General features: G+C 38.8%; 1 protein-coding gene and 1 pseudogene across 2 annotated transcripts; both read left to right on the top strand.

Annotated features, from left to right (window-relative positions):
• Positions 1 to 20,778: 20,778 nt before the first annotated feature.
• On the top strand, positions 20,779 to 22,171 carry LOC137241562 (la-related protein 1-like; annotated as a pseudogene).
• LOC137242270 (ATP-dependent RNA helicase Ddx1-like) lies at positions 22,147 to 24,042 on the top strand. 2 transcript variants are annotated; one of them, XM_067769618.1, is made up of 3 exons: positions 22,147 to 22,854; positions 23,129 to 23,875; positions 23,936 to 24,042. In XM_067769618.1, exon 2 carries the CDS (start codon positions 23,275 to 23,277, stop codon positions 23,725 to 23,727), a length of 453 nt encoding a protein of 150 aa, XP_067625719.1. In that variant the 5' UTR covers positions 22,147 to 22,854; positions 23,129 to 23,274; the 3' UTR covers positions 23,728 to 23,875; positions 23,936 to 24,042. The 2 variants fall into 2 exon arrangements, with proteins under 2 accessions (XP_067625719.1, XP_067625720.1); XM_067769619.1 differs by having other exon boundaries at positions 23,924 to 23,990.
• The last annotated feature ends 48,047 nt before the right edge of the window (positions 24,043 to 72,089 follow it).

A 72,089-nucleotide genomic window follows, 5' to 3' on the forward strand; every position in this document is an offset into this window, starting at 1 on the left:
AAAAAAGTTGTTTACCGTATGTTGAAATAGTAATACCATTAGCCGCTGTCAAAATAATATCGGAAGATTTCTTTTTACTTACAAATTTTGAAACTGGAAGTACCGAAATGTCTGCTCCACTATCAATAAGAAAATGTAACCTATTATCGCTGCAACAACAGAAGAAATTAGTTTTATGAAATATTATTTTTTGAAAAAGCGCATGTTTGTTCACATTTTCTGGCCCTGTTACCAAATCTATAGAGATATCTACAGAGCCAATTCGGATTCTCACGAGGATTAGACCTATATCTAGAGAAACTTTTAAAGCGATTCCTACTTATGGAACGGGACCTTGAATAATTTTGATTAATTTCTTTCTTAATTTCTGATAATTCTAAAGACAAGTTTTAAAAATATTTGCACATAAGACTACTCGTTTGAACCAAATTAGATATTAATGCATTTTCGTTTTTTTACATTTTGAAAATTACTGAGAGAAGCGATTTCGTTTTTATTGATAACCTCCCATATGTTATCAACTAATTTCATTAATTCATTTGTGTCACTAGAATTTGAACTAGCTAAAATTACATTCAAATTCTTTGGCAATTTTCTCATCCAAGGTCAGGTTAGCTTGAACTGTCCGGTCCATGAGGACCTCACATCAGGGCCGTAGAGAGAAAATCCGGGCCCGGGGCTAAACAATTTACGGGCCCGCTATAAAAAATCCACTAATACTTTTGATTAATTTGAATTAATGACGTCTCATTATTGATGTAGTACATCAAAAAACATCTTTGCCACATCAACTAAATGATGTTGGACTACACTCACAAACAGCAGAGTGCAGATATATTGGTTCCACCCATAAATTCAAAAAACAAAAATTCAGAAACACATTTTTTCGGAAAACATTAGTCAGTACTCTTTTTTTAGAGAGCCAATATTCAGAAGTCACAACCCCGAGACAAAAGTTCAGAAATCAAAATCCAGAAGTCAAATATCAGAAGTCAAAATTTAGAAGTCAAATTTCAGAAGTTAAAATTCAGAAAGTAAAAAAGCAAAAAAATATAAAACTTTGCGCAATATTTAATGTTTTTTGTTGTCTGATTACTTTCTGAATTTTGACTTCTGAAATTTGACTTCTGAAATTTGTCTTCTTAAATTTGACTTCTTAATTTTGACTTCTGAATACTAATTTCTGAATTTTGACCTCGACAACTATGGTGGCCTCTCTAGCTTGGAGTACGACGTTTCTTTAATTAATGGTAGTCGGTATTTTGAACCAAATTGAGGACAGCAAGATACATTCAAAATTTTTGATGTACTTGAGAATGCCGGGAATATCTCCGTGTGCTTGTGCAGTCAAATTTAGCTTAAGTAATGCGTTTAGTGCTTGTGTTAATCCTGGAACATATTTTGGGAATGGTCTGACTGCATCAATTCTAGCCGACCACCTAGTGTCTGAAAGACTGCGAAGAGAACTCGGTACATTTTTAAGGATGTCCCATCGTTGTGGACTGCTGCCGAAAATAGTAAAACATTTTTGTACAACCCAGAAGAAAGTAATTGCAGCCGTACAAAATTCTGCAGCATCAACACCACATAAATTCAGATTGTGGTTTGCACAAGGCGAGTAATCATTCTTCTTGAATTGTTACATTTGTTGATTTCGAATTGAAATGGTGGTAGCGCAAAATGAACGTAGTGTGTTCAAAGTGACTAGCATCATGCGTAGCATCAACGATAATAGCTGTGTTTTTTTTTCAGGTCTATATACGTTTACGCTTAAACTTTATATGAACTGCTAAGCGACAAACTTTAAATACACCTCTGAAATTGCTACGCATAAAATTAGTACTACTAAATTTCAATACGCATTATACTCAGATGTAAGTGAAATATGTGTCCAGGTTTCACCCTCTGCACTAATTTCATGAATTCTATGCGCGTCCACTATCTATCACAACTCATTCAGCTATATGTTATACACAGAAATACAACAGAGGGTTGTGTCTCCGCTTTTCGGTACACCCTGTAGCTGTAGCTAGTTGTTTAACCACTGCCGCTAGATGGGTCTCCTAAGCATTATCTAAGCGCGGATAGGCGTTTTTTTTTCACACGCAAACGAAACGTATACGCGTGTAAAAAAACACGGCTAATGGCAAAATACTTGGCTTTCTTGCGTTGATCTAATATAGTTTCCCTCACGTGTTTTGCACAAATTTCTGTAAACTCGTTCTGAATGTCTTGGGAAAGATAATGAACTTGTAAACGTTTGTGCTGCTGTTGTGAAATCCTAACTTTCTCCAAATGATCTCTAAGTATCCGATCATAATGGCTTAATTTGCGCACCCTTGCGCCAACCGTCCATATCTATTGTGGCCATAAGATCTCCCTCGAAGCGCAGATAGGGAATCAGGCAATATGTTCGTCTTGTGATTGATGAGCCACAATCCACAAACGTACGGCAGCAAGATTAGAGCCAGGAGGCAGATTGAACAAGACGCCAGAAGAGATATAGCACAGGACCAAACTCAAATTCCACCAGTAAACCTGGTGGAAGAGCTCGCCAGGCGAGAACAGCAAATATAGCAGCTTAGAAATGACTATATTGAGTTGCAACAACAACACCAACAACAACAGCAACCTCTAAGACAGACAGCGGACCAACACCGAATTGATATACTATTTAAAAGCATCAACCAACTTCCTATATTCACTGGCCAAGGCGATGTAACAGTGAATTCATTCTTCTGCAGTACGGAATATTTACTATCAACAATCAACGATGAAGAACTGAAGAAGGAGGCAGTAAAAACATTTTTTTTATAAAACTGTTCAACGCGAAGCAAAAAATGTCATCATTAACATACCTCAACCGGACAACTGGGGGTTGATAAAGGACACATTAAAAATGAGGTTCAAACCCGACATGGAGCCCTATGAAATATACCGGAAAGTAACTAACCTTGTGGGTAAATACAGTGAGTGAACTAGCGGTAGAATTACAAAATATAAAATATAAGGCAAATGAATTGATTGTGTATTATAGAGGAGGACAGGGTATCGACCTCACCAATATCGAAAGTTTGTTAGTAAATACGTCAAAAGAGATGACACAGGGTACCTTGTTAGATAAAATGTACGAGTGTACACAATTAGGAGAGATAATAAAAATTATGAACCATAGAAGATTTGAGGATATATGCATACGACAAGAATACAGGAAAATAAATAGAAGAGATGAAAAGTCAAGCTACAGGGAATGGACAAGGAAGAATCTAAACACAGACCGATACGACTACCAAAAACCTCAATATACTACTGATAAAAATACAGGATATCACGAGAAAACTTTAGGACAAGTAAGACAGAATTTTAATCAAAATACTTATCACAGGCAAGCTAGCTCAGGGCAAAACAGGCCACCCTACCAATATTTAAACCAAAATAAAGACAATATGTCTTACCAAAGAAGGCAGGGACCTTCAAATAATCCTCAAGTCTCGGGAAATTCAGGACAACTTCACAGGTCCCCAAAGGTAGGAAACCCTAGGCCAAATTCCGGCCAAAATCGCTGGAATTAACCTAGGCAAGACCGAGAGGAACCTATGGAAGTAGACAACCTAGAGAAGGTTCAAAGAAAACAAAAAAAAAAAATAAAAGAGGAATTAAATAATTTGTTATGGTATCGCATTTTCAGTGGAAGCAGTAAGGAAGGCGGTCGGCATGATGCTGTGGTGCACAGTGGCTAGTCATTGTCGGCTGGGGCGGGTCCTTGCCGACCTTACTGTTCCTGCGCCATAAACAGAGAAAATGGTCATATCATGCCTGTTCAAAAGCAATAGCTGTCAGATTAAAAAAACCTGTCAGAAGCGCAGAGACCAACTCAAAACGCTTGAAATTCAAAATAAAACAACATCCGGCCGAACCGGATGTCACGGACAGACCGTTGACATTCAAAATTTAAAAATTCAAATAAAAAAATAACCGCAAAAAAAGAAATTGACGCAAAAAAAATTACCGAACTGGAGATGACCGGTTACTTACTGTTAAAATCAAACTCGGAAAAAAAAACGCTGAAAAATAAAAATAATATACAAAAAGCTGAAAAATAAAAGGGCCGAATATACAGAGGGGGCGCCGCGGGTGGTGTTGCGACGCCCGGTGCTTATACCCACCCTCAAAATCCATGGCCACCGACGCACCTAAATTTCGGTGGCCCCTTGCCTGCCTTACCTACGTGCCTTCTAAATGAATACGAAAATCAGCATTCCCATTTTAGAACACAACTTTTTATTTACATTTCATGTTTATAAAGGATTTCCGTGAAAATTTATTCGTAACGTAACAAGATATAGATCTAACCAATACCTGGTAAACCTTTGAAGATTAAAACTACTAATGGTCAATCTTCCAAATTCAAGATCCAAACCTGTTTCATCATTAGCAGTTAATTTGATTCTATATCTTCCTTATAGCCTCTGTTAAGAAGAAAAAAAATTGTTTTCATCTGTTTGGATGTTGATTTTGTAAGACGATATTCCTTACAACCATTTAGATGTAACGCACTAATTCATTGTCACCAATAAGGCTGTCCTTATATTAGAAACTTATTTCAAATATTCAGTGGTTAAAGACTTAATAGATGATTCTAATAAACAAACCTAACGATCCCAACCGGCTTAGCGCGTTTATTACTATGTACATATACTCGTTACTTTTGGTCTCAATATTTATATAAAAAAACTATGTATTTATATACATATATATATGTAGGCTACATCATATATGCAAAAAAAAATTACTTATGCTATTAAGTTGTATTTAGGTGCGTGTGCCCTTGTAATAACTAGTAACATACACTCTATTTACTTCTAACTAAAACCTTCATTTGCTATTAGGTATGTAAGTCATTCTTATTACATTCCAAGGGGTAATTTCTCTTTTTTCTTGTTAATTACCTGTCACGTTTACGTCTAATGGTTCACTTCATCAGCACGGGTACAAATGATATACATATGTAGCATGTATGTATTCGCAATTACATTTATGTGTGTGGGTATTATGTAGCCCTTTTAAATGTTTGGTATTTGTTTTCATTTATTTAATAGGACCGTATGCATACGTTCTTTTGGATGACTCTATAACTATGGTTGTATGAAAGTACTTTGTAACACAAATATATGGATATAGAATAAATTAGTTCACGGTAGATTTTGTTTACTAACATTTACAATTTAAAAAAAAATACATAATTAAATCATATTATATAGTTTAAGCTCACTTACATACACTATCAGCTGAAATGTATGTCGAAATTCAAAAGTTCGTACCAACTAACTGGCATTTGATAGTAAACAAAAATCGTCTTTTAAATTAGAAAGTAAACCAAAAGAACAACATTTGTAAGCAAAATGTGTCATAAACTAACTTTTAAATTTTCAAAGAAGGATTTCCTTTTTACATTTCCTAAGAGTAGGATTAGGCTAATTTACATGACAAAAAAATAGCAGTATAATGGATTTGAAAATTTTACTAGATATTTTCTTCCCTTTGTTTCGAAAAAATTCAAATTGAAATTAAAAACTATTATGAATGATTTTCTTACATTTAAATCTTTCGTTTTCACTGTTATATAAATTTAAGAAAATTTTCATGAATATCGTCGAAAATTTCCGATTTTTTTTTGGCAAACATTTTCGAGATCATTTTACATTGTTGATTGTACAGCAATATCGCATACTCGAAAATATTCTTAAAATGTCAAACACATTTTGCGCATGTTTCGTGAATATGTATATTAAAGCGTTTCCGGAATTTTCATTGCATAGCCTTCAAAATGCAATATGACCAATGAAATTTGCAAATCCCTGTTGCTGCCATTTTTTTATTCGCAGGTGTACATATGATTTTCGGTATATAATGTATTTTGTATAGTTTTCTCGCAACTATGTTTTGAGTTTTAAGTTTTATTTAAAACAAAAGATATAAATATGTTTGTTTGACGTAAATTAGTTTTTTAAATTATTCTATAGCGCCAAATGTTATCAAACCCCATTTTTGCAGGGAAAAAAAAACCAATTATCAAATATATCAATTTTACTTATGCGGAGATAAGGGCAATTGAAATTTCATGATTACCAAAAAAAAACTACTTACATTAAGCTAAGTGTCTACAAGGTAGTACTATTATTACGTTGTCCGTATTACGGAACAAACTCACCGCGTTTTATGTAGTTATTGTTGTAGTTGGTGGCTGTAGCAGTCTCTTGCTCGACGCTCTGCTGTTGTGTTGATGGCCGGCGTTGTTGCGTCCGGCTTAACTCGTTGGGCCTATAGGAAGCGGCCTTTGCGGTTGCTGGTGGTGGTTATTATTGGAATATGTGTTGCTGTTGGTGGCCGGCGGTTGTTGCGCCCGGCTTAATTCGTTGGGCCTATAGGAAGCGGCCTTTGCTGTTGCTGTTGGTGGCCGGCGGTTGTTGCGCCCGGCTTAATTCGTTGGGCCTATAGGAAGCGGCCTTTGCTGTTGCTGCTGGTGGTCGGCCAATTGAGCCGTTGTTGGACCATATAATTTGGTTGTGGCTAACATTGCCGTTTCAACGGGCACATGAGCATATAAAGTGTTTGCCACAGGTGGTTGTAACTCTACTGCATCCACATTCATGTACACATAACTGCTTGCAAATGTGTGAACAAATTTTTCAATTGTAGTGAGACTCCTCGCTGTTTTAAATGCGTTCAGCAAAATTCGTATATTTTATACTTAGTAAAAGATGATTGATTGAACATAAAATGGAAGAAGTTCTGCTTTTTATAGTTAATAGTAGAGAAGAATGTTATAAAACGATTTCCAAATGTGGTCTTTTTAGATCACATTTATTTTTCTGCAGATTGATTGATAACGTTGCCGATATCTTTCTTGTAACTTCTGCAATTTTTTTTACTGATTTGCACTTTTCTGGTGTACAACTAGTTTTCTTTTTTTTTTTTTATAGTTGAAAAGAGTGCCTTTTCATAAGGACTTAGCTGAAAAATTAGCTTGAAACCACTTGTATGAGTCTGTATGAGTTTGCCGTTTTTCATAGACGACACGAAATTCCAACGATGAGACACACGTACGCACACGTTTTGGAGTTTAGTCCAAGCCTTCACAATTCATTAGACTTTATGTTATGGTTGCTGATATCAATTTTGTAGCACAATTAATCGTCACTTCGACCTTTTCACTTTTTGTTTGCTTCTATTTCAATACTTTCCACCAAAAATTTTAAACCTTTTCTGACGCGTGCCATCCACTTAATAGCAAATTTTTTCTTTCTGCCTCACAAAATGGCCACACACACCATGGTCTTTTTTGGGAAAAAAACTTTTTTCTCTCCTTATTGCGGCTGCGCAGTGGAACGATCCCGTAAAATCGCGTGATATAACTGTGATCGCCATGATGGAACCATACCAGGTGGTAGTCGCGGTGACAATACTGCAGCCATCATTAAAAGTTCGATATATTTCGTTTTGATGAATCGATGGCCTAATGTCAAAATCGTACTGCGCTGAAAGTTTATGTGTCAATTCGCATGAAACTACAAGTCAGCTGTCCCCTTGTATAGTTATGCCATGGAGGTTGCCGTTATTGGGAATTTTCCCACACCATTGGATTAGTTAGCGATGCCACCTTATTTCCCTATCCTAGCCCTTAGGGCGTTCGCACGTCGATTCTCTCAAGTAGACCGTAACAGCAGACCATAACCGTAGACCGTAACAAATTGTGTATGTTCCTATAATCAAGTAAAAAGAGATGAAGAACTAAATAATTGTGAATGTTATTATAGTCAAGTTGATCAAAATGAAGAGCAACATTTTTTCGAGGGACCAGCTCGGACTGTCTTCTCACCATAACGCTTACTTTTCGAAACAAAAAATATAATGCTCTCATTGATACAGGAGCTAGCATTAGTTTAATCGATAGCAATGTGAATGATTTCGAAAAAATTTTACTCAAAAAGCAAATAGCATTTAGCACAATAAATAAAAATGATTTAATCAAGTATGAAGTGCTAACAGAAGCACCTAAGGAATATAATCTACCAGTATTTGCGAAAATTAAATGGAAAGTATCTTCACTACGAGGAAGAAAATATAAGTTTATAATAGGCATAGACCTACTCAATTGCTTTAATACCACAATAAATTTGATAGATGGATGTATACCAATGAATAAGAAGATTTAAAAGTCTATTTTTTAAGGAAGGTGATCAGTTGACAAGTACGATGAAGGTTGTACCTGAAATCAGGACGACGACAGACGAACAAATTAACAGCAAACTTTACAGATACCCCCCACAACATGAAGCAGAGGTGAGAAAACAAATTAAAGAAATGGAAGAACAATGAATTATTAGAAAAAGCCGATCACGATACTCTAGCCCATTAGTCGTTGTACCTAAAAAGATAGATAATTCTGGAGAGCGGAAGTTCAGAATCATTATAGACTATAGAAAATTGAACGAAGTGACCATAGACGATAAATATCCACTTCCAAACATAGAGTCAATTTTAGATACGCTAGGAAAAGCTCAATATTTTGCAACTTTGGACTTAGACAAAGGTTACCATCAAATTTTATTCAGGGAGCGAGATAGGGAAAAGACGGCATTCGCCACACCACATGGCCTATATGAATTTATAAGAATGCCATTCGGACTAAAAAATGCACCAGCGACATCCCAGAGATTAATTAATGAAACGCTACGTGTTTTTGTTAATAAAACATGTGTGGTGTATCTTGACGACATTTTAATCTTTAGTACATCCCTTCAAGAGCATGTTAAAATAATTACGGAAATATTCAAAGTTTTAGAAAATCGACAAATGTAATTTTATGAAAAAGGAGATAGAATTCTTAGGGCATATCTTAACGGAGGAAGGACTGAAACCAAATCCCGACAAAATTAAAGTAATTGAGTCATTGAAATTGCCCAGAACAGAAAAACAAATAAAAAGTCAACTTCATAAAGGATTACGCGAAGATAGCCCAACCTATAATAAAATACCTAAAAAAGAATGTAAAAATTAACTTAAAGGATCCAAAATATGTAGAGGCGTTTGAAAAATTAAAAATATTAATTAGTACCCATCCTGTTTTGAGATACCCCAACTTCGACAAACCCTTCACATTCACAACTGACGCTTCGAATTATGCACTTGGTGCAGTGCTATCGCAAGAAGGACACCCGGTGTGTTTTATTTCTAGGACGCTGAATAACCACGAAAGTAATTACTCTGCGACGGACAAAGAGTTTTTGGCTATTCTATGGAGCGTCAACTACCTAAGACCATATTTGTACGGAAAAAAGTTTACGATTTTTACAGACCACCAACCGATTAAATTCCTTCATAGTAAATACAGAGGTAAAGACATGTCACCAAGACATCAAAGATGGCTGTTAAAGTTAGGAGAATACGATTTCAATATTGAATATTTAAAAGGAAAGGAAAACCAAGTGGCAGATTCTCTGAGTAGATTAGAAACGACGGAAGAAGAAAAAGAATATAGATGTTAATAAAAATGCTATGTTAGACCAAAATAATTTACAAGCAAGTATAGATGAAGCAAATAATATAGAAGATAATGAAACAATTGCAATAGTACATTCAGCAGAAGAAAACCTGCAGAACCATTTCTTTATTAAAGAAGAAATAGTAAATAAATATAAAACGCAGCTAATTTTAACTAACAACAAAATTGAAGAGTTTAAATCACTACATGGTAAAGTAATCATTTTTATAGCAGAAAGTGATTTTGACAGACTAGGGGAAATATTTCGAAATTATATTACAAAAGGGCTTATAGGTATATATTCAGATATTTCCGATCATAACTACAATATTGTACAAGAAAAACTTATTTTTATGTATTCAAACGACACAAATATAAAATTTTATAAGTTTACAATGAGGACGCAAGACATTGAAACAGAAGTAAAAGCTGTAAAACAAAGTTCATTGTATCACGTAAGGGAAAGTCTTCACTCAGGGATTCAACAAACGTACAACCAAATTAAAAATAAAATTTATTATCCTAAACAGTTGGAACTAATTCAAATAGTTATAAACCAATGTGACATATACCAGGAAGTGAAATACGACAGAAACCCAATTAAGCCCAAGTTCGGGTTATCAGAAACTCCCACAGAGAAAAACGACATTATACATATAGACACTTACGTTATAAAAGGTCATAGTTTTCTAACAGTTATAGATACATTTTCTAAATTTGGAGCAGCGTATCCTCTAGATTATAGGAACCATGTCACGATTATCGAACAACTTGAAGACCACGTTTCCAAATTTGGAAAGCCAAAGAAAATAGTGGCGGACAATGAATTTAAGGCATTTAGGGTCAAGGAATTTTTAATTAATGAAAATATAGAAATCCATTTGACAAATCCCAACATTCATACAGGAAATTCTGACATTGAAAAATTTCACAACATTATAGCAGAAAAATTTAGAATTTTATACAAACTAAATAGGGAACTGACAATAAAACAGCTAATGCATAAAGCAATCAGAAACTACAATGATAGATATCACTCCACGATAAAATGTACACCCAATGAGGCACAAAGGAACAAAGTAGATCAGGATTTTGTAAGAAAAAATGTATCGACTACTAAAAAGAAAATAATTAATAAATTAAACAGAAAAAGGGAAGGTTATGTTGAAAGAAGGAAAGAAGGCTTTATAAAAAACTATAAGGCAGTTAGACACAAGGAGCAACCTAGATTTAAGAAAAATAAATTAGATAATGTTCACCCATGCAACATTAAGCGACCTCGTAAATTTGCAGATATTGTTGATACTGATGCTATCGACGACGGTATGGATACGCCAGACTAATACACTCATACAGGTGACAGAAATACTGGATCGGACAGGTTTCGTAGACATTCAGGCAACAGAGGAACAAATAGTTAAAGACGTTGAGATAGTAATACACATGATAAATTTAAATAAAATAGAAGACATATTAAATTCAATGATTGACAATGTAGTCATGATGAAATCCAATTTTAAAGACTTACTTCAAATAGAATTATTAGACGTTAGGAATAAACTATTAACGTTAACACCCAGAAGAAATAGAGCGAGGCGTGGTTTAATTAATGCCGTAGGTAGTATATCTAAATGGATATTTGGTACCATGGAAGAGGAAGATAGACGAAATATAGAAAATCATCTTCTTCAGTCAGACGATAAAATCAGTAAGCAAATACAGGTAAACGACTATTTTGAAAACACATTTGCACAATTACACGAAACAATAAGTAGCGATAGGAACAAAATATAGGACCCATTTAATTATATAAGTAAACGGATCGATGAAGAATATGAGAGAAATCTGTATTTAGAGCAATTAACTAAAATTCAATTGCTAAAAAGCAGGATAGAACAAATTCAGGATAACGTAGTCACTTCAAAGTATAATATATTGCACCCTAGTATTTTGACAAGTGAAGATATAATAAAGTATGATATTGACTTCAAAAAATTAAAGGATATGCAGTTAGGTACAGCCTATTTGAATAACACATATTTAATATTTGCAATTAAAATCCCCAAGACATTTATAAGCGTTAAAATTATATATATTATCCCAATACCCAACAAAGATTTTAATGAGAAAGACTAACATAGAAAAAGTGTTCGAGTATGATAATAAATTAATGAAGTTTGAAGAAAATAAACAGCTCAAGTATATGAAACCAAGTTCCAGTTGCATAATAAAATCCTCCTGCCAACTTATAAAAAATAGGGAATTAGAAATAATAGAACTAAATATGGATATAATAATTGTAAAAAATGCAAAAAATCTGCTAATAAATCAAACATGTACTAATGACAAAATTCTTGTAAACGAAAATAATTTAATAAGATACAACAACTGTTCAGTAAAAATAAATGATTATTATTTCTCAAACTCTATGGAAAAAATACAAGAAAAAATATCCAGTGTAAAATACGAAAAAAATCAAAACTTTTCAAAAAAGATTGCTTTTAATGAAATAGTAGAGGAAAGCCAAACAAATGTAAAACGAATTTTTAGTCTGAAATATCGCAGTAATTTATCTTATGCATGCAATTTTTTGATTCTGATTGTTGTAATAGTTCTTATATGCGTTGTTGTATTTAAACATAAAAATATTAAAATTAAATTAAACAGTAGAATCCAGCAGAATTCTAATCTAAAAGGGGGAGTAGTTATGTATAATGCCAATAACCCCCCAATTACCAATAATTCGTCAACTTATGTAAGTGCAGACTCAGCACAAGACGATATCGACAAATTCATATTAAGCATAACAAAATAAATAAAAGTAACTTCCGGCCCAATATAAAATTAAAGTCATTGCAAAATTTAAGTAAACCATTCAGGTTATTTAGTAGTAAGCATTATCACCATTGTACATGTACGCTTTCTTTTAATTTGCAATAAAGAAAAGAATTCAGTTTGGTTTTGTAGTCTCTCGACTTAAAGTCTAGTTTCGGTTGTTAATTTATTTAAGCCGTTGCCTTTCGCATTTTTTAAAGATCCGCTTGTCGCGAACACGACGAAATTCGCGCGCTAAGTCCCGAAACCTTTCCCCGGATGAGAGCCACGGCTCCTGGATCAGCGCCACGTCAAACGAACCCTCCTCAAGGGTTAGGAGGAGTCCGCTCGACGCCACTTTACTGTGTTGGAGGTTTATCTGTAGGATTCGCAGCACCATTGGGCTGTTTGTCCACCTCCAGCACCTTCGTCGTGACATCGTCGTCCTCCCCTTGCCCTTTTGGTTTAGAGTGTTCGAAGCCCCCTTCAGCTTCTTGTAACTGTTGTGCCGGGTGTTCCTCTGTGCCACTCACAGCACTATCTGGCTGTTGGTCCTCTTCTAACACCTTCGTGGTGACGTCGGCTACCTCCACCTGTCTTTTTTCCCTTACGCTTTTGAGGTCCTTTTCGACTTCGCCCACTTCCACCGGGTTAGGATTTTTATCCTCGGGAATTCTTTTCCTGAGTCACATATAAATTTTGGCTGTACCAAAAGCAAGCTGCGTGTACAATATATCCTCCGCCTGCTTGTTTATTTGGAAGATGTAGAACTGACCTTTCTCCATAGGACTAGATACACTAAGTACCTTCCAATCCTGTGTCTGCAGAAGTCGCAGTATATCCTCCGACTTCATCACGCATGGTATCCATACCTTAACGTTTGGTACCGTAGGGATTTGCGCTTTATCCACCAACTCAAACCGCGCGTTCGTGCCTTGCCTTTGGATGTTTGGAACCACTTCCTCCAGCCACCGCAAGCTCCGGATGTTGTCGCACGCTATCATCTTCACACCATTATACCATCCCCCCGAATCAAAGGTTAGAAGGGGCTTACTTGGTTGTTCCCGCATCATCTTAACCATTAAGCTAATAAGCTCCCTTTCCACAGATCTCCACCTTACAGTAGTCATTTGTCCGAAAGGACGGCTACGATCAACCAGCGCCACAGTCAGTGACTGATTTGCCACATCACTCATCTTCTTGGGAAAAGCCGGAGTCTTAGTGTTATCTCCCTTTGGCACCTCCGAGAAAGCCGTAGTCTTAGCGTTAACTCCCTTTAGCATTTCCGAGAAAGCCGGAGTCTTATCGTTATCTCCCACTGACTCGCAGCTTTCTAGGTACTTGCTACCTCGGTATTAGGGCCCATCTCTCTTACAGCTTTGGGCCTACTTGTCTTGTCTATGTGACTGCCCTGCCTCGCGGCTCTAGGACTGGGTCCTTTCTGCCTCTTGAAAGCAGGCTTGTCGCCTCCCCCGGCGAACGTTGCCTCTTCATTCTGCCACTCGACGCTTCTTTCTCCTCGTACCGGTTGCAGAACCGAGGGTTTCTCGCAGCAAACCTTTTGAACTGCCTTCGACCTACTTCTACCGCCTCATAGGCCCATTTCAAGCGCTCAGTCTCCACCTCTGTTGGATCTACCACTGCTCCCAAGCGTTGTACAATTCTTAGTGCTGCACGGTACTGCGAGAGAGCTCTTTTACTTCCTCTGCTCCGTACCCTTCTTCGCTCTTCTACTCCGTTTTCATTTGTGTGCTTCTCCAACACGTAGTTCATTGAATCAGTACTACTCTCGCTACCAGAGTCCGACGCCTCGATTAATTCGTATTTGTCGTCCTTGGATTGCGACTCAGTCCTCCTCTTTACAATCAGGTAATGAGTCGTTCATCTTGGTCGTACGACCACCTGCCCGACAAGGCGGGCTCGGCGGTCCAGTATTATATACGAGGAAAGAACCGTCCACCACAGCAGCGCCCCTTACTGTGGTAAGGTCATAAATACTTCCCGAGGTGGCCCGGTATCGGGAAGGCTCCTTTCGAATACAACCGAATTTATCCCTTGGCTGCAAATCGTCCAATAGGCACGGTCCGCATAACACCCTGGATTGGGGGGTTGGCAGTTCTTGGTCACCAACATCCCGCCGCCCTCCTATGAGGCGAAACGGTGTAGATGTCGGTCCTAAACAGCTGCGCCTCATAGTCAGGCGCTATGGAGTTCCGCTAAGCCCTCACACCAACGACAAGGTGCCTACCCTAGTGAGGGTTTCTCATCCAAAGTTTCTTAAGAACTTCTTGGCTAAAGCTAGTGCCAGAGTAATACCAAAGACCGATAATATTCAAATAGTTTGCGATCTCCCATCTCAGAATCTGATAAAACCCTGTCTAATTTGGCATTCTCATTCAAAGAATGTTGTTCAATCAAAACTTGCTTTAATGCAGAAAATTTACTATTTTCAGGAGGGATCTGACTGACGTCTAAAATTGTCATAATGACATCCTGGGGAAGTTCAGTTATGACATATTCATATTTAGTTATCTCTTGACTAATATTTTGCCTATTAAATTGCATTTCAGCGTGGATGAACCACGCTTCAGGACAATTGGTCCAAAACTTAGGCAACTTCACGGAAGTGGCAAAAATCTCGTTGTGGATTTTGATTCTCATAATGATTTACAAGGTCATCTTGAAGATTAGGACCTTGTAAATCAGTAAGCGAGTCATTTCAATTATGTGTTGGTGTAGATGAGTGTCTGTCTGTGTCAGTCTGTCTGTGATGGAGGTACGTTTGAGAGTGAACCGCGGGACGTCCTAGGACGAGAACAGCAAAGAGTCACACAGGTTTACACCTTGTCGTTGGTGTGAGCGCTTAGTCGAACACCATAGAGCCGGACTATGGGGCGGAGCGGTTTAGGACTGGCATCTACGCCGTTTCGCGGCATAGGAGGGCTGCGGGATGTCGGTGACCAAGAACTGCCAACCCCCTAATCCAGAGTGTTATACGGACCGAGCCTATTGGACGATTTGCAGCCAGGGGATATATTCGGCTGTATTCGAAAGAGAGCCTATCGTACCCGACAAAATCCGCTCTGCCAGAAAACTGGTTTACCCAGATTTAAAAAGGATCTTCGCTTGCAGTCTTTGCTCTCTACCCAATTCAATTCTACATTACCCTCCATTTTTACTCCCAGCTGTACTTGTACACAGGTTATTATAACTTCGAGTAGAGAACGGTTGGTTGTACAGGTATAAAGGAATCGAGATAGATATAGACTTCCATGTATCAAAATCATCCGTATCGAAAAGAAACTTGAGCAAATATTGGAATATCTTCACCAAATTCAGTATACGGGCTTATTTGGACCCAGATTAGTTTGGTGTTGCAAATGAGCGAAATCGGACGGTAACCACGCCAATATTTCCATATCGAAACATTAGAAAAAAGGAAAAACTGAGATAATTCAAAACGGCATACCGCTAAGCTAATGAAATTTGGTAGGTGGTTGGTTTTATGACGCAAAACATAAATTCCAAACAGTTTTGGAATATGGGTGTGGGCAATTTGTAAGCTCAGCAAACCGTAACGCAAAACACTTTAAAGACATTACATTGAAATTTGGCAGAGACACTATCCTTGCCAAGTTATATAGACTGAGAGAAAATAATCAAAATCGGTTAAAGACCACGCCCACTTTAGCTAAAGGTTTAACCCTAAAAAAGTTTGCAATAACTCTATGGTATTTAACTACATTTGACTGATATTCTAACTCAGTAGTGGTATGGTTGAGGTAAGAACAAAACTTAAACAAATTTTGAAAATGGGCGTGACCCGCCCCTTTTTTGTTGCTCTTTCCAAAATAATTTTAATGCCATAAGTCGAACAAAAGTCTCCCTATCCGAGCGAAATTTGACATACAACTTTTTTCATACTCAGCTGAGCAGAGCTCACAGTGTATATAAATTTTGTTCGAATAACGGTAATCCGTAACGGCATAAATTAATCGAGATAGATATAGACTTCTATATATCAAAATGATCTGAGCAAAAAAAGAAATTCATTTAGCCATGTCCGTCCGTCCGTCCGTCAGTGAACACGATAACTTGAGTAAATTTTTAGGTATCTTGATGAAATTTGGTATGTAGGTTCCTGGGCACTCATCTCAGATCTCTATTTAAAATGAACGATATCGGACTATAACCACGCCCACTTTTTCGATATCGAGAATTTCGAAAACTGAAAAAGTTCGATAATTCATTACCAAATACGGATAAAGCACTAAAACTTGGTAGGTGGGTTGACCTTTGACGCAGAATAGAAAATTAGTAAAATTTTGGACAATGGACGTGGCACCACCCACTTTTAAAAGAAGGTAATTTAAAAGTTTTGCAAGCTGTTATTTGACAGTCATTGAAGATATAATGATGTAATTGGCAGGAACGTTACTCCTATTACTATATGTGTGCTAAATAAAAATTAGCAAAACCGGATGATGAACACGCCCACTTAAAAAAAAATATTTAAGTCAAATTTTAACAAAAAATTTAATATCTTTACAGTATATAAGTAAATTATCTCAACATTCAACTACAGTAATGATATGGTGCAACAAAATACAAAAATAAAAGAAAATTTCAAAATGGGCGTGGCTCCGCCCTTTTTCATTTAATTCGTCTAGAATACTTTTAATGCCATAAGTCGAACACAAATTTACCTATTGTTGCGGGGGGAATGTGGCACCCGTGTCGTAGGGCGCGATCGCACGCAAATAGAGAAATAAAAAGGAGAGAATTAGTATCGAGTAATCACAATGTATTATTATTATTCATTTCATCAACAATATAAATTTTTGCTATGTCTATTATAAATAGAGGAATTATTTTAGATTACCAAGTGGAGATTCACTATTATAAAAAGAATGTTTAATGACACATTCGTGCCCGGAATAAATAGTAATGCAACCAACCAGATATATTGCAAAGTGGTTGCAATTGCAAATTTTGAAAATATACAAAAAGGGCACTTGGCAATTCAAGGTTGAAAAGTTATCCGCACAAAACAAATGAAAATAACTATTTGCAAATCTTAATTCACTGACACTCGCACTGTATAATATGGTTGGTTTTTATCTTACTCACCTGGGGCTAGCTGCTGGCTCTTTGACGTTCCAAATAGAAAAGAAAGACCAAGACCGCGAACAAGTCCGCGGCACCCGCCGATAGCTAACTTTCTTTGAGTTTTTCCCCTTCAAAGTTAGCTTTCGGCTGGTGTTAGCCGTTACCGGTAATAATAATAAAAACTAATGTGCGTGTTAGGGTGGTCCGAAATATTTAGGCTGGTGGCCTAAACATGCCGGCCCCCTTGCGGCGAGCAATTTGACATTGGGTGAGTGCGCCAGCAACCTTCCCAAGGCGGGATAAACTTAACTAAAATTAAAAAATATGGTATGTATGTATAGGCGGATCGTCAGTACGCTCTCCGGCGGACATCCATGCTAGCAGTAATGCAGCCTCGCTGAACTGTGGATGAAAAGAGAAAAACGTTAGTGGTCATGTACGTGGGGTTGCTTGGTTTTAGTGCACTTTACTTATTGAATGGACAGATGCCTGATTATTGCTGGTGGGCTCCCGACACTACCAACCCGAATATGGTGGCTTGAGTCAGCAGCCCGCCGACGGTCGACGGTGGTGTGCCGCTAACCATTAGGCTGGCGTAGACGTCGGCACCTAGTGTGAGCCGGACAGGTGTAGACCGGTGGAAAGCTGGATCCGCCAGCTTCATGAATTGGAATGGCGTGGCTACCGATGGATCCAGCGTTGCTGTCGGACTAAGCCGTGAATATCGCGCCACCACTGTGGCCTGGGTTGTCACGGCTCCCGTTACCCCGTATTTCCCTCGCAGAACAAGCGTGCACTTCACATGATAGGACGTGCCGGTACGCTCTAACCCGAGGTCCTTTGCGAGATTCGCATCTATGATTGAATTCGGAGCGCACGGATCGATAAGGGCGCGTACTGCGTGGAGCTTCCCTCCTGCTGCTATCCGAACGACCGCCGTTGGAGCTATGGCTACGAATGCACGTGTGATGGTCGTTGCTAGAGGCGTCTCCCGGAGGCGTCCTGTTCTGAAGCCGGTGGGCGTTGTTGGTTGGCGCGCGAGCGTGGTTACTTGGTTACGCGCATTATACGGGGCCGCCCTACCAATTGAGCGTCGTGACGAGCGGGACGGACGCGGTTCCGCGTCGCCCCGGCGCCCCCCGGTAGAGCGGTGCGATGGGGGGAAAGGACGTGTCTCCCCGCCATCCCCGCGTTGTACGTTTGTAGGCTTCTCGTGTCGTAGGAGCGGTCGGAAACGTTGTGGTCCTGAACCGCCTTGTGGTGTCGTGGCTAGTGTCGCAGTAGGATCTTCCCGTCGTTCGATCTCTTCCTCGGCGACGTCCGCTTCCCACCACAGGGTTTGTTCCGTGACGTGGATGGATAGGGCTCCGTCGGAGCTCTCTTCGCCATCACTCTCGTGGGACGGTGGTGGAACGTCGTCGAGGTGTGTTGACGTGTGGTGCTGCTCGTTGCACCGATGACAGCGATCTTCGCTGGGACATGTCTTCCGTTGGTGGAATGGCGATAGGCAATTTGTGCAATATCTGAAATCTATGATCGTCTTTAGTCGATCCATGTTCGTCATGCCCCGGTAAATCGGGCAGAGCCTTATGCTGTGTGGCTTTTGACATAGCCGGCAGGGGACGCTGAATGTGGTGCCGCGTGCCTCCGTCTTTGCGCGTTTGTGGGACAATCCGGTCATTCTGGAATATCAAATTGTTAGTAGAACATTCGTAGATGCCCTTAGGTTGGGTGGCTTATTAGCGGAGACAAGGAGCTCAATTGCCTGAGCTTGTGGTTGGCGTACTCGGGATAAAGGGTTGTGTGGAACGAATAATCTTATGAAGTTATTATGTCGATGTAATGATGTGTTTGTAGTGGTTGAAACCACTGTTATATTTCATATAATTTGATCGAGATACGCCTAAAGGTATCTTTAGTGTTGGTAAATATTGTCATCATAACGAAATTCTGATGTTGAAAGCAGTCACCACTGGTGAGGGAAAAAAATAAGTAAAAATTAACAAATTGTTGAATATAGACTGAAGGCAAACTATATTCTTTAGTGTTTGCCTAATACAGGCAATATGCGGTAATACACGCTACATTTGTGTCGCAGATGGTATCACGAGTTACCCGTGTATTTTCACGGCTCCTTGTAGTTGCCCTACAAAAATTTGGTCACAAAACTCACCCACGCAGCCACAAATGTGGCTGTGAATATAACCTATGAATCCCTGTAAAATGACTAGTCAAATGACGTCGTGCATACAAATGTGCGACAAATGTAAAGAGGCCTTTACTCGCTGTCGGGGAACACTCTTTGTGTTGATTTGGGCCATGTTGTGTGAGAATCACAAATTGTGGTGTGTTTGTTGATTCCAACACAACCCTGGCGGGAATAGCCTACGCTAACGAGTGTGGCAATTTGTAGAGCTGTCAGCTGTTCACTCTTCCAATCGTTGGAATGAGACCGCTGTGCGGTGCTGCCCATTGCAATGTATTGATGCATAATGGTCATGTCATGAAAGTATTTAGGGAACGCTTGCGTCTGAGTCCTACGCGACATTAAATTTAAAGTCTGTTCTAAAAAGTTTAATTTCTCCCTTGTTTGTAACATCGAAAGCATAGATGACACTACTTTATTCCTGCTGGGATTTCAAGCAAAAAAGGGGACTGACGAAAGTCTGTCGAAACTTCAATACACAAACAAAGCAATTTCTGTTATGAAAGCGAGACCACTATTGAGTGTGACATGTTTAAAATGTAAAACACAAACAAAATCATGCACAGATAAACTGCGAAAATTATTTCGGTCTCGAGTGGTTAACCCCCCTTTTTTCCCAAGCAGGCTGATTTTGATTGTGTTTTTATGCCCAACTTTTCAAACTAAAAACTTTTCTCAAAAAAAAGAAAGAAGCAAAAAGATGGCCGAATGTCAGGAAACTATCGAAATATAACCTGGCGCGTGTGTTTTCAGTGAAACCAGGCTGTATCTTCAGGGTTTTCGTTAGTTGATTTTTTGTTCGGTTATTAACACTCGAATTTGTTGGATCCCGCGGATCCGAGTTGTAATACTCTTTGGATCGCGCGCAATGTGCTTACTGCGTAAGAACCGAAAAACACAAATGTCATCGGGTGGCAACCTGATTACGTTCATTCAAAATGACATTCATTCATGGAAATGAGTATAGATACATTTTGAATGAATTTTTACTATGAAGAAAAACTTGTAATGTGTAAGTATAAGTATGCCAGTATCGTTCCCTTTTTTCTTATTTTACAAATTTACTAAATTTTTATTCTTTTATTTCATTTCAGGTACGCTTTTGGCCAACTGTATGGTCCCGAAAAATTCTGGGCTTTTCTCAAATACTATAAGAATGCTGATAAATTAACTGTGAAACCAAAATTAGCTGAATACTTGAAAAAATTCAAAGTTATTGAAGATTTTCGTGTTGTGGAGCCTGAAATCAATGAAATGTTACAAGGTGTTGGAAATTTGAATCGTGGTCGAAGTATTAATCGTTTACGAAGTGTTTCCGAAAGCGAAGGTACGGCTGTTGTAGCTGCAGGTGCACGTAAACCTAATACTACAATCAGTAATCGCAGCGACTATGTCGGCAATCGTCCACAATATCAGCAACAACACTATCACCAACAACAACAACATAACACTCAACCTCCAGGCAGTTATGCAAATTTCAGCAGCAACAGACGACGCACCGGCTCATTTGGTAGTGGAAATAATGTGCGTGTGCGTAGTGGTTCATTAGGTAATGAATTTGCTGATCGTGACATCAATAAATTGCTCATTGTAGCGCAAGTACAGCGAGCACCCAAACATGAAGGTTATGATCGCACCGCAGATTATACCTCACGTACGAAAATTACGCAGGATCTTGAAAATGTGATAAATGATGGTTTAGCTAATTATGAAGAAGACTTATGGACTACATCGAATGTTGGTGGCGGCACTGCATATCGTACGGTCAATGTTATATCACAGGAAGATTTCGAAAAGTTGGCTGGCGGTCGTGTGCAACGTAATTATGTACAACAAGCACCACCGCCACCACCGCCACTTGCCTATGAAGATGATGACGCCACAAACAATAGTTTGAATACAACGCTCAACCCACGTCGTGCACGCTTCTATGCAGCTCCCAGCTCACATTCAATTGATCCACGCACACCACGTAAACGTAAGGCCCGCCATTCATCGAATCCTCCTGTTGAGGCGCATGTTGGTTGGTTACTTGATTCGGTTGAACATCGTCCAAGAACCACATCGATGGGTTCGTCGGCGGGCACATCCCCCACCGCATCGTCGTATGGTTCGTCGGTGCCACAATCGCTACCCGTCTTCCAACATCCATCACATTCGCTGTTGAAAGAGAATAATTTCACGCAACAGGCCTACCATAAATATCATTCGCGTTGCTTGAAAGAGCGTCGACGCTTAGGTTATGGACAATCGCAAGAGATGAATACCTTGTATCGTTTCTGGTCATTCTTTTTACGTGAAAATTTCAATAAACAATGTACAATGAATTTCGTACGCTGGCTCTTGAAGATGCAAGCAACGGGTTTCGTTATGGATTGGAGTGCCTATTCAGATTTTATTCGTATGGTTTAGAGAAGAAATTTCGACCAAATGTGTATGAGGACTTCCAGGATGAAACAATTTCCGACCGAAACTGGTTTTCATTCTTCTTAATTTAATTTCTTACATAATTATTTCGTGATTAAAACCATAAACACTGATTATGTACCTTCATACTTCTTTATGAATCTCCACTTAAATATGTCAAAACTCTGTTACATCTCCACATAAGTGGGCATAGTCATAACACCACAATTATTCCTACGTGCCGACATCATAAATGTAACCATCATTACCCCAATACGTGGACCAAGAATTTTTAACCAACCAATAGTCTTCGCCATTTATTGTACCATAGCCGACAGCCAACACTGCATGATCCAATTCGTTTCGGCATAAGATGTCAGACTCAGACTCAGACTTTCGTCAGACTCACTCTGATTAGCAGACAACAGCGCAAGTTCAGTTTTGTCTTTATCATTGTGTTTTAAGACGTCGCGTATTAGTTGTAGCATTGGGCTCAGGTCGTGGCTTCGACGACTTTTTGTTGAGGAAATAATGAACGATAGCAGCACCAGCTACTACAGCAACAATGCCAACTACAATTGGTATTAATTGCGTTTCATATACGGGTCGAGCCATTATTTAACAACTGTTTTTTCTACTTCCTTCATAGGTGTTGGAACAAATCAGAGCTTTCTATCCTCAAAGTGTTTTATATTGAGTAAAATGCAGTCATAGGCGTTATGGTTAATATGTGCAGTGTCATATAAGTGAACAAAGCCGCTGGCTGTTGATTTAGGTAAAAGCTTTGAATGATTTTAGTCAGGATTTATTTCTGTGGCCGCTTTTTCAATAAAAAATTATGTAATTATCGTTCCGCATTCAATCTACTCAAATTGACATGCCAGTTTTTCTTCATAAGCTGGTATTTACTGGAATACATGTGGCAGTAATCGCAGACGCAAAGGAACATTTACAATCTTTATGATTTTGTTTAATATTTGTGTAGTTAGCTAATCTGCTTAATACTCTTATTGATTAATTTTAATTTTATTATTTTCTTCACAATTCAGCATGCGACAATGGAATGGAAATTAAAATGCGCTAAGACCTTGAAGAAGAAAGTAAAACTGATTAAGCGGATGTATTATAACAGCGACAAAAGTCGTATTATTCCGAAAATATGTATGTACAAGTTATACTATGAAGATGGGGGCGAATGGTAGATACTCGCGAAGTGTTCGTATTGCTTAAACAGGGTTACACCGATTTAATCGATCGTCTTCATAAGCAAATACCAAAAATTACATCCGATGGGCGTAGTTTACAAATGGTTGTCTGCTTGGCTACGCTTCATGCATTTGAAGTGAAAAAGCTGGCTGATCGTTTAATGCATTTTCCTACATGGGTTGATCTTAAGGGTGAAGATGCTGTGCCAGAAACTGTACACCACGTTGTGTGTATGGTCGACCCTCAACAAGATACCACTTGGCATAATCTAAGACAACATATACGCACCGATGGTGTACATGCTCGTGATAATGTACAACCACAAAATCCTGCACCAGAAACATTATCAGAAGGTGTTAAAATCCTTAAAGGCGAATATTGCATATCTGCAGTTGACCAACATAAATGGATCGTGCCATTATCTTTTGTCGCACCAAATTAGATTGTGACAATTTGGAAAAATATTTTAAATCGCGTGGTGGCGATTGATGCCGTTGTGGTGGCGATTGATGCTGTTGTGGCGGTTGTTGTTGTATCTACCAGTTCCACCCGAAGACAAGCAACCCGATGATTGGAATTAATTTATGATGGTAAGTAGGTAGTAACGATAGCTAAAATCACCTTAATTTCAAAATCAGTTAATTTAACAGGTGGAACAACGTTGACAAAACAACTACCTCCAATGCTACTACAGTCAAACCACAGGAACGTGCAGAACCTGCGCACCACATGACGGAGATTGATACGCCAAACGGATTTAAAGGTATGATGGTAAACTATATTACGTTAAGGTAATAAAATATTAGCAGCCCAATTCCCTTCTCCCATTACTCGTATTCTAAATAGAAATTCCTTGTGAGTTTTCTTTCACGTCTCCTTTTCCTCCTATTCTGAACACTGTTCGAAAAGGAGGAAACCAGTTATGGGAGAAGAGTAGGTATTATGACTGTGAGGGAGAGGGATATTTCCTGGTGGGATATTTCCTTGCCATCATAGGAGGTTTTCCACTAGTTAAAGGGAATGCATCAAAATAGTTAAAGGAAATTGGTTCTTTTAAGAAAGAATACTTAATTGTACAAATGTGTGCTAAAATATGTATTTGCATTGTACCACAATATTCTCACTGTTAATACAACCGCATCAACAACCACAATATTCTTTATTTTAAGTCGAAAAGTATCATAAGCAACGGAAGAGCTCTTTGTATACTTGATGTAGCCATCCAGAAATTGCGCAAGGATTTTAAGAAGGCTTAATTTTTGTATATGGCGAAGGGCGAACTCAACTCGACATGGCCGCCAGAAATTTGCTTTGCAGAATGAGAGCAGGCCTCTCCGGCGGATTTGTGTTATCCCGCCGTCTTCTTCTTATGCTCCTCAGTTGATGTTGCTGTGGCACCAATTCATTACTCATTTCACATGAAATGCAATAATGTGCGTGGTTTACACCTTATTTCTTAGTTTCAAACAAATTAGCAACAATCATTAGACCTTACAAAAATTTTTTTTTTTTTTTTAAAACAAAATAAGAAATGCGCAATGAGATTTCAATTGACAGAACAGCTGACTTCGAAAATTCGAAATTCCTATTCCCCAATTTTTCTTCTCCCTAGGAGAAAAGAATTGGAGGAATTTTTCCGCGGGAATATTTAGAATTGGTATGTAGATGTTTTAAGACAAAATCATGATTATTGATTCACTGGTATTCTGTGGCAGATAGCGGATCTGCGGTAGGGTTCTGTTGGCCTCGTTCGGGGTGAACGAGAGCGGGTTTAAGTGGGTTGTTGACTTCGTTCGGGATGAAAGAGAGCTGGGTTAAGCGGGTTGTAGGCCTCGTTCAGGGTGAACGAGAGCTGGGTTATACGGGTTGGGAGTTACAAGTCTCCCTCCCCCTCACCGGAGGGTGGTAGTAGGACCAATTTCGTGATTGGTCTGGTGGTTTGTCCTCTTGCCGTATCAAGTTCGACGACTCGAACTCGGTTATCGGGGCCATAATGGAGGTTGGCTATCCGACCTAGTCTCCATTCGTTGGGGGGCAGATTGTCCTCTTTAATGACGACTAAGTCCCCCTGTTTGAGATTCGATTGTGGATGCTTCCACTTAACGCGCTTCTGCAGTTCGGTGAGGTACTCCGTTTTCCACCGCTTGCAGAAGGTTTGATGCAGCGCATTAAGTTTTTCCCATCGATTGACGAGGGAGGCGCGATTCTCGCTGACGTCAATCTCGGGTGGCGCTAGTAGGTGGCCCCCGACTAGGAAGTGCCCGGGGGTGAGTGGCTCCAGGTTGGACGGGTCATTGGAAGATGGGCTTAGGGGTCGGGAGTTGAGACAGGATTCAATCCTACACAGGAGGGTGCTGAACTCCTCTAGAGTAAATTTATGATCCAATGCGATCTTTTTGAAATGGGTTTTGAAACTCTTGACTCCCGCTTCCCACAGTCCGCCCATATGAGGAGCAGCTGCTGGTATGAAATGCCATGTAAGGGTTTGGTGGGCATATTTAGAGAGGGTTTGGTTGCGCGCATCAACGAGGAATGCCTTGACCTCTGAGCGGAGAGCCCTCGAAGCACCGACAAAGTTCGTTCCGTTGTCGGAATAGAGGTTTTTCGGGCATCCTCGTCTGGAGACAAACCGACTAAATGCTGCTAGAAACGCGGCGGTGCTGAGGTCGCTAGTCGCCTCTAAGTGGATCGCCTTAGTCGCAAAGCAGACGAATAGGCAGACGTAACCCTTAGACATGCGGCATCCTCGTCCGCTGTAAGACTTTATGTCAAACGGTCCTGCGAAATCCACCCCGGCGTTGGTAAATGCCCTGCTAAAGGTAGTGCGTTCCGCAGGGAGGGTTCCCATGAGTTGCGTCGGGGAACGTTTGCGGAATAGCGTACAGGCCTTGCAGTTGTGTATGATGGATCGGATCATGTTTTTGACCCGAGGTATCCAATACTGCGTGCGTAGGAGCCGCAGCATTAGTTGGTTTCCACCATGTATGGAAATGGTGTGGACAAACTGGACTAGGAGACGGCTGAGTCGGCAGGCGTAAGGGAGGATTATCGGGTGACGCTCGTCGACGGGAACGTCTCTGGATGCGTTGAGACGACCCCCCACCCGAAGGACATTATCTTCGTCGATAAAGGGGTTTAGAGAGAGAATCTCGCTTTTGGTCGCGATGGGTTTCCTAGTTCTCAGAGAGCTTATTTCTTCGGCATAGTGGTTGGTTTGGGATATCCTTATGAGGCGGCTAGTCGTAGCCTTGATTTCGTCGGGCGAGATCTGGTGAGACTCTGCTTTAAAGGACATTTTAGTTTTTGGACGTGTTCTATTCGAGAATCGTATAATGTAGGAGATTACCCGCAACGCTCTTGATAGATCGGAAAACCGATCAAGAATATCCTCGCTATTGTTGATGTTCGTTGCTACATGCACTTGTACTCGTTTTTCTTCGATGTTTGTGTGGTACTCCTGTTCGCCTTGAGATGGCCATTTTACTTTGCCTTCTTGCAGCCAAGAAGGTCCCTGCCACCACGAAGAGTTGTCGACTAGGTCCGTGGCTGGAAGTCCTCTGCTGGCTAAGTCCGCTGGATTGGATGCGGACTCGACATGATGCCATGCTTTAGTTCCTACCTTCTCGACGATTTTCGTTACCCTGTGAGCTACAAATGTTGACCAGGAACACGGGGGTTTTCGAATCCATGCGAGGACGATGGTCGAATCTGTCCATAGGTGCATGTTAAATGTGCCTAAGTTCAGGTTCTCCATCACAGTTTCCAAAGTTTCTGCCAGCAAGACGGCACCGCATAACTCCAATCGTGGTAATGAAATTGTTTTTACTGGTGCCACCCTCGTTTTTGCCATGAGTAGACTAACGTATGTCCTGTCGTTGATCTTAGCTCGCACGTAAACCGTAGCCGCGTAGGCTTTTTCGGACGCGTCACAGAAGCCGTGAATCTCTATATCGTTGGTTGGGGTGAAGTGCACCCACCGAGGTATACGAATCCGGTTAATGGCGGGGTACTCCTGCATGAAGGTTTGCCACCGATCTAGAGTGATTGTGGATACCGGTTCATCCCAATCCGTCCCCTCCAGCCAAATGTTCTGCATTAATATCTTAGCTACGATGATAACTGGAGCAAGCCAGCCTAAAGGGTCGAAGAGTTTGGCGATGGCAGATAGGATCGCCCTTTTTGTTAAGATGTCCTGGTTTTCGATTGGTTTCGCTGTAAAATAGAAATAGTTGGAATGCGCGTTCCAACGGATGCCTAGGGTTTTTACCATGCTCGCGTCCTCGAATTCCAGAAAGTCTTCCGTAAGCCTGTGAGGTTTGGGTATGCCCTGTAGTATCCTACTGCAATTAGATGTCCACTTTCGCAGAGGGAATCCTGCTGACTTTAATGCAGCTGTGATTTCATCGCGGGCCGCGATTGCTGGCTCGATGATGTGTCCCCCTGCAAGGACGTCATCGACGTACATACTGTTTCGCAAGATATGCGCTGCGGTTGGCAGAGAGGCCTCGACGTCATCAGCAAGTTGATGTAGGGTTCTGATCGCTAGATAGGGGGCACAGTTTACCCCAAAGGTTACCGTGTTGAGCTCAAACACGCTGACAGGGTCCTCTGCTTTGAGTCGAAAAACTATTCTTTGGTATTGGGTTTGATTTTCCTTTACCCAAATTTGCCTGTACATCTTCTCAATGTCGCTATTGAAGACGTACTTGTAGAATCTCCATCGGAGGAGCAGTATTGTTAAGTCGGATTGAAGTACTGGGCCGGTGTGTAGAACATCGTTCAGGCTTATGCCATTGGATGTCGGGCACGACGCGTTGAATACGACCCTTACTTTAGTCGTTGTGTTTTCTTCCTTGATCACCGCATGATGCGGTAAGAAATAGCAATCAGTTGATTGTGGTGGTACTACGGTGTGCACCTTAGTCATGTGCCCTAACGTGACATATTCTGTCAGTACCCTATTGTATTCCATCTGTAGGGGCGGGGTCTTGGCTAGGCGCGTCTCGTTCCGATAGAACTGAGAGCAGACGCTCTTGAGAGATGGGCCCAAACAGACGGTTTTTGGGAAGCTTTGTTTGAATGGAAGGGCGACAGTATATCTTCCATCTGAGTTCCTTTCCGTTGTGGTTTTATATAGTGCCTCGCAATACGCATTATCTTCGGTCAGGGCCTTTTTTGTAGGTACGTTTTCAAGTTCCCAGAAAGCGGCTAGCTGCTTGTCTAGGCTAATTTCATTGAAAAAGGATACTCGTGTATTGGTTGGGTGAGGTGCATCTGCACGACCGGTTAAAATCCAACCGAAGACGGTTTCTTGGGCGAGAAGCGTATTTAGGACGTTCTTCCGTATACCGTTTAGTATGATCTGGGGATAAATATCGCCTCCAAGTATGAGGTCGACTGGTTCATTAATAAAGAACCTCTTATCCGCCAGAATCAGATCAGGGAATGCTTGCCGAGTCGTTGCGCTCACATGGCAAGTCGGAAGGTCCCCTGTTAATTGAGGCAGGACTAGGGCCACTGTATGGATGCTCACTAAGGGGTCTGTAAGCGAACCTAAGTTAATTGAGCATGATTCCTTTACCTGTGCAGATGGTGTATTATTTATTCCTGACACCTGCACATGCAAACGTTTGGACGGAAGGTTTATTCGCTTCTTTAGTCTTTCAGTTATGAAAGAGCATTCGGACCCAGAGTCTATCAGCGCTCTGGCGGAAAATTTCACCCCGTTGTAGATTATATGAACCCGCGCTGTTCCTAATAACACCCCTTTAGTGGTGGTAGCATGACACGAAGAGACGTTATTAGCATTATCTTGTCTTTTTTCAGACTCCATCCTTGCCCTAGCCTGTTGTGAGGTTGAAGGTGTATTATCGGTGGTGTTTTGGGTCCACCTTTGAGGAGTTGTCTTTGGTTGTGCTGTCGGAAGATGGAGCAAGGTGTTGTGCCTTGCATGGCACGTGCTGCAATTAAATTGGCTAGTGCATCGTGTCACGGTGTGTCCACCCGACAGACAATTCAGACAATAACTATTGTTCTTGACAAATTCGATTTTCCCTGACGTAGACAACCTACGGAATTTTTGGCAATTTCGTAATTTGTGCTCCGTACTGTTGCACATCTTACATGCCGATTTTGGTACGCTGGCTTGGTAAACCCCAAGCTTTGTAGAGTTTTCCCTAGAATTCGAATTTTGACTTTTGGGTGCTTTTGTAGTTTTGTTACCCCTAAGATCGGAAACCGTCTCTAATGTCTGGAAGCGATTGGACAGGAATTTGTCCATATCCTCCCATTTCGGAATATCTGTTTTCCGTTCTACGGTCTGTTCCCAAAGAGCCAGTGTAGATTCAGGGAGTTTTGTGGAGCATAAGTAAGTTATAATTGCATCCCAATTTGTGATGTCAATATTATGACATTGTAGCGCAGAAATGCAATTGTTGATCTCACGTTGCAATTTTTTAATTGATCTTCCACACTCCTGCTCGACTGCCGTCAGATTAAATAAAAGTTTTAATTGTGTGTTGACGAGGATACGTTTATTTTCGTACCTGTCGCTTAGATTCTTCCAGGCGGTTGCAAAACCCTCGTTTGTTAATGAGCACCTTCCCACTATTTCTTTTGCCTCCCCTTGCGTTTTTTGTTTTAAATAATATAATTTCTCGACATCTTTCAGATCAGTATTGTGGATGTATATCGCCGTGAACATATCTCGAAAAGCTGGCCAGGAGAGGTAGTCGCCTTTAAATACATCGGTGTCACAAGGCGGCAGCCGCATTTTATGTCCACGGCGCGAGGAGTCTTCCTCCTTTGCTTCATCTTTCGCCGGCTGTGGAGTGATAGCTTCGGCTTCAGCCGCCACAGCAGACATGCATTGCAGGTAGCATGCAAAGCAACTTTTATTTTTCTTTCTTAATGAGCTGAGCTCGTCTTTGGACAGTTCCGAATTGCTGAGAAGACTTTCATATGTGGACTTGGTCTTCTTCCATAGTGCCCTTAGCTCCTCTTGCAGTAGTGCAAGGGTGTGCTTGTTCCGGGATTCGGCCGGGGTGGAGTTGAACTCTTGTTCAAACTCCACTATGGAATCAGCCAATCTAATATAAGTCTCCATTGATTTTATTAATTTGAATATTTTGTCTCTTTGAAGGTGCCGAGCTCGGAGGTAAACGACTTAGTGGCTTTGGTGTAAATGCAACCACAACAAAAATTATAAGAGTGTTTTCGTTTTTGCTGTGACTGCGCTGTATAAGTAAAAGCTTTAGGAACACACGAATTCTGATTGAATGTGTTAACACAGATAGCAATCTTATGTGAATAGTGCTAAGCAAAAATTTAATCAAATGTAAATTATGCCGTGTATGTAATGTGGCCGGTGATATGAACCACTTATAGAAATCCTCACGAGGATTGTGCGAGCCACAGATAGAAATCCTGACGAGGATTTAATGTGTATGCACTGATATGGAAATAAACACAAATAGAAATCCTGACGAGGATTTAGTGTGTATAAAATGATATAAATGTAGTGATATGCAGCACCGATAGAAATCCTGACGAGGATTTAATGTGTATGCAGTGATATGGAAATAAACACAGATAGAAATCCTGACGAGGATTTAGTGTGTGTAAAGTGATATAAATGTAGTGATATGCAGCACAGATAGAAATCCTGAGGTTCTAGTCGGTGCAAAGTGATATTAAGCACGGATAGAAGTCCTGAAAGGATTTAATGTGTCTACAGTGATATGCAATGCAGAGAAGAGAATCGTCTGCAAATATTTAATGTGTCTTAACAGGTGTGTTGGACACAGATAGAAATATTTTGGAACTTAGCGTGTTAAAAAAAATTAAAAACGCAGATGGTAATCCCAATGTGGATATAGTGTAAAATGTGAACCACAGATAAAAAATCCCAATGAGGATTTAATGTGAAACACAGATAGAAATCCTGCCGAGGATTAAATGTGTATACAAAAGGGTGTTATGTGAAAGTTGATGAGTATCGCCGAGTAGCCAACCAGGGTATCTTTCCCAATATAAATAAGAAAATAAATGTGTGTATCCAACTTAATGTGGACAACTGCACTTTTTAATTATTTATTATAAAAAACGCTGAAAACATACAGCTATATAATATAAAAACGATCAGTATAAAATTGTGTTTGTGACCAATTGTGATGAGCCACTAGCCACCCAACGTAGTGATACTTTTTTGGCTTTTGGTAATATTTCAGCTCGCAAACTGATTACTAAAGTGAATTCCGTGATAGACAAGCTACGGCTATCAACCAAGTGTAATTATGGTTCCTGACTAGGAAGTTTGTCAATGTATGTGACGATGAGGGGGTACAACACAGTGCAGTGATGAGTGTGAAAAAAAACTAAAAAAAAAATTCACTGACTGTCTGCCTTGAGCGGTGTCGAGTAACCCTTACCACTGGTGGGGGGAATTACCCGATCGTCAAAAGGCGATGGTGTGTTTATAACCACGAATTCTAACAATTTCACTTGCTTTGCCTTTTTTGTCTAACACGGAATGCACTTTCCGTGCGTAAATCACGCAAATAAAAAAATGTTTTGTGCAACCAAGCAACCACGTACCTTGTGTTTTTAGTTGATCGATGGGCAGCGATGTGTTGATGTGTTGGACTGTAGAGTGATGACAAACTGTGATGATGATATGATGTGTATGACTGTAAGATGTGATGCTAATGTATGTGTTTGATGATGGACTTTGACTGATGAGTATGATGATGATAAGATTGTATGTGATGTCGTGACGATGATATTAGTGGACTGTATGAGTGATAATGGACTGTATGATGATGCGATCTCGACGTCAATAGACTGTGTGTGATGATTTGTGGCTGTATGTGTGCTCGCTTGTTTTGTGTTTTTGCTGGTTTTTATGTTGTTGGATATAATAAATAACCTCTTTCGACTTTGTTCGCTTTATCCAAACTATGAAAATTGGCAAAAATTTTTTAAAAAAAGTGCTGTTTTCTCTAGAGTATGCGTCTGAATATTAATTTCCTCGGCGCGTAAGGACCAAATGTTGCGGGGGGAATGTGGCACCCGTGTCGTAGGGCGCGATCGCACGCAAATAGAGAAATAAAAAGGAGAGAATTAGTATCGAGTAATCACAATGTATTATTATTATTCATTTCATCAACAATATAAATTTTTGCTATGTCTATTATAAATAGAGGAATTATTTTAGATTACCAAGTGGAGATTCACTATTATAAAAAGTATGTTTAATGACAAATTCGTGCCCGGAATAAATAGTAATGCAACCAACCAGATATATTGCAAAGTGGTTGCAATTGCAAATTTTGAAAATATACAAAAAGGGCACTTGGCAATTCAAGGTTGAAAAGTTATCCGCACAAAACAAATGAAAATAACTATTTGCAAATCTTAATTCACTGACACTCGCACTGTATAATATGGTTGGTTTTTATCTTACTCACCTGGGGCTAGCTGCTGGCTCTTTGACGTTCCAAATAGAAAAGAAAGACCAAGACCGCGAACAAGTCCGCGGCACCCGCCGATAGCTAACTTTCGTTGAGTTTTTCCCCTTCAAAGTTAGCTTTCGGCTGGTGTTAGCCGTTACCGGTAATAATAATAAAAACTAATGTGCGTGTTAGGGTGGTCCGAAATATTTAGGCTGGTGGCCTAAACACCTATCCTTGTGAAATTTGGTAGGGACATAGATTCTATGACGATAACAGTTTTCTGTGAAAATTGGCGCAATCGGTTGAAGCCATGCCCAGTTTTTATACACAATCGACCGTCTGTCCTTCTGCTCGGCCGTTAACACGATAACTTGAGCAAAAATAGATATATCTTTAACTTAGTTCACGTACTTATCTGAACTCACTTTATATTGGTAGAAAAAAACGGCCGAAATCTGACTATGACCACGCCCACTTTTTCGGTATCGAAAATTACGAAAAATTAAAAAATGCCATAATTCTATAACAAATATGAAAAAAGGGATGAGACGTGGTAATTGGATTGGTTTATTGACGCAAAATATAACTTTAGAAAAAACTTTGTAAAATGGGTGTGACACCTACCATATTAAGTAGAAGGAAATAAAAAGTTCTGCAGGGCGAAATCAAAAGCCCTTGGAATCTTGGCAGGAATAATGTTCGTGGTATTACATATACGTATATATACATTAGCGGTACACGACAGATGATGTTCTGGGTCACCCAGGTCCACATTTTGGTCGATACCTCGAAAACGCCCTCACATATACAAATAAGGGCTGCTCCCTTCCCTCATTAATACCTTTAATTTGATACCCATATCGTACAAACACATTACAGAGTCACCCCTGGTCAAGCTTTGTGGCGATATCTCGAAAAGGCGTCCACCTATAGAACGAAGGCCCACTTCCTCTTAAAATACTCATTAGCACCTTTCATTTGATACCTATATCGTATAAACACATTATAGAGTCACCCCTGTTCCATCTTTATGGCGATATCTCGAAAAGGCGTCCACCTATAGAACTAAGACCCACTCCCTTTTAAAATACTCATTAACACCTCTCAGTTGATACCCATATCGCACAAACAAATTCCAGAGCCTTGGTCCACTTTTATGGCGATTTCTCGAAAAGGCGTTCTCCTAAAGAACTAAGGCCCACTACCTTTTAAAATACTCTTTAGTACCTTCCATTTGATACCCATGCCATACAAACACATTCCAGGGTTACCCTAGGTTCATTTTCCTACATGTTGATTTTCCCCTTATTTTGTCTCCAAAGCTCTCAGCTGAGTATGTAATGTTCGGTTACACCCGAACTTAGTCTTCCTTACTTGTTCATAGCTACAACTATTTTCTCTGAAAAGGAGCCAATTAAACAATTAACAAAGCTTAAATAACTTACTACTAGAGATATACGCCGCCGATAAACGCCGCCGCCGCCGATGTTTGTCCTTTTTCGTACGCCGCCGCCGAATGTTATATGTGCGCGGCGGCGGCGTCCAGCGCGTTACTATATTTTCTACTCGTTTAAAGCTGGAGACATTGGTGCTTTATCGGTAACCGTATCGGTAACCTTTTAACAGCTGATTCGACCAACCTTATGAGAATCAATGCAATCGATTATTGGTGCCGCTAAGGTCGTAACCGTATCGTAGCCAACCAATTGGGTTTTGGTTTACCGTCGTAACGATAAACAGCTGATTACGTTAGGGATACGGATACAGCGATACGACATACGGCACCAATGACTTCGGCTTAAGACTGTTTAGGCCATTTATTGTTTATGTCGAAAATTGGTCGGATATGGTCGAAAGTAGTATCAGCGGATGCGCATCACTGCCAGTTATAGGAAAATAATTGCGAAATTTAACTCTTTCTAACTGTTCAAACGTTATTTTAAAAAACGGGGGCTGTTGATGTCACGTAAACACGGACACGCCATAACCCAATTCACCAAGTTATTAAAACAAAACACTAAAAGAAAAGTTATATAATAAGAGCTTGTATGCTCACTTTGCATATTTTTTTCAAAAAATTAATAATGAACAATGAACTGAAATAAAATGACCCAAGGCGAACATGTTTTCAAATTGTCCTCAAGTTATTAAAAAAGCAAACTACCCAAAAAATTTTCCGCTTTTTTTAAATTTTATATTGCGGCTGGCTGAAAGATTAAGCGAAATCAGTGATGCAAAATCCTTTAGTGGGCTCCAGGAGCATAAACACTCCATTGAAATTATTCTTACCTCATACTTAAGATGAGGATATATGTACGTATGAGAGAGGTTTGAAAAATCACTTGGGCTAACATTCAAATATTTCTTGTTTATTTACGAAACTATACAATACCGTCTGAAATGTAAATTTTGACTTTCAGACTTCATCCTTCAATACTCAAGCCCCCCGGTTTAACATTTCCTAAAGTTGGCGGCCCTATCCAAAACTAATCCCTTGGAGTGAATTACATTGATTATAGCCTATCAACCAAGTTTAAATATCACCAACACGTTACGGCTCCTTTTACAAATGTGAATACGTAGGCACATATATTTACCAGGTGAGGCTTTGTCCATCACAAGAACACTCAAAGTGGTGAAGCAAAAGCTTTCCCAAGACAGTCGAACTAATGACCGTGTGTGCTACTACCCTAACGTTGTGGATAGTCGAACTAGTCTGAAAACTGAAGCTACGCGGTCATCCATAATGAGCTCTTATAGCATAAGGCCGGAAAACAGCAGTTAACATCTTTCAACTTAAAATCGGTCGAATGTTATTCTAAAATATCGTTTTGATTTAACGAAGACTATTGAAATCAATGTTGTGAACACAAACGTCTGCAAACGTTTGTATACATTATAAAAATTTTATCCAGGGTCCTTGTAAATTTTCAATTATGTACATGCGACGAAGATTATACGATTTTCACCCATGAGTTACGCAATGACATCCACTTAGCCTGCTTATGATTTCGAGGGCGGCATCCTTGACCGAATAGTCACTCCCTAACGTTTCAAGGTGTTTCTCTGGTGTAGCTCGGCAGCATAGCGCGACAAAAACATCCGTTAGAAAGTCTTCGGAGCTACACCTAGAGCTTCAAGGAAAGTGACGTCGACGAAGGTATGAGTTCGAAGTCGAAGTTCTATAGCTTCTGTGCTCGTATATGGTTTGAAGGTGAGGAGGCGTGAGAGCGACTGGTGGTAGGGATTGCTGCTGTTTCGTATATCGTATGTAGCTCTTAAAAACAGCCGAAAAAAGTGGATGCGCCCCTGTTCTACGAGAGTCATGAGTATTAATAGACCGAGAATAGCAACCGTAAGTCGCCTTTGTACGTGACGAGCAAGGACCCCGCAAAATATTTAAAAAAATCATGGCGACAACGAGTGTTAGGAGTTAGCCCAGAAAATCTTCTTCGGTGAAACTACGCTTTGCACGAGATATAGGAGACAAAAGCGTGACCATTTTATGTATCTCTATTTCTTTTCAGCAGACGCAGGCAGTACCAATTCCAAAGACCGGGGTTAAGTTCGAAGCCGCTCTGGAGTAAGTGAACGAGGGGCAATACCTCCGCAAGGAGTTACTCCTCAAAATTTTTGAACGATCTGCGAGATTTTGAGGCAAAAACCCCGGATCTATCCGAAATGGCCAAAGCGTTGATTTACTTAAATACATATAAACAAAACCTTTCCTAAATATTATTTTTTTAAATATAAAAATAAAGCTTTTTAAAGTAAAGACACCGGCGTAACGCCGGCGCGCCGCCCACACCGCCGCCGCCGATAAAGTGATCGGCGTAAACCTCTACTTACTACCTGCTACTATGTACCACACCAAGGGGCGATCGCCAGCCCCCCACACTAGATTTTTTCCAAAATTATTTTCACGAAGTCCCAGAGAAACCCACTATTTTTATGCAGTATTTGTATAAATATAATTATGGATATTTGATCGTTACTAATGCAGTTTTTGTATGCATGCTTTAATTGAAATATTTGCGCTGTTGATAACGTATTTAATCAAACTTTACTTTATTGAATAAAATTTATTCAGAATCTTATATGATGGCAATATAAGAGAAGATTTTGTAATTTTCCTTGATGCTTACGATTTGATCCGAGAAGAAGGTGTTATAAAAGGAGAAAAAAAATTGACAGGTGTAGCCTTGGGCACACATAGTGATTTAATAATTTAGGACTACCTTTCGAAGATTGCGTTGGAATTGGAACGGATGGATGTTCTGTAATGACATCAGAAGTTAAGGGAGGCTGTGCAGGAACTTATTAAAATATGTACCAATGCTAGTCATTGTCCGTGTTTCAACCATTGTCTAAATAACTGGCTTGCGAAAACGTCGAAAGTTCCTCAAACAAAGGATTGTATTGCGTTGATGAAAAATATTATCAGATTTCCAAATCAGTCTCCGAAACGTACCATAGTTTTCAAAAAACATCTGCAGGAATCATTAAGTGGACTATGTGAAACGCGCTGGTCTGCAAAACATGATGGTATAATGCAGTTTTGAAGAAAACATCACAAAAATTGTTGCTTCGTTTCAAGAAATTTCTACTTTGAAGATTCAATAACAAGTTCTGAGGACCGTTCTATGTTGAAATCTGTTTGCGAGACAGAGTTCGTGATTTCAATGATTTGTTTGAGCACTGTACTTTATGTTAAACGATCACTAAGCTTACTTTTTCAAATACCGTCAATATATTTAAATCAAGCTTCTGTGAAGCATTGAGTGACACTTTGCGAACATTAAAAAACCATAGACTTAAAGCAGAAAGTTGTTTTTCGGGAATTTACAAAAAAAAATAGTCGCTTTAGCAGATGAGTTGAAGTTTGATATTGTCTTCCCACGAATTGCTAAAAAGCAAATACATCGAACGAATTACACTTCATCAGACGCTGAAGAGTATTATCGAAAAGCAGTTTGTATACCTCTTCTTGATCATATCATTCTTGATTTACACGGTAGATTACCTGAAGATACATTGCAAGTTTTTATACTCAGTTGAGCAGAGCTCACAGAGTATATTAAGTTTGATTGGATAACGGTTGGTTGTACATATATAAAAGGAATCGAGATAGATATAGACTTCCATATATCAAAATAATCAGGATCGAAAAAAAATTTGATTGAGCCATGTCCGTCCGTCCGTCCGTCCGTTAACACGATAACTTGAGTAAATTTTGAGGTATCTTGATGAAATTTGGTATGTAGGTTCCTGAGCACTCATCTCAGATCGCTATTTAAAATGAACGATATCGGATTATAACCACGCCCACTTTTTCGATATCGAAAATTTTCAGAAACCGAAAAAAGTGCGATAATTCATTACAAAAGACAGATAAAGCGACGAAACTTGGTAGATGAGTTGAACTTACGACGCAGAAAAGAAAAATAGTAAAATTTTGAACAATGGGTGTGGCACCGCCCACTTTTAAAAGAAGGTAATTTAAAATTTTTGCAAGCTGTAATTTGGCAGTCGTTGAAGATATCATGATGAAATTTGGCAAGAACGTTTACTCCTATTACTATATGTACGCTTAATAAAAATTAGCAAAATCGGAGAAGGACCACGCCCACTTTTAAAAAAAAAATTTTTTTTTAAAGTAAAATTTTAACAAAAAAATTTAATATCTTTACAGTATATAAGTAAATTATGTCAACATTCAACTCCAGTAATGACGTGGTGCAGCAAAATACAAAAATAAAAGAAAATTTCAAAATGGGCGTGGCTCCGCCCTTTTTTCATTTAATTTGTCTAGGATACTTTTAACGCCATAAGTCGAACAAAAATTAACCAATCCTTTTTAAATTTGGTAGGGGCATAGATTTTATGAAGTTAAACTGTTTTCTGTGAAAATGGGCGGAACCGGCTGATGCCACGCCCAGTTTTTTATACACAGTCGTCCGTCTGTCCTTCCGCATGGCCGTTAACACGATAACTTGAGCAAAAATCGACATATCTTTAATGAACTTAGTTCACGTGCTTACTTGAACTCACTTTATCTTGGTTTGGAAAAATGAACGAAATCCGACTATGACCACGCCCACTTTTTTCGATATCGAAAACTACGAAAAATGAAAAAAATGCCATAATTCTATACCAAATACGAAAAAAAGGGATGAAACATGGTAAGGTAATTGGATTGTTTTATTGACGCGAAATATAACTTTAGAAAAATCTTTATAAAATGGTTTGTGACACCTACCATATTATGTAGAAGAAAATGAAAAAGTTCTGCAGGGCGAAATAAAAAACCCTTAAAAATCTTGGCAGGTATACATATATAAATAAATTAGCGGTATCCAACAGATAATGTTTCTGAGCCACCCTGGTCCACATTTTGGTCGATATCTGGAAAACGCCTTCACATATACAACTACCACCACTCCCTTTCAAAACTCTCATTAATGCCTTTAATTTGATACCCATATCCTACAAACTCATTCTAGAGTCACCCCTGGTCCACCTTTATGGCGATATCTCGAAAAGGCGTCCACCTATAGAACTAGGCCCCACGCCCCTTTTAAAATACTCATTAACACCTTTCCTTTGATACCCATATCGCACAAACAAAGTCTAGAGTCACCCCTGGTCCACCTTTATTGCGATACCTCGAAAAGGCGTCCACCTATAGAACTAAGGCCCACTCCCTTTTAAAATACTCATTAACTCCTTTCGTTTGATACCCATATTGCACAAAACGAATTCTAGAGTCACCCCTGGCCCACCTTTATGGCGATATCTCGAAACGGCGTTCCACTTATGGAACTAAGGATTACTCCTTTTTAAAAAACTCAATTAACACCTTTCTTTTGATACCCCATATTGTACAAACAAATTCTAGGGTCACCCCCTGATCCACCTTTATGGCGATATCTCGAAACGGCGTCCACCTATGGAACCAAGGATTACTCCCTTTTAAAATTACTCATTAACACTTTCTTTTGATACCCATATTGTACAAACAAATTCTAGGGCACCCCTGGTCCACCTTTATGGCGATATCTCGAAAATTCGACCCACCTATACAACAACCACCACTCCCTTTTAAAACCCTCATTAATACCTTTAATTTGATACCCATATCGTACAAACACATTCTAGAGTCAAACCTGATCCACCTTTGTGGCTATATCCCTAAATGGCGTCCACCTATAGAACTATGGCCCGCTCCCTCATAAAATACTCTTTAATGCCTTTCATTTGATACGCATGTCATACAAACACATTCCAGGGTTTCCCTCGGTTCATTTTCCTACATGGTTATTTTCCCTTATGTTGTCACCATAGCTCTCAACTGAGTATGTAATGTTCGGTTACACCCGAACTTAACCTTCCTTACTTGTTAATCTTAATTTGCTACTCCCATCGCATACAATACAATGAAAGAAAAGAATTTGTCCAAGATCTTGGTAAAGGATACGCATCTCTTATTGGAGGAAATAAAATTAATCTAGATGGAGAGTACGAAGTGTGGTCAGAACGCTGGTCTGATAAGCAACACAAAAAATCAATTCCACTATCAGCTGAAAAAGTTTTTAAATGATTGCAATGAATATGCTATGCGTTTTCCATCAAAAAAATGCTCTTATCAAACTTCTGGCCACGCTTCCAGCTAGCAATGCTTGTGCTGAAAAGAGTTTTTCTGCACTTCGCCGGTTGAAAGCGTGGTTACGGTCCCACAATGTCCGAGAACAGACTCACTGGTCTTGCCACTTTTAAATACCCATTTCAATATTGAGATTGATATTGATCATATAATTGAAAGATATATAAAAAAAGGGAAGCATGGAATTAAATTTACTGAGTGAATATGAACTATGCTGAAAAGAAAAATGATGTCAAAAAATTGGATGTACTAGTGTTAAATTTGAATAACTAAATGAAACCAAATATGTGTGTGAAATTATTAAACGATGTAAAAAAATACTAATAAATTTGCCCCTAAAAAATAACGGTCTGCTATACGTTTCTCTTGTTGTTTTATCTTGCATTTTCACGTATAAAGTATCTTGATGTGAACTTTGTTCAAAACACATCAGCTATTGGGAGAAACAATTACTGACTGAAATCGCCCCCTTCCCCCTCCTCAAAAAGCAGCCTGGATCCGCCACTGATCTGAAGGAAAACTGACTTTTTACCCCATCAAGTTTATTAGCGGTAGGCTCTGTATTCTTTTCGCTTCTTTTACTAGAAAATGGGTTCAGAATATACCATACATATATAGATGGGGTATATATATGGGGTATTTCATCCCATTTCGACCAATTTTGAATCCGACCCTTTTATAATTGGCTGAAAGTTTTTCTTCTGTTTTCAAAATGCTATAACTTTTTCAAAAATTGACCGTTTGCGATCTTTTTTTTATATTTGTTTTTGACTGTACTTTTCGGAAAAAATTCAAAAAAATTTTTAAAGTTTTTTTTTTTTTGTAATTTTTCAGTATTTCGAGATTTTTCGAATTTCCTTTTTTTTTTGTTCATAAAAAACTTCAATAAATTCTGCAATCATCCCCACTAATCCCGGAGTGGGACGAGAATTTTTTTTCTTTATTTAATTGAAAAAACAAAACTTTAACATTTTTTTTTGTATTATACCAAACGGTCCAATTTTTGAAAAAGTTATAGCATTTTGAAAAAAACACCGTTTTTTTTCATAATATTTAAAACTTATTTTGAGTTGGAAAACGGTGTTTTTTTCAAAATGCTATAACTTTTTAAAAATTGACCGTTTGGGATCATTTTTTTTTTTTTTAATATGTTTTTTAAGTGTACTTTTCGGAAAAAAATACAAACAAAATTTAAAATTTTTTTTTTTCAATTAAATAAAAAAAAAAAAATTCTCGGCCCACCGCCGGGATTAGTGGGGGATGATTGCAGAATTTATTGAAGTTTTTTATGAGAAAAAAAAGGTCAAAATTCGAAAAATCTCGAAAAACTGAAAAATTACAAAAAAAACTTTAAAAATTTTTTGAATTTTTTCCGAAAAGTACATTTAAAACCAAATTTAAAAAAAAAAGATCCCAAACGGTAAATTTTTGAAAAAGTTATAGCATATTGAAAACAAAAACGGTGTTTTTTTAAAAATTCATAACTTTTTATTAAGTTGGGTGAAAAAATTTGAAAAACTTTTGAAAAACGTCTTTGGTAAGCTAGAAAAAGAACAAAAACTTTCAGCCAATTCTAAAGGGGTCGGGTTCAAAATTGGTCGAAATGGGATGGAATACCCCATATATATATGTATTATTGCCGCAGCCTTATAAACACTTTTAACCACACAAAGCAAACAACAACAGCCTTTCAAGTGCACAGCTGGGTATGTAATATTAGGTTTAACCCGAACTTAGACTTTCTTACTTGTTATTCTTACTTTTCTAATAAACTTATTATATTTATCTTTCTCCCACTACCACTCCCAACCCACCTCGGACTCCCAATTCCACTCCAGATATCTCTCTCAATTCCAGTCCCACTCCAACTCCCTTTCCACTCCAAACCAACGCCCACACCCATTCCTACTTACATACCCACTTCCACTCCCACATTTCTTGCTTCAAATAATTGCGGAGATGAAGCGAATTTTAAGTTTTTCTTAATAGGGGCGTGCAACCGCCCACTTTTCAGATTTTATTTTTCCTATCATCCGTGAAACATAACGAACGAAACAAGAAACTTGTCGGAATCGGTCAAACCATTTTTAAGAATTAACGAGACTAACGCACACAAATTAATTTTTAAATAGGTACATATATAGATTATTATAGTGTGGCGAATGTTAGCAATTTCGATGCGTCACTGTGCTGCTTTTCACATTCCGTTCGAAGTCGGCGTAAAAAATGTGGGTCCCGTCCCCCCTCTCTTCGGAGGTATATCACGCCTTGTATATATTTTTATTTATTCTAACAAGAGTCCCGAAATGATGGTGCTGTAGAGATCCAGAAATAGTCCCAGAACGGCCCCGAAACTACTCGGAGAAGGTCGAAAGACTACACAACCTTCACAAATCAATCTTTTGCTGCTCTCACCATTCCGACTGATGTTCCGCAAGACTTCAGCTTCTGCACGCTTTACTCCGGCTGGTAGAATACAAGACATCATACCGCATTTCCCCGCTGAAGCTGCAAACTTAGCAAGAAAACGTGGCCTGGTGAAATGACTCGACCTCAGAGACCCCATATTAGGAGTCTTTACTTGGATACTTTTCTTCTCTCCTAAATGGAGACAGCGATTTACACACAGGGATGACGAACCCGATTCCGCAATCGATGATGATGGAGTGCATGCCCGACGATTGTAATCTAAGTGTTTTTTGCCCAGTCCACAAAGAAGGGATACTGCAAATTGCGCCAACTATCGTGGAATCAGCCTTTTTAATATCGCATATAAGGTACTATCAAGTGTACTGTGTGAAAGATTGAAGCACACCGAGAATCGGCTGATTGGACCTTATCAGTACGGCTTCAGACCTGGTAAATCTACCATCGACCAGATTTTCACAATGCGCAAAATCGTGGAAAAAGCCCGGGAAAAAAGAATCGGCACACATCACCTCTTCGTCGATTTTAAAGCCGCCTTCGACAGCACGAACAGGAGCTGCCTATATGCCGCTATGTTTGAATTTGGTTTCCCCGCAAAACTTATTTGGCTGTGCAATATTACGTGGAGCAACACCAACAGCTCAGTCAGAATTGGGAAGGACCTCTCCGAGCCGTTCGAAACTGAACGAGGTTTCAGACAAGGTGACCCCCTATCGTGCGATTTCTTTAATTTGATGCTGGAGAAAATTATACTAGCTGCAGAACTTAACCGCTCTGAAACAATATTCTATAAAAGTGTGCAATTACTGGCGTATGCTGATGACATTAATATAATTGGCTTAAAAATCTGCGCCGTTAGTTCTGCTTCCTCCAAACTGGAAAAAGAAGCGGTAAAGATGGGTTTGATGGTGAATGAGGACAAAACGAAGTACCTGCTGTAAAGAAGCAAAGAGTCACCGCATATGCGCCTTTGCAACCACGTTACTGTTGGCAGATATAATTTCGAAATAGTAAAATACTTCGTTTATTTGGAAACCAGCATCAACACTAACAACAACATCAGCTCTGAAATCAAAATCGTTGTTTGCATTCGTTGTGAGCGGACGTGTTTTCGCAGTGTCGTGGGGTGCGCGCTTTTGATAATACGTTTGATCTAACTAAAAAAAATACAAAAAAAAAAAAATTGCAATATGTTCTTCCCAAATTGTAGCGAAAAAGTTGATCGCACAGATATAGCTAAAGTCGCGTGTGCGGATTGCGGTAGCCATGCCGCTTGTGCCAAAATTACTGTTGTTGACTTGGAATACATGAAAGCAAGTGGTGTCAATAATCTATGCGCTTCGTGTAATGTTTCGCGCCGCAAGTCGCTTCATCAACAGCCATTTCCAGGTTGTTCACCTGTTGTGACAACAGAAGTAACTGCTGCTTCAGGATCGAAAACTGCTGCGCAAAGAACCACCAAATCTTCAACATCGGCACCTCCCAAGAACAAATAAAATATCAACAGCACCCAAAAACAGGTAACACAACAAGTAACACAATAGACAATCACCAACAACAACGTCAATATGCATAAATTGGGGAATAATAAGAACAACAACAGCACCAACGCAAACAAAACGGAGCCAGTCCAACGCCCTCACCAAGAGAAAACTTCCAAGGAGAACGGTAAAGACTCAAAAGACATCACACTGCAAATGCTGTATGGAGAAATCATAAGTTTAAAAAAATGTAACTTTGATTTTCTCAGCACAGTGGAGCAGCTTCAACAAGAAAATAAAAAATTGAGTGAAAGAGTCTGCAAACTTGAAAGTGTGCTTAACTGGAAAGAACAACAGTTGTTAAGCAGCGCTGTAGACCAGAGCCGGCCACACAAATACTAAAACAATTGCAAAAGTGTGTGTAAAAATTGAGTGACAACTCCCCACAGTGTACTAAAAGAAAATGTGGACTGTGAAGTTCGAAATTAAAAAGGACTCTGGTTATTTGATTTCAAGCTAATTCTAACAATATTTACTTATATTCATATAACTAAGAACGCGGAGGTCAGGCTAGCCAGATGAAACTTTTTTATAAAAGAAGGTTTGGTGTTTCTTCAATGCAAAATTTACTTTAAAAAATCACTTTTTCATTAAGAAAGAACTATAAAACAAAGTAAATGTAAAGACAGAAGTATATATTTTCAAAACATAAAGTTATTCAATAAAAAAAAATGTATTAAAATTTATAAAACTAAGTAGAACGTACAAAAAGGTACTTATATTGAATTGTCAATATTTATTAATAATTAATTAATTTTAATTAATTATTAATATTTAAATTGTCAATATTAATATGTATGTTCAAAGGAACTTAATAATACTAACTAAAACGTATTAAAAGTCACTTTAACCTTGCAGTATATTGTTTTTATTATGTGCCCAAAAAGTAGCATTGACTTTTCTTTTTGGATTCACTGTTGATTCTAGTGAGTGACAAGCGAAAGCAAACGATCGTGATCGCACATCGTTAGTGTCTGTGTGAAAATACGAACTTAAATTGCATAATGTGCAACTTTTGGCCGGCTCTGTACTAAAACAATTGCATAAGCGTGTGTAAAAATTTAGTGACAACTCCCCACAGTGTGCTAAAAGAAAATATGGACTGTGAAGTTTGAAATTAAAAAGGACTTTGGTTATTGGATTTCAAGCTAATCCTGACTATATTCACTTATATTCGTATAACTAAGAACGCGGAGGTCGAGCTAACCAGATATAAATTTTTTATAAAAGAACGTATGTTGTTTCTTCAATGCAAAATTCATAAGGCCGGCATTGCTTTCCTAAAAATAAAGCAACGACAAAAGAAGCTTCTTTATTTCATAGTTCCTCTTTGCTGTATCTGATTCGCTATCAGAAAATAGTTTCCTTTTGGCTTTATCAAATAAACTGAGCTTTTCTGCTTGTGAAGCTATGCCTTTATGGCAGTTATTAAAATGCCTTTTCAAGGAAAAAAGTTTATTTGATGTGAAAATTCGCTGGCACAGCAAACATTGCAGAATATTGTTTTTATTTAATGCGGAAAAAGTAGCATGGACGTTTTCCTTTGCATTCATTCTGGTTTTGTTTAGCATGCGCAGCCGTCTTGCTTGCTCAAGCGTTCTGCAGCGAATGGCGAGCGATAGCAAAATACAAAGAACTATAAAAAATATTTTTTAAAAAATATGTATGTTCAAAGGAACTTAATAATACTAACTAAAACGTATTAAATGTCACTTTAGCATTGCAGCATATTGTGTTCATTATGTGCCCAAAAGGTAGCATGGACTTTTCTTTTGCATTCACTGTTGATTTTAGTGAGTGATAAGCGAAAGCAAACGATCGTGATCACACATCGTTAGTGTCGGTGTGAAAATACGAACTCAAATTGCACAATGTGCAACTTTTGGCCGGCTTTGCTGTAGACATTGTTCGCGTACCTCAGCTTACGAGTGATAACGCGAATGAGTGCGCAAAGCAAATTATTGGCACTGCATTTGGCATATCTCTCTCCAGATGATATAAGCAGATGCTATGTTAAATAAATAATACTTTAAAAAAAACTAAAAAACACGCTTTTATGGCTAACCGAACTAAAAAATAGAAAATAATTTTCAATTAAAAAGAGTTTATATAACAGTAGTAGAAGGGCAAACAATCATTTATAGTTAATCACCTCAAAATAAAATTATAATAAAATTTAAGTTATTAACAGAATAATTTAATTCAGATTAAAAAGCGTGGGGTGCATTTGACTACATTTCATATCTTTCCTCTCAGATAGTTGCCAATAGAATGATTGTAACATTCAATATCAAGCACCCCACGCTTTTTAATGTGAATTAAATTATTCTGTTAATAACTTAAATTTTATTATAATTTTATTTTGAGGTGATTAACTATAAATGATTGTTTGACCTTCTATTACTGTTATATAAACTCTTTTTAATTGAAAATTATTTTCTATTTTTTAGTTCGGTTAGCTATAAAAGCGTGTTTTTTTAGTTTTTTTAAACTATTATTTATTTTTAATTTTTTAGTTCAAGTAATTTTAAAAGTTTTAGTCGAGAGTGATGAAACCTCGAAACGCCAGCGGTCCATGGATGAATCCAACCCCACGGCACCGAAAAGGGCCAAGACGCAGGGAGGCTGGACGCGGTCTTTCGCCGAAATTGCCAAGGGTCGGCAGATAATAGACGAGAGCAGCGAAGATGGCAGGATCCCGAAAAATTTAATTAAATTTTATTAATAACTTAATTAACTATCGTTAACCTTATGTCACCCCACCATCACATTTTTGCATTGTCATCGAGCCTTGATACGTGTACAAAGTTTCAATCAATTTTATGGCCATTCAAAGTGGTAATAAGGCCAATTGCCCTTACGGCCGTTGACCTTATGTCACCACACCATCACATTAATGCATTGTCATCGAGCCTTGATACGTGTGCAAAGTTTCAATCAAACTTATGGCCATTCAAAGTGGTAATAAGGCCAATTGACCTTATGGCCGTTGACCTTATGTCACCACACCATCACATTAATGCATTGTCATCGAGCATTGATACGTTTGCAAAGTTCCAATCAAACTTATGGCCATTCAAAATGGTAATAAGGCCAATTGATCTTATGGCCGTTGACTTTATGTCACCAAACCATCACATTAATGCATTGTCATCGAGCATTGATACGTGTGCAAAATTTCAATCAAACTTATGGCCATTCAAAATGGTAATAAGGTCAATTGACCTTATGGCCGTTGACTCTATGTCACCAAACCATCACATTAATGCATTGTCATCGAGCCTTGATACGTGTGCAAAGTTTCAATCAAACTTATGGCCATTCAAAGTGGTAATAAGGCCAATTGACCTTATGGCCGTTGACCTTATGTCACCACACCATCACATTAATGCATTGTCATCGAGCATTGATACGTTTGCAAAGTTTCAATCAAACTTATGGCCATTCAAAATGGTAATAAGGCCAATTGATCTTATGGCCGTTGACTTTATGTCACCAAACCATCACATTAATGCATTGTCATCGAGCCGTGATACGTGTACAAAGTTTCAATCAATTTTATGGCCATTCAAAGTGGTAATAAGGCCAATTGACCTTACGGCCGTTGACCTTATGTCACCACACCATCACATTAATGCATTGTCATCGAGCATTGATACGTGTACAAAGTTTCAATCAAACTTATGGCCATTCAAAATGGTAATACGGCCAATTGACCTTATGGCCGTTGACCTTATGTCACCACACCATCCCATTAATGCATTTTCATCGACCGTTGATACGTGTGCAAAGTTTAAATCAAACTTATGGCCATTCAAAGTGGTAATAAGGCCAATTGACCTTATGGCCATTGAGCTTATGTCACCACACCATCACATTAATGCATTGTCATCGGTCCTTGATACGTGTGCAAAGTTTCAAAGTAATCAGACTTCTAGAAACCGGTGAAAATTAAGCTCAAAGATTCCGCTACATACAGGCCAAGCTAATAAAAGCGTGTTAATAATGAGTAACAAACGCTTGGCAAAGGGTAAATTGACAACTGGACTTTTTGGGAGACGAACATACCAAATATATACATAAATGACAGTCTCACTGGTTATAATAGAGCTTTGCTTGCAGTGGCGAAGAAAACTAAAAAAGCAAAGAACTATAAGTATCTGTGGCTGAAAAATGGTAGAATTCTTATGAGAAAGGTTGATGATGGTGAGGTTGTCACTATAAAAAACTTTTGACGATTTGTCAAAAGTAAATTAAAGTAGTCAAATAAATTTTTATTTATTTATAATTTTATTAAATATACATATATTTCTAATGGCTTTTCATAATTTTGTAAATAATGACAACCACGCCATTACCAGCCATATTACCGATATAAATTCACTTGGAAATTTTTATGAATCTTTTGTTGTAATTCACTAAAACGTACGCAGTCTTCGGCAAAATTTTGATTTTTTATTGTGTAACCTTGAGGTTTTTAAAAACTATCCGGATTTATTTTTTATTTCCGAAATTTGGATCTACTCAAACGAAATACGAGATTTTTCAATCCATGGTTATAATTTCTTTGCAAACACTAATGACATGTATTCTGCGGGTGGTGTTGGAGTTTTTGTTTGTGGTACGTACGTATGTGATTATGTTGAATACAATGTCACAAGTGCTGATATTTTAAAGGTCAAACCAAAAATCTTTGGTAAGATTACTACTTTTATGCGCGTTTGTAGGATACATGCAATTCCTGTCCAGACATTTATTGAAGAGTTTTCAGGTATTCTTAGTAATGAAAAGTCAGGTAATACTATTGTATTAGGCGACTTTAATCTTGACATACTTAACCATAATGCCACAATATATACGTATCTTATACTAATAGCAAATTATGGTCTAGTATCATATTTAAATGCACCAACTCGAAGTATTTCTGGGAGCTGTTTCGACCACGTTTTCTGTCGTAGTAGTTGCGAACTTTTCAATAGTTTCACTAGCATTAATTTTGATTTGAGTATTACAGATCATAATATGACTGGCATAGTGATACAAGATGTACATAAAAAAGGCGCCAGTAATAATGTTGATAAAATTGCAAACACAAGCTTTACCAAAATAAATTTCGAATCCCTAAATGAAAGATTGTGGTTTGAGTCCTGGGAGGATGTGTGTGCGGAAGATATTGTTTCCAATGCATACAATATATTTCAAAATGTTTTTAAGAGTCGCATAAGGCATGCAACTTTTTCCTTTATTCCTCGTAGTTCAGCCGAAAAGTTAAGAGCTTGGGTTAGCAAAGAAATAGTAAATAAGATACGCTTAAAAAATAAGCTTGGGAATAAGTGCAGCAAACGCCCGTTCAATGCAAAACTTCGAAGCCGATATAAAAAGTTATGTCAGGAATTGAGAAAGGAAGTTCCATTGGAGCGTGATAGCTATTACCGTAAAGAGTTCAGGTCCTAGTATGGCAACCCAAAAAAAGAATGGAGTGTCATCAATAGACTTCTGAATCGTAAGTGTAAAACAACTGATACTTCGATTGCTTTATGTAATGATGTCGAGAGTTTTTCTAACCCCACAGCAGTGGCAAATATTTTTAATAATCACTTTGTATCAGTCGGGCAAAGTCAAGCTTCAGCATCTTCATCCGAATTTTCAACATTGAGATCTGTTTTTTCAAATTCAGACAACTGTTTTTTTCTTTGAGCCTTTTACTGGCCTTGAAGCTTTGAAGGCTATTAATGCATTAAATAAATCCAGTTCATGTGGGCATGACGGAATCTCCAATCAAGTCGTAACGTAGCGTTACAATAATATCACCCCCCTGTATTTCCTTATTCACTTAAACCTGAACCTCCCTGTACTTATTCTTCTATAGCATAGCCACCTGAACCTTCCTGTACTTATTTTTCTATAGCATAGCCAACAACCACTATGGTAAATAACCACACGTTACCAACGACTGATAGCAAACCAATGGCGTGTTCCGTCAACACAAGAAAATCACAAGAAAATAACAATAATGGTGTATTGGCTTCTCAACCAGTTTGCGGCACCACCCATATAAACAGCGAATTTGCATTTTTGCAATTCAGTCCTCGCAGGTGAGCCAGCGGGAGTGGTTGTCTTTGTAAAGACAAAATTGCCACTCCGGCTAGCTAGCTGATTGGAAGGGGCGCTGTCATGGCACGGGTCACCCTCCACCAATGTTGGACGACGCGAATGGTGTCTTCGGACTATCCTTCCCTCCGTCGTCCACCCTGGTGTTGTGCGGCCCGACGCCTCAATGACCAAATGCCCCTCCCCGCGGTTCGGACTGAGCGGAAGGGGACGCTGTCATGGCGCTCTTGTTTCGGCCGTGAACCGATGCGTGTGCACAAGGGGTCGACCCATGGTGGCTCGTCTGGTACAACTTCGTCCCCCTTACGCACCTTCTACTAGTGTGCAAGTAGGGCGGCGGGGGTGTTCAGCGGTGAAACCAGCACTAACCGAGCCCTCGCAGTCTCTTCCCCAGGTGACGAACCCGCGGACGACCTATCGTGCTGAAGGCTACAGATCAATCCGACCCCGCCGAAACCGTCAACCGACCCCCGGGACGAGCTGCCGCTGTCCAGGTAAACACCATCACCAGCCTACTTCCCCTCTCAACATGACCCTGGTACGCGCTCCGTAGCCAACCGCCGCTGCCGTCGCATCGTCGCCCTACTGGTTCCGCCGCTGCTTCTATCCCGCCGGTGCTACGACGACCGTTGGCCGTCCGCCATACTACCGCCGTTAAGCCGCTGCTACGACGATCGTTGGCCGTCCGCCATCCTACTGCCGTTAAGCCGCTGCTCCCATCCCGCCGGTGCTGCGCCGACCGTTGGCTGTCTGCAATACCACCTCCGTGCCGATCCCGCTGTGCTGGTGCCGCCGCTGCTGCACCAACCACTGACCGCTTGCCATCCTACCGCCGCTAAGCCGCTGCATCCGTCACGCCGCTGCTACGCCGTTGGCCGTCTGCCATCCTACTGCCGTTATGCCGCTGCATCCGTTTCGCCGCTGCTGCGACGACCGTTGGCCGTCCGCCATCCTACCACCGGTAAGCCGCTTCTTCTATCCCGTCGCTGCATCCATACCGCCATACCAGTCCGTCCGTTACCCGACGCTCCAACGACCGTTAGCCGCCGCTCCGCCCCTCACCAGCATGCGACAGAAAGTTGCTGCCCGCCTAATACCTCCAGCCGTGTGTGCGTGTGTTCGTAACACATAAATATTTTGTTTTTATTCAGTAGGGGTTTGTGGGACCTCTACACGACTCTGGATTGACTGAGCGTTACCTCAGCTATAGACAAAACCCACCTCATAAAGTTTTAAAACATCTGGCATTAAATTTAATTGATATATCAACTCATCTTTTTAATAGAAATATTTTGTCTGGATCTTTTCCTGACGATTTGAAATGTGCTACTGTTATACCATTGTTTAAAAAAGGAAACAAAACAAATGTAAACAATTACAGACCGATTTCTTTACTTCCTGTAATTTCAAAAGTTTTTGAGAAACTTGTCAAATGTAGAATTCTTTCATTTCTTGAAAATAAGAACTTTTTCAGCCCAATGCAAATTGGATTCAGATGTGGGCGGTCAACAGAAGAAGCTCTGTTAGAATTTTGTACTTTTATACACAGCGAATTAGACAACAAAAAGAACTGTGCTGGATTGTTTGTAGATATCACGAAAGCTTTCGTTATGGTAGATCACCAAATACTATTAGACAAACTGTATTGCGCGGGCTTCCGTGGCTTTATATATAGTTGGTTTAAATCTTACTTGTCAGGAAGAGTACAGAAAGTGAAGGTTGGAAGAAGTTCAAGTAATCCTGTTATGATTAACTTAGGAGTGCCTCAGGGATCTGTTTTAGGTCCATTACTATTTTTGGTCTACTTGAACTCAATTTTTTCACTGCCTTTCTCTGGGAAAGTTACCGCCTTCCACATGACCTTGCTATTGCCTAGGGTTCATCGAACCATCTGGATTTGATAGCAGGCATCAATAATGACGTACATTTGCTAAGGCTGTGGTTTGCTTCACATAAACTTACTGTCAGCAAAAAACGCAGATGATGTACTTCAACCTACATCCAAAAATGACACCTGATATTGGGTGTTCCATGCCACTGATTGCAAGCGTTTTGCACTAAATAGTTTATCGTGTTATGATACAACTTCCAATGCGGAAATAAACTGCTGCGATGCGTGTTTCACAATCGAAAAAGTAAGCGTTTTTCAATACCTGGGTGTTTCTCTTGACCAAAATCTAAGTTGGTCTACGCATATTTCTAGTTTGAAGTCGTACATGCGATCTACGGTTCGTTATTTTTATAGTATAAGAAAAATTTTCTCAAACGCTATGCTCAAAAGTATTTACTATGCCTTGGTGCACTCTAAGCTCCACTATGGCATCAGCTGCTGGGGAGGTGCATCTTTCACTAAATTGCAGCAATTTCTAACAATACAAAAATGCGTCATAAGAAAAATATATAATCGCAATCGATGTCACAGCTCCATGGAGTTATTCAAAGACCTAAAAATACTTCCTGTTAAGCATTTGTACTATTTCAAAAGTCTAAAAATATTTTTTGTTCGCTCTGGTTATTTACATATCCTACATTCGGATAATTATAACCTGAGGACGAACTCACACGGACTTGTTGTTTTTCCCACTTATCGTACTACACATTTCAATAATTTCTTCACTATTATCTCATATAAGGTTTTCAATGCGTTGCCCGTGTCTTGCCCGTTATTCTTAAATTTAAATTTTAAGTTGTTATTCTTGAATTTAACTTTTAAGTTGTTATTCTTAATCGTCATAATTTTTTTTTTATTCACCCCACACACTTTTTTAATTCCATTAATTTGATTTTGAGATTGCATTCAATGCTAAAATATTATATCTTACTTTTTCTTGCATTATAATTTTATCTGTTAGGTTAATATACTTATTTGGTACATACATATTTGTGAATTTTGTAAGGAAAATGAATGAATAAATCTTAAATCTTAATCTTAATCTTAAATCCAGCGAAGAATCACTCTTGCCACTCAATGCTACTTTGAACTAGGTAGCCAATTGAAAAGTAAAGTCCTCTCTCGGCAAACGAAAATCACACTCTACAAGTTACTTATCGTACCCATCCTGCTATATGAAGCAGAAGCATGGACCAAGACAACATCAGATGAAGCGGCTCTGAGAGTGTTCGAGAGAAAAGTCCTTCGAAAGGTTTATGGACCTTTACGCGTTGGCGAAGGCGAGTACCGAAGAAGAGTTAACGATAAGTTATACGAGCTCTACGTAGACATCAACATAGCCCAGCGAATTAGAACGCAGCGGCTTCACTAGCTAGGCCATGTTATGCGTATGAAAGATGACGCTCCGGCCAATAAAGTGTTTCTATCGGAACCCGCCTATGGAAGCAGAGGTAGAGGGTGGCCCCCACTCAGCTGGAAGCACAAGGTGGAAAACGGTTTAACATCCCTTGGTGTGACCAATTGGCGCCGGTTGGTAGAGAAAGGAAGCGCAGTCGCTCGCCTTGTTGGACTGTCATAATCGTTTAAAGGGGAGAGGAATCAAAAGGGCCGGGAAAGGAGATGATAAATCGCACACCTGCATTTGTTTACTTGCGATGGGGATTGCAATTTTTTTTGTTGTGTAATCGTTATGTCATTGACTATAATGTCACTTTATCAGCTATAATTAAAAAGCTACTAATTTAGATTTAACCATTTCGTTACGATTTTCGGTTTGTTTGGAAGTTAATATTTGCGTATAAGTATTTTTTTACTTTTGTGAAAGTTTATGTAGCGAATGTGTGTGCATTTGAAAAATAGCTTAAAGTAGTTAAAATCAGGAAAGTTAGTTTTTACGAATTGAAAAATGCCGAAAGTGCCAACGAGACTATCCCAGAAAACACAGCACAGTACGTTAACGGCTGCTTCATATCGTGTAGAAGAACGGGTGCGGGCTTGTTTGTTTTACAATACGTGTGCGTTTTATTACCATGCAAATATAGATTATCCTGATTCAAAAGTCCTTCATATAGGAATAATGAATATAGTTTGTGTACATTGTGGTGCGAAAAAATGGAGTAGCGAGGCGCCAGGTCTTTGTTGTGCTGGAGGTAAAGTTATTATTTCTAATCTTCAGGAGCCACCGGATCCGCTAAAGTCCCTAATTCCTGCTAATCTTCGATTATCAAAGCACCTCTTTTGGTACACATGAGATAAGAGAGGGCAATTTCATGCCGATATATAAAATTCAAGGGCAGAAATACCACCTCATTGGATCATTATTGCCAGAACCAGATATACTTGCTAAATACATACAAATTTATTTTATTTCGGAAGTTGACCAAACATCTGTTCGCTCAAACATTAATCCTTCGTTAAATGTGGAAATTATTGAAATGCTGCAAAATTTATTGCACATGTATAATTCATTAATTTCAAGCTTTAAGTGCAATATAGAACGTATGTCTACGCCCGAGTCTGCGAATGATTTTCGGTTAGTTATACACGCGGGCAAATTACCGGCAAATGATCACAGAGGACGATATAATGCACCTTTAGTAAATGAAGTAGCCGTCCTTTTGATAGACGGAGACAAGGGGCCTGCAGATATGGTATTGCACTGTCGCACAGGGCAACTCCAACGAGTCTCTGAGCTACATGGAGCGTATGATCCTCTTCAATATCCGACCATGTTTGTAAGAGGAGAATACGGATACTGTTTCAACATGCCAAATTGTGATCAAACAAAATATATATCTTGCATGTAGTTCTATGCTCACCGGTTCATGATCAGAGATAACTGTTCAAATCACCTTCATTATTTTAAAAATTTATTGAATCAATACTCCGTGGACATTATGGCAAATATGATTTCCGAAAGATTGAACGCAAAAATAAGCAAAAACTACGTGCTGAAGAATATATAAGTTAACATAGTAAACATTTTAGAACCAGAAATTCATTCTCTCACGCTGATACAAAGTATCCAGATACAAATAATGCAATTCTACACGCGCAATCGCCAAAAGTGCTGACTGCATGTCTACACAAGATGTCTTAACGCACATTCGCCACAATTGCTGACTGCATGTCTGGATACCAGATATCTTGCATCAAGGCCATATTTTCTGAGCTGCGGCGCAACAACAAATATTCACCAAGCAGTGACGCGACAGCGAAGATCAGGGTATATAATTCAGTATCTTTGAAAATTGTAAATGAGTTCTATTTTTGACATTAAATAAAAATCACACGGCTTCCTGCCGTAGAAAAAAATATTTTTTAATAATTTATTTCGTTCAAAATTAACTGACGCCCAACGTCAAAGGGTCCAGTCGCGATGTAAAGGGCATAAGTCGACCCAAAGAGGCCCGCCGTTACCGTCGCACAAAGGACCAAGGACTCACCCCCTTACCCACACTTGAGGAAGGGGCAGCGAGCGCAATTCAAGTGGAATAGCAGAGATCCCAAGTACCCAAAAGGAAAAGGGAAAACATCTTTACTCCATGCTTGCTGTGTTGCTGTAAGATTAAATTTAAAAATTATTTAAGTAGAATTATTTTTAAAAGAAAAGAAAATAACTTAAATTAATATTTTAGTGAATAAATATTTCAAATTTGAGAAAAAAAAGTGGGAATACAATTCTAACAGAAAAGAAAATAAGTTTTAGAAACATGTTAATATTTTAGTGAATAAATATTTCGAAGTCAAGGAAAAAAGTGAGAATACAATTCTAGAAGGAAAAAAATAAGAGCAAGTTAATATTTTAGATTTTAAATTTTTCATTCTAATTTTTGAACAAAATAATAAAGAGCTCGTACAGCTCACAATAAAAACCAAGTTCGTATAATAATAATAAAGACAACTCTGCGATTCACCACAAAAGGACCCTCCAGAGATTGATAAAATAAATAAAGTTCCATCAGTTACCACAGAGAATAAAGTCAAATCAAAATGGCCCAAAATAATGTGCTACGACCACATTTGTTGGGTAATATAGTTGCACCTGCAGCAGGGGCACCAGCACAACCACCACCTCAGCTGCAATTAGCTGGCATTCCCTAATCGGTGAATGCCTACCCTAAGTTTAGGAACCTTATAAAGGATCTCATAACTGAAATTCTGGTGACGGACGAGAATAACATAGTTAGGAGCGTACTTCATCCCAAACAACAACCCTTAACGGACCAGTTAATCGACGAAAAATTTCGAAGTAACCGCTCCGACATGGACACAGTACCCGACGTCGTGAGATCCCTGCGCGAGTTCGGTGGCAACCTAGCAGAATTTAGTAGCTTGACAAAAATGTAGAGCGAATCCTACAGATTTATGAACCAAGCATAGGTTCACCCAAGATCTTTGGCATTCTAAGCGTAATTCGCAACAAGATTGTAGGCAGTGCAGATGCTGCACTCGAATCCTACAATACCCCCTTAAATTGGAAAGCAATTTCCCAGTGCCTCACAGCACACTATGCTAACAAACGAGACTTAAGCACCCTGGAGTACCAGATGACTTGTTTGGTCCAAGGCAGGAAATCGGTACAGGAATTCTACGCGGAAATTTTCGCTGGTACTCAACAAGGTATACTGCATGGATGTTGGCGGGGAGGCCATGCATGTCCTCACGCGTACATACCGTGACAAGGAACTAGATACCTTTGTTCGAGGACTATCGGGTGACCTGTCCAGACTCCTCGGCATGAAGGAACCGTCTGAGTTACCCGAAGTCTTACATTTATGCATTAAACTGGAGAACCAGAACTTCAGAACTGCTCACACTAACAGCCAGTACAATTTACCCAGAAGACCAATGCTACCTGTAGCTTAATTTGGCACATACTAACAAAAGCCTACACTCCCACCGAGGAAACAATCCAATCAACAATTTTACCCGCACCTTGCGCATTTCCCCCAATCAGTGTCTCCATTTACCCGATTTCCCCATCAACCTCAACATCAATATCAGCAACCTCAATACCAACAACTTCAGTATCAGCAATATCAACGTCCACATCTACAGTACTCGAATACACCACACATCCAAGGGCCCATGCATTACGGTAATCCACCGCCAAGACCATTGTAACCAAAACCACCCACACCTATGGACGTGGACCAATCGATGCGAACAAGAAACATCAATTACATGAACAGGCCAGGATACAGCAACGTAGTGTCGAAGCGACCACCCCCGGCGCACACAGGACAATTCGATAGAAATGCTGCTCCTAAACTTCAAAAGATAGATCATATAGAACCATCACCTGCTGCCACCGTAGCCGAAATACAACAATTCAAAGCAAGTACATACGGACACGAAACTGACGAACTGAACATGGAAGAAACACAATCCTGGGAAGACTACTATCAGGATTATTCGCGGTACGCACGCGACAACGAAAAAGAAGGTGAAGAGTTTTGCGACATTCATTTTTTAGGCTAGCACACTCGTAATTGCCCTACATCCAGTGCAAAACCGGCAATGGAGAGGTATTCAAATGCCAGGCTCCAACAAAATCTACATACAGCCTTCATTAGCAAAAAACCCCTTACCAAACGAAAACATTTTTTACGCGAACTCCGTCGGAGGTAAAGTAAGAGTATCGCACCATATATTTTTAAATCTTTTCGGTTTAAACGAGGAACGCCTTAAGTTTTTCATTTTGCCTTCATTGGTGTCATTCTACGGCATCATTGGGAAAGGCAGCCTCAAACAGTTGAGTGCGGTAATTCATACCTCTAGGGATTACATGATTATTAAAAATGGTAAGAAAATTAAAATTAAGCAACTATCCCAACTTGAGCACAGACTTTGAGCTGACAACCGAAGCCTCCATTTACGCAATAGGCGCAGTCCTGTCGCAGGAGATAGACCCATTACATTCATATCCAGGACCCTTTCAAAAACAGAAGAAAATTACGCAGCCAACGCGAAAGGAATGCTTGCCATCATATGGGCATTGAAATCTCTGCGTAACTATCTGTACGGTTCGGCAGAAGTCAAAATTTTCACAGACCACCAACCCTTAACTTATGCTCTGAGTAACAAAAATAACAACAATAAAATGAAACGCTGGAAAGCTATACTTGAGGAATACAATTACGAATTAAATTACAAACCTGGCAAAATGAACGTAGTTGCGGACGGATTATCTAGACCACCGCAACAAGAACAGATAAATTCCTTAACAGCAACCCGACATAGAGACGACAGCTCGGTTCAAACGTTGATACCCTATACAGACACACCCATCAATGCATTCAAAAACCAACTTTTCCTTTCCACAGGAGAAACTTCCTCATACCAGTTTCAAATAATTTTCCCAACCTATCATAGGCACACTATAGTGGAGAGAGAATTCACGGAAGATAGTATTACTACTTTATTAAAAAGATATTTGAATCCCTCGGTTACAAATTGCATAAGGACAGAAGACAGTATATTGGGAAGGATCCAAACCCACTTCAGAAGATACAGGGTGCGCCACACGCGAAATTTTGTAGAGGATATCCTTACCGAATCTGAACAGGAAAGAGGAATTATCTGCGAACACAACAGAGCTCATCGCAACACTACAGAAAATAAAGCTCAACTTTTGGAGAGATGCTATTTTCCCCAGATGAACGCGAAAATAAAAAAAATTGCAAAACATGCCTTGAAAATAAGTACGAGCGACACCCAGTAAACCCCATTCTAAAAGCCACTCCAATCCCCAATTATCCAGGACATATTATTCACGTAGGCCTGTATTATGCCAGCAATAAAATAGTGTTAACAGCAATAGACACATTTTCGAAATACGCCCAAGCAAAGATAGTAAAGTCCAGATCATCCGAGGATATAAAAACCCCTTTAAGAGGTTTGTTGGAAATATTTGGATTTCCCGATAACATTGTGATAGATAATGAAAAATCCCTCAATTCGACTCCCATAACCTTCATGCTACAGTATCGATTCGGAATAGAAATATTCAGAACCCCACCATATAAAAGCACAGTGAATGGACAGATAGAGCGATTCCACTCTACCTTGTCGGAATTATTGCGATGTACCCAAGCAGAAAATGTTCAAAGTAAAAAAATAATATTTTTAATCGAGTATTATTATAATTAAATTCAAAAAAGTATTCAATTATTTTCATCGTCCTCACCACTTCTACTTCTGTCCGTGGATTCGTCGTCGTTAGTATCTTCTTCTTCGCCATTTTCTGTAATAATTTAACCAAGTTAGCATAGTTATGAATCGTTTGAAATGTTTCTATAATAATTTGACATCATAATAACATACCTGACGAAGTTGTTAAAGAATCACTGACATAATTTGGTAGTTGATCCCCTTCAAACCATTTAAAATGGTATTGGTCATTTTCCAGTACCCAACCATTATTTTCTGGCCCATAAGAAGTTGGATTTTGTAGGTGAGCATTGTTCCAAATAGTGCATATATAATTTTCTCGCAAAAATTGCTGTAATAATTCACTTTTACAAGGTGGTAAACTGATAGCGTCGAAGTTTCGCCATTTTTTTCTATTAAAAGCTTCATTCACGTCAGAGACTGTATACGAATCTATGAAGGTTTGAAGTCTAGCTGCATCAACATCAATGATATAACGAATATTGTATATATTGCATTCAAATTTTTGAATAATATTAAACACGTTTTCTTGTTCAACTTAATTTTCGATTAATTCAATGTCACCGAACCTAATGAAAGCTTCCTGGAATTCATCAGATTTTTTCAAAAGTTTATAAGGTTTTAATTTTCCTTTCCTGAATAATGCAGGATTATAGTCGCACCCTGTTATTGCATGGAATCCAGGTAAGCTTTGACAAACAGATTCTCCTAATTCTGTGTGTATCTTTGTTAGGTCCACGTATCTTAAGTTGTTTACAGTTCCCGTCAGCATCCAAACAAACGAATCATTTTTTAGGTGATGCATATGAGCAAGCATTAAAGCCACAATGTCTGTATCAACACTTCGGATTACAATATTCGCTGGATAGTTGATGTTACACTCATGGTATATTATTTTTGTATCTGCTTCTTCATGTTCCGGGCATGACAGTTCTTCATCAATACTTGATGTAACTTTAGAATTATTAGATGTGAAAGAATGACATTTTCTAAAATTTACGTTTATAATCTTTTTACCAATAAATGACGCCATTTCATCAGTTGCCCAATGTAAAATAAAAAAATCCACAAGAGCTTATTAAAAATTTGAATTCTTTAGTTCTTTTGTAAAATCGCTTTGTCGCGATTTCTCAGGTCCAGTTATGTTATACCCCAATTGTGCAGATTCAAACCGTTGAGAATGCTTATAATCTTTAATAGATGGTGTAAGGTATTGATTAAAGATTACATCAATTCACAACGCTTGTAATTGAGTAACCATTTGCAACATTTTTCTAGAAATACCTCCAATTTTTTTTGGAACGTTTTTCATCGTGCGCAATAAAAAGAAGCCATCAATTATTAATACATCAATGTGACGTGGTTGCTCGTGCGTCACCTCTTTCTCTAAACACTTCATCAATGCTGATTTATCTGTTTTACAAATAGTTCCATCTATATGACACATTGACAATGGCACCGAGGTAATTGGGTATGATAAAATCTTAGATATATCTATTTTGTAGTCCATGAAAATTTCTAGCATACGTCCAAATAAATCTCTTTGTATTTTAACTTCTTGAATTTCACCATCGACTCGAACATTTTTCACTTTATTATAATCTTTCGAAAAATTATCAATTGATGTTTTTTTATAGCTTTCTCAAATCTGCTGACATCCAATTGACATTCAGAAATGAAAGTTTGTGACAAGAATCTCCATTTGTTTCAATATTTAAAAGAAATTTCTCAACCGATGGTGATGCAGATTTTCCGGTAGAAATATTAATTAATTGATCTTGCGGCACTTCATTGCTGAAAGGATTAATAAATCGTTCGAAAGTGGCCATAAACTTATGCAGTTGTTTGGTATTTTTACGGATGTTATGAAGATTTAAATCTGCCGAAATATCTTGATGAGTTTGTAATCCTAGTTCGAGACGAACTTGACTTATTATAGTAGATCTTAAATCGTGGTTTCGAGCCCACCTTTGTCGTGCCGAAATTGAATCAGTGAAGTATATAACACCTGTCAACCTTCTCGCAGCGTCCGCATATATCGTTTGCTCTAGTACCAAATCCTCGATATAAATCAGGATGAGTTTCTGCAACTCTCTATAAATTATCGGAGTATTTTACACTCCACCGTACATAGTTTGGTTGGTTGCACATAAAAAATAAATTAGTTATTTTAGGCAACACTGATTTGAAAAGATCGAAATGTCCAGCACGAATGCTGCGGGATAAGTTGAAGTAATGATGTGTGAGATTTATATATATCAATAAAAATTGTGAAGTTTTTCCATGTTCACCATTAAGACTTTGTTGTTTATAAACTTTATAATTATTCATCAACTCTTTCAGATTTTCATTTTCAACGTTGAATGACGATATCTCACACTTTTGTAACCTTTTCACTTCTTCGATCATATCATCTGTTAAAGTTATATTGTCATGTTGTATAAACGATTTAAAATGGTATTTCTAGTCCTAATGTAACTAAGGGATGTAATCTTTTACAACGGTTAAAGTGTTTTCCATCCAAGAACCCATTCACTGAACCATTTGCCAACAAACTACTCTCAACCATAACATTACTCAATCCACAGTCACTAATCACATTACCGATGGCTTTAAAGTAAGCCATCATTATGTGAATCGGTCCTAAATGGATGAATAAATTATCAAACTGAGGTTTTTCTGTAGCTTGTATTTGAAGAGCGACTTTTGCTATCGCAAGATCGTACGTTACCTGTATGTAAGGTTGCTGTAAATCTTGAGCAGTTTTTTTTACTTTGTTTCATAGTTTCTAGAGCTATGGTTGTACTGGTTGGTGACTCATTGATTGGAGTTAAATAGGAGATAAGTTGTTGCGAGTCATCGCGATCATAAATCCTACCATTGAAACCAGCCCACATAGGTACATCAGGTAATTCTAGAGCATGACTAACCATCCATATATTGTCTATTTCACTGTAGTTTTGATCGTCAATCGTTTCTTCATCCTCAGCCGTTGATTGTAACTTACTCGTCGTTTTTGGTTTTTTAGGATACAGAATTTCATCTAGAGTTATTTCTTCAAAAGTTCTTCTTCTTCTATTTTTTTATTTGGCGAACTGTTTACATTACTTAGAGTCGGAGCTTCGGAGATTTCAGATTCTTCAGTTGTATTTAAATCAATGTTATGGTAGATGATTCCTACAGTATCGTGAAGAGTATCCTTTCCTTTTGTAGTTTCCACAAAACGGTCGAAATTGTCATAAGCCACACCAGTAAAAAGTTTAAGATTTTTTTTAAATTTTTTCTGGACATAAAGAAGAATTTTCAATTGAAATATAAGTGGTCTCTATTTCAAGTTCTTCGACGCCTTGATAACTAATACAGTGTCCATATCTGTTAATCATATCAATAATTTTTCTACTACTTGTTAAGCTCTTCAAAGTCATACCTTCACTTGACCGTTATGGATTCCATAAATTATATCTTGGCCATAAGACCGAACTTGACAGAGAACATTTGGTGCTTTTTTTTTTGCTTTTGATTACACCCACCTAGAAGAGTGAAATAAAAGTCCAATAATGGTTGTGGTATTGAAACTTCTCCTGCTATCAAATGCTGAGCTGTGATATTTTTAGAGGGTAATTTGTTTTTTTCTATTCCAAGTATTAGTTTTCTTAGAATCAATGCAGATTTTTGTAATACATTTTCTGTTTGTAGGTTTTCAAATATTCCACAGCTTGTACATATTTTTTTTTTATTACGAACAGTAAAAAATTTAATGTCGTTAGAAAATACTTTCATAATATTTTCTTCAAGTTAGTAGATGTAAAAGTGAAGTTCATTTCAACGGAATTTTCTTGACAAATTTTTTCCAACGAATTAATAAATAACAGCGCCCTTTTTTGATGACGTCTTCTTCAATGATGCTGCTAATTTCACTAAAAACAATATTGTGATATTCTCGATGATTATGCCAGTCATTTTTACTGGATGATTTATTTTTAAATACATGTTCAATGATGGGTAAAATGCAAGATTTAAATTGATTTGTATCAGCTGCATGAAGTGGAACCATTTTAGATCGTGCTTTTTTGTTTCTATTACAAAATATACAAACGATTTGAGAGTTATTGATGTTGGCATCACTTTCGGTCGGAATATTTCCATCCTCAGGTGCATGGTTATGTTCACCATTTTCTGGATTACTTACGTCAGGACTTTCTTCATAAGTTGTAGAATGTGATGTTCCTGATTCAGAAACTAAAACAGCTTGTGATGTTGTTGAAGTTTCAGTAAGTACAGGCGGTATTTGAAATTGCTCTTGAGAAGTTGAAGGTTGCGGTTCTATTGATTGAGGAAATAAATTTTGCTCTGAAGCTGTTGGAGATTCTGTTGTTGAGTTTTCAGTCAACTCAGGTGTCAATGGCGTGACTGAAGATAAGTTCTCTGCAACTGCAATGGTTAATTGTTCATTTGCACTTCTTTTCTTAGAACGTACAGGTTCAGAAATGTAATATTATTTCATAAGCCCTGTGAACGCTTTATGACATTCCCGGTGATAACCCCATCATTACATTCATCAGGCAAAATAATGTTTTTGTATTTGAGGTTATGTTTTTTTTCTCACTTCCCAAATAGTGTGGCATTTCTTTAATGTCTCTTCAGAAAATAATGTTATTTTGCCATCGCTTTTTTTACAAACAAAACAAATTAATTTGCTGCTTTCCTCTTCCATGAAAACACTTTTATTACAACACAATTATTACAACTGGATTGCACAAATAAATAATAAAACTTTTGCTGTACGTATAACAGTTCACTACAGTATACCACAAAAGGTCGCCGTGGACCGAACGCAGTATCTCACTCGCACCCGCTTTCGCATATATCCCTCGCGCGCGCTCCTATACTAAATCTTTAATGTGTCTGGCAATATAGGGGAACCATCAAAACTGTCTGGCTACTGGGGAAACATCATTTTATAGTTCTCCAAGTAACATATATAAAAATCAGGTTTTATACTATAACTAAAGTACAATTAAAATTAACCCTACTTTAAGGGTGTCTGGCAGGGGGTTGGAACTGCACTAAGTGTCTAGCTGCGGACGAGGCGGTTTCTTAGATTAGCGCTAATAAAATATGTGAAAACTGAGCTTTATACTATACCTAATTTGAGACACAATTTTACACACCTTTACTACCTCTTACCTGCCAAAGCCACCCCGACCCAAGTTTCATAGCCTGGGATCGTTCTTACCTTTATAGTGGACATACATAGAGAAACTTTTAGATTTTATACTTTAACTAAGGCCTGGCCGTCACGGGCTCTTAGACTATAACGCACATTCGCCAAAATCACCGACTGCATGTCTGTATACCAGATATCTTGAATCAAGGCCATATTTTCTGAGCTGCGGCGCAACAACAAATATTCGCCAAGAAGTGACACGACAGCGAAGATCAGGGTATATAATTAAGTATATTTCCAAATTGTAAATCAGTTCTATTTTTGACATTAAATAAAAATCACACGGCTTCCTGCCGTACAAAAAAATATTTTTTAATAATTTAATTCGTTCTAAATTAACTTATACACTTACGTGATGCTATCAATGAAGATTCTAATATTAATGTTTCTACTATAGACCAAAAAGTTATACTTCCATCGTCATTTACGGGCTCAGCGCGTTATATCTGGAAAAAACACAAGGGGCGATGACATATGTACGTCATTATGGACGCCTTATTTATTTATAACATCACATGTAATCCTGAATAGCCAGAAATAACTCAAGAGCTTTTTGATTCACAAAAGTCATATGATCGACACGATATTGTAGCTAGAGTTTTTCATTTAAAAATGTAGTAGAATGGAAAGAACGTGGGTTACCGCAATGTCATATATTGCTTTGGCTGCAGACGAAAATTCCACCACACGAAATAGATAGCATTATTTGTGCTGAAATACCCAGCCAACGCGACGACCCACTCCTGTACAAAATTGTGTGCAAAAATATGATAAATGGACCATGCGGCAACATAATATATTTTCCCTATGGTAAGCGTATGAAGAGATTTCCCCGCAATTATAGCGCTGAGACGCAGTCTGGCGAAGATGGCTACCCAACATACCGTAGACGGTGCCATGAAAACGGAGGTAATACTGCCGACATTGATGTACGTGGAACTATGACCAGGAAAGACAATATATGGGTTGTTCCTTATTGCCCTGTACTTCTGCGATGGTTTGCGGCACATACTAACGTTGAATACTGTCATTCCGTTAAAGCTGTTTGTGATATATTTAAATATATATAAATTAAAAGAGGAAAAGCGTCGTCTTCGTATAATTTGCCAACCGGAAGTGAGCGCCTTTTAAAACGGTTTTTTGTTTCTTTATTTTACATTTGTTTTAGCATTCCCACATCGACATATACAAGAACTTAACCCCTAATGGCATGTTTACATAGTTCAACTTAACGCTACGATTTTTATCTTAATTGGTAACATATAGATGATTTTATTACAGACTTTCGCGCTTAGGATACATAAATTTGTTTGACAAGAAATTGTTATTTGCTCGGTCTTAAATTATAATGAGTCGTGGGTTCCCGTGACTTCATTTTCTCATTAAAAATAATATCGCATATTCTTTTGACCATTCGAATTTGTATTCGCCTGTAAAACTGATAAAGTGGGTGAAGCAAAGTAGATAAATTAGGTAAAAATCTTCTATAGACATTTATCACCCCTAACAAAGATTGAAGGTCTTTTACGTTTGTCAGGAGACCTCTTGAGTTCCAATGAAATAATTTCAATAAAGATATTTAACGTTTAGTAAAAAGTTTATTTATACAGAGTTTTTGTATAAATTTCATAAATTCCACGCTGGCTCTGCAGTTCGGACGCTTTCTATTTTAGTTCTCGCAATGGACTGACTGACAGCCATCTTCTTGTTCATTGCCTTTTTCGCGAGTAGGGTTACCAGCTTGCTGACAGTCGGCCTTTCCTGATATGGAATCGACCCCGATTTCGTTGTCTTCTAGGTCGCTATAGCTTGTTTCGTTCTCATCGAGTTCGGGACAGTTTCTACACCAAGGTTTCAGTTTGCTAGATTCGAAAACAGCAGAGTAGTTTCGCGACTTTATTGACATACCCGGAATGTCTTCGATTAAATACCGGTCATTGTTTAAGACTTTGGCTATACGAAACGGACCACGATATTTTGACTCTAATTTTCTCGATTCACCGGTAGCGGCGGCTTCGTTCTCAATGACAACTAAATCATCTTCACGATAAACTCGAGGGATTGTATGTTTTTCGTCAAACCGTTTTTTCCATTTCTGTCGTTCGCGTTCGATATTCTCCGTAGCTTGTATACGTTTTTTGTCTATCGGAATCTTCTCTACGGTTTGGTCGACGTCATCATGCACGGCGGCAACTAACAAATTGTGTACGATATCGCGCAAGTTAAAGTCGAATATTAGCTCGTTTGGGCTATATCTGGTCATTTTATTCGGTTGCGAGTTGACTGTAAATTGCAAATTTCGCAACAACAAGTCCAATTCCTTAGGGTTATCAACCGAGGTTCGTAAGTAATTTAAAATCATCTGGTTTGCCCGCTCGACTTGCCCGTTTGCTCGCGAAGTACGTACCGCTGTTTTTACGTGCTGTATACCGTTCAGCTCGCAATACGTGGTAAATGCTTTTGACGTGTAAGCGGTTCCACGGTCCATAATAATTTTAAGAGGCAGCCCGAAATAGCTCGTTACATCATTTAACAAATTTATTACGTGCGTCGTTTTTGTATCGCGAACCGGTCTAACAATGAGATATTTGGAAAACGAGTCTGAAATCGCTATGACGTACGAATTCCCTTTCTTACTACGAATAAACGGCCCGAGATGATCGATATGAATCACGCGGAATGAAATCGGGTCTACCGGATCGAAATGCAAAGTACCTTCAGCCTTACCGAATTGGGCCTTACGATAACAGCACTCCGTTCACGCGGCGATATAATTTTTAATGTATTTGCGCGAACCAAAACGTTTTGCGAATTCGATAAATGGTTTTCTCCAAAGCATGGTGACCCATCTTGTCGTGGGAAAGTTGAGCAATGCGCCAACGTACGGAGTTAGGGACGACAAATTTCAGTCCATCTTCTTCTTGACGATAAAGGCGATAATTTTGGATACGAAAATATTTCTTGATCTCTGGAGCTCGCTGAGATTTTACGTGGCTTTGCAAAATGGCGATGATTTAACGAAGTTTCGGGTCTTGTATTTGCATCGTATAAAGCCAATCATTAACGTCGGAGTTTATTTCAAAGATAGATCCAGCCGGCTCTACGTTTTAAGGGGGCTGGCCAGGCGCTCGGCTCATTGCGTCTACGTGCGCAAGTCTGCTTCCTGAACGATGTACTGCTTCAAAGTCGAACTCCGATATCTTCAACCACCAACGCGCGATTTTAGGCTTTAGTTCCTTGTTATCTCGTACCTTGGCCACGGCTGAACAATCAGTCACCAAACGAAACTTTTTGCCCAACAAGTAAATGCGGAATCGTTCTAGTACCTCAACAACGGCGAGGGCTTCCAATTCATATGAATGGTAGCGACTTTCCGGATCTGTGCAGTGTTGACTGAAGTACATTGTAGGTGCCACGTCTTGTTATCGTGTGACTGCATCAGCACACCAGCTAGACCATCAGTATGTACCTCGTGCAGCGCGGTTTGACCGTATAGGGCCAGTACCGGAGTGGTTGTCAAAAGTTCTATGATCCATTTAAACGAGGTCTGTTGAAGATCAGTCCAGCAGAACGAGTTTTGTTCGGATTTGCGTAGAAGCGTGGTCAAGGGCTTAGTTATTAGCGAATAATCAGGAGCGAACTTCCTGAAGAAGCCCGTGAGACCCAAGAACCGTCTTAATTCGGTGACATTCGTAAGCACTTGGAAATTTTTAATAGCTGATACTTTGCGATTTCCAGGGGTGCATACCGTTCTCGGTAATCAGGTGACCGAGGTATTCGTTTCGTGTTTCTAAAAATTTACATTTGTCTATACGCAATGTCAACCCACTATCGCCCAAGATACACAAGAACTTTTTAAGACGTTGTAATCCTTCATCAATGGTGCGGCTTGGTATTATGACATCATCCAAATATGCCAAAACTTCCCCAGGTTTCATCTTGGATACTAACCTATTCATTACCGTTTGGAACACGGCCGGAGCGTTGACTAAACCAAACGGCATTGTATTGAATTCGTAATGCCCTTCGTTGGTAACAAATGCTGTGAATTGGTTTGATTGTTCTTCGAGCTCTATTTGATAATACCCTATTCTTAGGTCTAATATTGAAAAATATTTATTACCTGCTAGCTGAGCGAAATGTTCATCCATAACTGGCATCGGATATGACGTTTTGTTCCTGAATTTGTTTAGGCACCTGTAATCCACAAAGAGGCGATGCTCACCATTTTGCTTCTCGACCAGTACAATTGGTGAGGCATATGAGGATTCTGATAAACGTATGATTTCATTGTCGAGTAAGCCTTTGATTATGTCTGCCACAATCGGCCGCTTTGAGAATGGCAGACGATACGGCTTCATATTTACCGGTATATTCGAGTTTAATTCGATTTTCATTTTCATGATGTTACATCTACCGAGTTCTGAAACCTTTTCCAAGAAAACACCGCGGAATGAGGAGAGTAATTGTTCGAGTTTGTCAAAATCTTTATTAACGAGGGTAGTACGTTCACGAATGTGTAAAACATTTTCAATGCGACAACCTTCATTATCGATAACCAGCCGACTTCCGTTTCTGCACAAACTAACAGTCCCAAGCAAAACATTTTCATTTATCAAATTATCGTCTACTATCAACCCGTCACATTCAATTTTCTCACAGTCAATTTCTATTATAAAGTTTATTTTCTCATTGCATACGAATTTACCGCCACCAAACCCATTCAATGTTATTAAACACGGTGTACAGCTGCCAAGTTTTCTGGCAAAGCTGCCTCTTACAAGAGTACGACTACTGCCAGGATCTACGAAAGAATTTGTCAAAAGTCCGTTCACTTTAATCTCCTTGATGTTTACGTCAATAATTTCTTTTGTTGGTTGAACGGATTGATTAATTAGTCTTACCGTATTATTTGATTTTTCCAGACAAGTTTCGATTGTGTGATTAGTGCGTTGAAATTTTTCACAACGGGTTTTTTTCTGCGGTTCTGGACATTTTATTGAATAATGCCCAAGCTTCAAACAGTTGTAGCACTTTACATTTTCGTTGGATTTTGTAGCAATATCTCGCGAACCGGACGTAGCATTTGTTAGGACCATTGGTTTTGGCCTTGGTTGTGAATTCGTCTTAACCTCGTTAATTGTAGTTATTGATATCACGCAACAAATCAATACATCGCGAGTAATAATTAGATATTTTTCGTTTAAGGTCCGCATCATTTATACCGTTCACAATATGTATAGTCATATCGTTTTCTGGAATGCCTCTTTTCATACCATACGCAACCATACGATAATAAAATTCTTGTGGTGATTCATTCGTATTTCTTTTCATTTGGGACATTTTTATGTGCACATCCGCGACACTTTGTAGACATGGGAAGTCGCACACTAATCGATTACAAAATTCTGCCCACGACGTATATACGACATGCAGGGAGTCGATCCATTGTTTAGCGGGTCCCTGCATTTTCTGTTGCACCGCACACAGTAAAATACTATCATCGATGCCGTATGCATTTCGTACCATTTCGACTCGGTGTATGAATTGGGTTGCATTTAAAGATACACTTGAAAGTGGGTCAAATGTTGGCAATAGCTCTATTATTTCACGGACATTATACATAGGGCGCGATTGCCAAACCGGCTGTTGGGGAATGTACGGAATATTGGCTTGGACGGGTCGTGCAGTGTAACTTGGAAGGTACGTGTAGTTAATACTAGGTTGAAAAATCGGCTGAGCATAACCGCCGGAAACCGGTATTGAGTACGAAACGGGTGCACCCTGCGCATTAGGGAAGGCACTACTAACAGAAATTGGAAATGTTTGTGTTGAAGGTGGTGGACACGGATGCGGGATCGCCGTCTGCAATGGTGGCACAACCGATTGCACTGTATGTACGTTTGTAGACAACGGCACTGCTTGTGTATCTAGTGGTGAAGAGATACACTGCGGTTCGAAATTGCTAGACATTACAACATCACTTTGCCGTATTTCCATTTCACGAATAGTTTTTTCTAAATCTGCCACACGCTGTGACAATATCGAACTTGCACTAAAATAATGTCTTCAGTACGGATTTGTGTTTCTAAACGTTTTATTAAAGTGTTTTTGTTACCACTAGTTGGAAGTCCTGCATCTTTACACATTTGTCGTAGCTCAACGACGTTTGCGGAACGAACGTTTTCCATTTTTCACGTTTTGTTTTGCTAATGATATTCAACGAGTGGAGTTGAGTTAAAATATAAATACGAATGGTAAAACGAATACCAAACACAACTGAACGATTTTGTAGCGAGTACTGCGAGTACAAATGAACATAACAGACAATTTGATTGCTATTGTCGCTTTGGTTGCGTTACTATTGCCACCAGTATATATAAACCTTGCGTGTGCGTTCAATGATCATCAAATTGTTTACCATGTATGCAAATGAAACAAATAAACATAACATAAAATGAGATGATATACCAGAATTCGAAGCAAATGACGTTTTATTTTGGTTAATTCTTTTCAGGCTATTCGTGCTGAAAGAAGAATACGTTCCACGATACGAAGCGAATGACGTTTTATTTTCTTGGTGAATTATTTTCAGGCTAGGCGTGCTGAAAGAAGAATGCGTTCCACGAGAAAATAATGAACAGTGTTTTGACGAGTTTCATTCAGCTTTTCGTACTGAGAGAGAGATATTAAAGTTGAAACGAATGACGTTGCTGGTGAATTCTCTTCAGGCTTGTCGTGCTGAGATAGAATATGTTTCACAAGCAAGTAAAGACGAATAGCGTTGTTGCCGAATTTCACTCGAACTTTTGTGTTGAGAAAATTCTTTTTCGTATGGACTCGCAAATTTTAAACTAACGACGAATACAATACTAAAACGTAAGTGCAGAGGGGCCCCGTTTACCACGAATTGATTCAGCGGAGTCTCAACTTCTTTTATGCGTTAGATAGACGATATGTTAATTTAATTTAATGGCGAACACCTTTTTTTAAACTCGATAATATGTATTTTTACTCGTTTAAACACATATTTTCACAATTGAATGTTTTTGCACACACACTTGCACTTATTCAATTATATGCTGTATTTCGAATTTTACGTTTTTAAGGGTGGATTTCATCCAACTTCTGAGGCTGTCAGGAGACCTCTTGAGTTCCAATGAAATAATTTCAATAAAGACATTTAACGTTTAATAAAAAGTTTATTTGTACAGAGTTTTTGTATAAATTTCATAAATTCCACGCTGGCTCTGCAGTTCGGACGCTTTCTATTTTAGTTCTCGCAATGGACTGACTGACAGCCCTCTTCTTGTTCA

This window comes from Eurosta solidaginis, chromosome 2, assembly GCF_040869045.1.
Source record: "Eurosta solidaginis isolate ZX-2024a chromosome 2, ASM4086904v1, whole genome shotgun sequence".
Lineage (NCBI taxonomy): Eukaryota > Metazoa > Arthropoda > Insecta > Diptera > Tephritidae > Eurosta > Eurosta solidaginis.

Excerpts from the sequence above, each read along its gene's own strand:
- LOC137242270 (XM_067769618.1), top strand. The coding sequence starts at position 23,275 with ATGGTAGATACTCGCGAAGTGTTCGTATTGCTTAAACAGGGTTACACC.